Source organism: Syzygium oleosum, unplaced genomic scaffold (assembly GCF_021117445.2).
Source record: "Syzygium oleosum isolate NSW1041296 unplaced genomic scaffold, Sole_v2.1 Sole_v2.22, whole genome shotgun sequence".
In the NCBI taxonomy this organism is placed as follows: domain Eukaryota; kingdom Viridiplantae; phylum Streptophyta; class Magnoliopsida; order Myrtales; family Myrtaceae; genus Syzygium; species Syzygium oleosum.
Genome location: NW_026607506.1, coordinates 2,876,740 through 2,946,550, shown reverse-complemented (window position 1 = coordinate 2,946,550; position 69,811 = coordinate 2,876,740). Strand labels below are relative to the sequence as shown.

The following is a 69,811-nucleotide window of genomic DNA, read 5'->3' as shown; positions in this document are numbered from 1 at the left end:
TATGGCTTATGGCTAGGTAGAAGCAACAAGGATGCATAATCACAGTTACTGAATTTGTTCATGTTTGCCATAAGCCATATGATTGCGTGCTCGCGTGGCACGGATCACTTTATTTCTGCATCATATATCTAGATATGTGTGTCGCACGAACAAATTCAATAATTGGCAAGTTTCAACGCCGTTATCCAGCATTATTCTTGGTTTATTTTTATGTTTGTTGTGCATTAATTTACCATCAGAGTACATTTTCCAACTTTAGCTTGCTCAATTATGGTAATCAGTTCGATTGGATAACTTTAACAAAGGATTCAGTTAACTTAGCTTTGAAAATAATATCGCGCACATGATGCGCCTAACATTGCGACACTGTATTTAAATTATGTATAGGATGCTCATCCAAATAGTTAGTTCGTCTCTCTTCCGTTTCTTAATTTATTCATTGTCTTTTACTTTTATCTTCTTCTTTTTTGTGTGCTAAAAGTTCTGTCAATGTGCCTTGCATCGTTTCCATCTTCCTCGTTCATATGACAATAAAAACATGTAAAACTAGGTGTGTACCTAAAAATGAGGAGAAATAGGGAGAAAATAACCAAAAAAATCCTAAACCTATTGTAGTTTTGCCAACTAAAGCCTAACCGTTTTGGCTATCGCATCTATATATCAAGGCGGATATAACGAATGCTTTGGCATTCAGGCTAGGGTTCGATACGAGCGCGTCGGACCTCAATCAGGATGTCTTCAACCCGTGTACTTTAACTGTAATAATACCCAATCTTCGCTTTGCTTAAATTTATTGGTTATTTCTAACTCACTTGTATTAACGCACTTCCTATCCACTTTCTCCCGATAGCATGTAACCGAAAACCATCGTCAGGATGTTACTATATATCTAAAAACATTTCCTCCCTTGCTGTTAGATGCATGAACAGTTAGGAATATCAGAAAGTATACCTGAATTTCATGAAATTATGCATATGATCTCTATTGTTTGTAACGGAGTTAGAATAATTATAATATCTAAGCTTGTCAGTTGCTAGAAAAGAATTGATAAATTGAAAGTTTTAGTGGAAATAACGGTGCAAGCGTTGTGTGGTATATTTGGAGTACTTGCATGGACTAAAAGTATTACGTCGTTTTGCATCTCATGAGGGCATGTTTTCCCCCACCCGGTACTCTGATTAGCAGGTCACAAAAATACCCATATCTATTTTTCGTTAAGTGTACAACTAGGTAATGACATAATTTGTAACCCATCAATCAAAAGGTATGGTTGTAGAAAGTTTCCTCCAATCAGGAATGGATTAAAATATTACGCATCTCATGAATTATAAATAGTTAGTAGTATCGTGCGCGTTCAACTTTTCTTTTTTTATTGAGGATACCCACCTTAAATAGGTAAATGGTTTTCACGGTAAAAGTTTATTTTTTGTATGGATGACTTGGGTTTAGAAAGCCAATCCTATTTATGGATGGATCAATCTTATTAAATTATATCTCGAATTTGAGCCCATACATCATACTTGACCAAGTTATTTTTTCGCACACGCGAAGTAATTATATGTACCGCACAAAATGACCGAGAATTGGACTATTTCTTTGACTGCGCATGAGAGTAATAATTGAAGTTTGACAAATCCTCTGCACATGGGTTTATATAAGTAAAAGAAAGTGGAAAATTGAAGAGCCCATATCTCTCACGACCATTTTTTCTTCACCTCATTAAATGCATGCACATGGTCATGTGCATGCATGCCCATGAAAATTGGAGGCGCCGCTGCTGCTTCAGTGATTTGTCTTGTGGACATCATTTATCTTTTGTTTTTTTTTTTTTTTTGGTAAGGAAATCATTTATCTTTTGTTAATAAATGAAGAAAGGAAGAAAGCAGAAGCTATGTTAATTTTTCTTATGGCGGTGCATGATGGTCATATGCACATTCCATTATTAATTGCATGGACTTCTGAAGAAGGGCGCCATTTGTCTTGTTTCTCCATTCTGTCGTCTATAAAAAGGTGGAACGCAGAGGACGTAGAGAAGAAGAGAGAAGAGAAGTCCAGAGGCGTCGAGAGCTCAAGAGAACAGAGGCTTGAGCTCTGAGGGACTTATGCGTAGAGAGTCCATTGAGTTGAGTTATTAAACACTGTAGATATTGAGTATATACTAGGGCTGAAAAATACTTGAGCGTGAATGATTCTAATCCTCTAATTCTCCGATTTATTGGTGGATTATTTGCCGATTTTCCTCGTGGACGTAGGTTCCGACGTTCGAATCGAACCACGTAAATTTCTCGTGTCCTTTTATTGTTTTTTTTTTGGTAACCGAGGATCTGCCACCATTCCCCGGGGACGAGCCCGCACAGGTAATCGGGACGCCTATACCTCGGGAGAGACTAGCCCAGCAACCCACCGCCAAGGCCCGCCACTTAAATTACGGAACCAAGCGGGGATTCGAACCCAGAACCTCTAAGAAGGGAAGGAAAGCGCCCACCAACTCGATCATGCGCAAGTGGGTCGTGTCCTTTTATTGTTCCTCATTTTATTTCTCTAAATTTTTACAACTCCCAACTTAATTGTAAAATTACGATCTGCTTCCGCCGCATCACCTATTATACAACAAATCTCTTCTGCACAGAGAAGGTGATATTGGAAACTACACGATCTGCACTCAGACTTGTTTGAAACAACGACGCACGGATGGGCATAGGATTTGCCTGCTGCTTCAATAGATTAGCCAAATGACGAACCTCTGATAATTGTGGATGACAACTTCGAAAGATGCTTAAGAGATGCCCAACGTGACGTGTTCGTTGCTAACTCCTGTCATTAAGTTGACGCATGTTATCCTCCAACTGGTCTAAAATACATTTGATTGGTTGCACGGATTGTTAAAAGACCTATTTCCCGAGGGTAGTTGCCTCCTGAAATACATTACGAGGCAAAGAAACTATTGGATGGAACTGGGTTGGTAAATAGAGGATTTAGGGTTAAAGGAACCGAAGCCTTCCGAGAAGTCCAAGGAAGCTAGTTCTGCAGGTGGGTGCAGTTGGGGTTGGACGTCTAATGAGTAGATGTTATTGGATAAGTTAAATAAACAAGAGGTTAGGCAGAAGAAGATGCAGAGCCTTATTGGGAAACTTGTAAACTCCTGTCAGGATTTTGGAGTGCGAGATCTAGATGAATTGTCCCTTATTGCCAGTGAAGAAAAAGGCGAGACAGATCTACACGTGATGGGAAAGATGGATTTGATGAATATGGAGATGGGGAGTGTTGAAGTATTATCTTACGTCGCTTGATAACGGGTCTTATTAATTTAAGCTTACGTCGCTTGATAACGGGTCTTATCAATTTAAGCTTTTTGGTTGGACATTTTAATTAGAAATCAGAGCTAGTATTATCCCTTTTGCAAGCGTTCACCTATCAATTTAAACTTTTGAGTTGGACTTTCTAAGAGGGAGAAAACTACGGATTGGACTAGTAAGGAGTTGGTTTCTCATTTTGGAAATTAATCTAAGTACTTAAGCGCATAGTATATATTTCCTAAAATTTATTTGTCCAGGTAGATGAGGGTTGCTGCTGGATGCTGCGGATGATGCGTGGGAGTCATCGAGCAGCTTTTGGTTATTTCATGAGTATGAGCAGGACTTTTTACTGTCAACTTCTAGGAATTTCTACTTATTCGTATGTGTTGTTACACAAAAGGATTTGGAAGTTTGTGATATTGGATTTGATGTGTTTTGTATGAATCTGAAGTTATCAGTGCTTATAGGATGAATGGGAAACTACTTAGAAATTTGGGTTGTGCATGCTGTATTTTCTGTGGAATACTATCAGAAGATGGATGGTTGACTAGATGACGGTTTGTTGTTGTGCATACCTTCTAGCGTCGAATCCAGCACGAGAAGACTCAACTTTCTAGCAACAAACGAAATTCAACCTTCTTGTGAATATATTTAACGTTCTAGCAATGAAACGAAAGAATCTGACTATATAGTTACCACATTATTTGATTGCAAGACTTATCTTTTATATAAGGGACCCACAAATTATTAATATATCCTGATTTTAATTATTAAATTAACATCCAACGGACTGTTCTCTTGCCAATTAGAAATCAAGCTTTTTAGTAAAACACAAATTTCATTATGTCGAGCATTTCTCAACCTAATGTCTCCTAACTGTGTCAAGAATTACAAAAAAAAAAAGTCGACATATACCTATAATATATATGTATATATGATTGTCCTCGTGGTTTTCCGTTATTATATCGTAAAATTCTGAATCTTAGGACAAATGCGCCATTAACCTAATAACCCATGAGTCATAATTAAGGGTGAAAAAGTTAGCTGAAGGGGATGATGAAAAGCAAATTCAACTGAACTTGATCACGTCAAGTAATGTCCAGAGGCTATTGCACACAGTAAAAGCATCTGATGAAGTCCCCTTGTCATGAAACATCTCAAATGCCATAGGCCATTGGCAGCTATCACAAAAATGTCTAAATTGACAAGCAATTAATTGTCAGATCAATTGATGAATAACCACAATGATTCAGCTAATGGAGTGAGAGATCAAGATCTCTTCCACAACCAACCTTCTTGACCTGTTCATGGTGACAAGGCACAAGTAAATATGCTCTTCAAGCTCCTCTAGCTGCTCCAAGAAACAGGCAGTATGGACATGAAACTCCTTCACAACCTCCCACATAATCTCACCCATCCTTGTGTAATTCCTCACCGCCATCCCGGCCCTCCATCTGCCATGCTCAACATCGTCATGCGATCTCCAGGCCAACCTGCTTACAGTGTCCAAGTCGTTGATCAGTATGAACACCCCTTTCGCTGCGACATCTAGCGGTGCACAAACTCCTTCCGTTGATGAGCTTTTCTCTAGATATGTTGATGACCTAATGGACTTCCCCTTCCTATTGCACATCCCAACACAGCAGCTTGCAGCCAGCCCCAGCACTGCCAACATGCCAACAACGCTGTGAATTGCCAGCACCAGCACGGCGGCTGTGATCACACAGTAGGAAACAATCAGCCCAAGCCCTCCGACCCTCTTGCAAGCCCTAGCCAGCTTCATTCTCCTCCGCATCTTCTTGTGCTTGGTCGTCAACTCATGAAACAATGCCATGTAATTGTCGTGCATGCCCTGGAACTGGACCCAGGTGATCGCCAATAAAGGGTTTGTCAGCGAGGCGAACGCAGACAGCTCTCGGCATATCAGATGGTTCTGCTCTTCCACGTGACTGGCATCTTCAAATACCATTTCTGCCAACTTGATTGCCCTTCCGATACTATGGTAATTGGTGCGAGTCTGGTGGATCCCCCGGAGGAGCAACTCACACACGTCACAGGCGTCCGAGCTCGCCTGGAAGTAGTCGAGAAGAAGATGATGGATATTCAAAGTCTTGATCATGTTCTCGAGAGTTTCCCATCCCGGTTCAAGGAGCGATTCCGAGAGGCGCACCATGCAATGGGCAGTGTCAGACAGAGAAGACGATGAGAGTGACCTATCAATGCTTGTTCTTCCAATCTGGGATTGGACTTTAGTACACAGTTCCGCGTAGGACTTGGTCCTGAAAGCTTGTGTATACTCTCTATTGACGATGCTCGACTTGTTAGAAAGGCTGTTTAGACGTTCCTTCTGGGACTCGCCTGTCAAACCAAAAAAATATATATTATATGATCTCATAACCATTTCTTAATTCATTGGGCATTCCTTTTTCAAGGAATCTTTTACGGCCATGTACTGTAAACCTCCGATCACCATTACGAAAGATACATTTGCTTGGCAAGAGCTAAAATTGCAACCAACCAAAGTTCTTATCAACTAATGGAAACTGCTTTTCATGTAGGATCTGCGACGACACATGAGAAAAACGAGAGTATACAAAACTCAAGAGTTCGTAGACATATAAGAGTTCAACACGAATCAGATCAACAAAGAAAACAACAGAAATGAAATACCGGGTGTCAGAAACGAAGATCGGAACTTGAGAAACACCAACTTCATGAGAGGAGCCATGCGATACTGTCGAAATTGCTGAGACTAAAGCTTGATCAAGGAAGTTATCAGTCTTTTTCCTTGCAAAGGGTTGGAAAGAGATCTCAGGAACACGAGAGTGGGGGCTGTATATGTAGAGGTCTCTGACTTGTAAGAAGAAGCAATTAATCAAGAAGCAACCGAAGAAGCCACGGTTTGGCTATTGTATCGAGCACCGCCTCAAATTTGGTTATTTTGTCGTTGCTCGCACGCTATCGTCCCTCACACGGTGTGTTTTTCTACTTGCCATGATTTTATTATCATTATTATTATTATTATTTGATCGAAACGTGCAATGCTTCGAAACCTATTGAGGGTGATTGATACCGATACGCGGGGTTGATCGTCTTCATATTGTTTTGATCACAATATTTTTTTAAAATTTCTTAATTTTTTAATTTCTTATTTAGTCTTTATATTATTATTTTTTTTATTTGCTTACAAACGCCTAGAAACTAACTGGATATTTGCCTTATGGCTACAAAGAAGGGGCTAGATAATTTACCTAAGAGAGGTTCACTTAATAGAATTATATTCACACGGTGAAGGAAGAGAAGAGAGATAATTGTGGTCACTAAGGGCATTGGATTATCTCAACTTTGTGGAGGAATTCAATCTAGAGGATCTGAATCCTAATCAGGAATAGTATCTATATCATCTTTAATCGTATGTGATGCAGAAATAATGTGATCCGCCCCAATGAGCGCGCAATCATATGACCTATGATTAGGTAGAAACGGCAAGGGATGCACGTGATTTCTTTTCGCGTGCCCCACGAATATATTCTATGACTGGTAAGTTTTCCTACGACCAGGTTATCCAGGATTGTTCTTGGTTTGGTTCTAAGTTTGTTGCGGATTAACTTAACAATATAGGACATTTTCCTACTTTAACTTGCTCGATTATGGTAATCAGTTTGAGTGGATAAATTCAACCCAAAAGTCATCAACTTAGATTTGAAATAATTTTGCGCCCAATGCACCTAATACGTGAATTTGCGTCAAATATTTACATCATGTGTAGGATGCTCGTCAAGATAATATATTTAGAATTAGATGCTTCGTCTCTTTTTCCTTCCTTAATTTTATTCATTTTCTTTCTTTCTTTTTCCCTTTGGTGCTAAAAGCCTTATGCGTGTGCCAAAAGCCTTATGCGTGTGCCTTACATCGTTTTCATCTTCCTCATTCAGACTGGCTACTTAGATGACAATGGAAACATGTAATATTAGGAGTGTACCTAAGAATGTAGGAGAAATATAAGAATGATTTTCATACATACCAACTTTATTAAGGATGAAACTTGGGGGTTTGGCAGAAAACAAAAAAAGGATGAAACGTGAAACACTTATAATTTTACGTCACTAAAACATTATTTTTCACGACAAACAATTTGGATATCTAGCGACAAGTTATTTTTCTTGATCTCGCTGGGAACACTCAAGAGTTCCAACTCCACCACCACTACCACCACCATCAGCTGAGCACCAGAACGAGGTTGATCACACCACCGGTCGAGCACCATTATGAGGTTGACCACCGAAAGCCATCACCAACATTCTACCTTCTAGCAACGAAATGAAAGAACATCGAACCATCAAACGACCAAATTATATGAGTTTTGTTGCTAAAAAGTTGGAATTTCATCTATGAAACACTTCGAAATTCATCGCTAAAAGTTTGAGTCTTCGAGGAAAAGGTTGGATACATTCGACCTTTAACGACGAAATTCATGCGTTTCATTGCCAATTGTCGAGCACATGCAACCTTGTAGTGACAAAATTTGATCTTGTAGTAAGGAAGTTGCGCGACCGCTATTGCCAAAGTTATAGCTACAAACAAACTCGTCGGTAATGTGTTTTGTCCTACAACAAATAAAAATAATTCGTCAAAGGAACTTCTTGTGAAGAATTTTTGGCTTCCAGCTACAAATCTATTTTGTTGGAGAAAATAATCAGAATCAATTTTGGAATAAATATAGGGGACATATATCAATTTTGGAATAAATATAGGGCTAGATATTTTACGATATAGAGGTTCACTTGATAAAGTTAAGTTCACACCGAAAAGGAAGGGAAGAGAGATAAAATGTGGTCTTCTATGGGCATAAATTATCTCAAACTTCGCAGAGGAACTCAATTTAGAGGATCTGAATTTTAGTCGGGAATAATATCTAGATCATCTTTAATGTATCCGGCCCGTGTGAGCGCGCGATCATATGAGCTATGGTTAGGTAGAAATTGTAAAAGATGCACATGTTTTTCGTGCACCCCACGAACATATTCTATGACTGGTAAGTTTCCTACAATGCGGTTACCTAGCATTATTCTTGGTTGTTTCTAAGTTTGTTGTGGAGTAACTTACCAACAAAGAATATTTTCAAACTTTAACCCGCTCGGTCATGGTAGTCAATTCGACTAGATAAGTTCAGCATAGAAGTCAGTCAACTTAACTTAGGAATAATATTGCGTGCCCAATGCACCTAGTACGTGAATTTGCAACAATTATTTAGATCATGTATAGGGTATCGTCGAGATAATATATTTAGAGTAAGATGCTTCGTCTGTTTTCCCTTTCTTAATTTTATTCTTTGTTTTTCTTTTCTTTTCTTTTCTTCTGGGTGCAAAAAGCTCTGTGTACGTGCCTTGCATCGTGTTCATCTTCCTCAGTCAGATTAGCTACTCAGATGGCAAAAAACATGTAAATTTAGGAGTGTACCTACTGATACAGGAGCAATAGAACGGTACATACTGCTAAAGCAGCCTCCAGGGAACCTCTATAAAAGGAGATATCAATCGTGGGAGAAAGTAGAAAAAGAAGAAGAGGAGAGAGAGAGAGAGAGAAACTACTATTTTTAGGGTATTCTTATACTGCAATGTTTTTGTCAAACACCACTGTCGTCTCCTCTTCTTTGAGTCTGCTTCGGGTAGTGATACTATAATCTTGATTCTCACATTTGATTCCTCTTTCATACATGAAATAACTCCTCAATCGCCTACCGACACCGACAAATTCTCGAACCATATGATATATTTGGAGTGTTTGCAAAGGTTAATAGCATTGCGTCGTTTTACGTCTCGTTAGGGTATGTTTTCCTCCAACCAATGTTTTTGGTGGGTTACAAATATAAATATATTTATTGTTGGTTAAGTGTACAATTGTGTCATGTGATGACTTGTAATCCACTAATCGAAAGTATGATTGCGGATAATTTCCTCAAATCAGGGACAGAGGAAAATATTATGTATCGCATTAATTCTAAATAGCTAGCCGCATCATGCGCATTCAAAATTTTTTTTCTTTTAATGAGAAAACCGGCCTTAAGTAGGTAAACCCCGGACCTACGAAATATAAGGTAAGGCACGGGTAAAGTTCATATAGTTGGCTGAAATATGGAATTATTTACAATTGGTGTGTGGGAACAGAATTTGTATCATGCATTTAATATACACGCCCATCACAATTCCTTAACCACTAGCTATAGAAAAAAAATAACGAGAAGTAAATGTTGAAAATGGTGATATATAGTTTTGGTTCTTCGTATTAGACCATTGGTCATTTATTTCTTTATTTTTATTTAAGAACGCAAGCAATCGCGTAGGTATCGTTCAAAAAGTCATAAACCTATCATACAATGACCAATTCGGTTCTAAATATTTCGATTGTGCCAATTTAATACTGAAAATTTTGACGATTATGCCAATTTTGTTCTAAACTTTTTGGCAATTTGACAATTTAATCCTAAACATTTTGTCAATTTAGTCCTTCCAACCAATTTTAGCGAGATATCGCTGACATAAACAATTTTTTCTAATTTCAATCTTCCTTTTTAACCTTTTCATTTCTTTCCTTTTCCCTTTTCTTTTTTCTTTTTCCCCTTTTCCTTTAGCCGAATCTAGCGAGGGCCCACCCTTATCAGCCCCAAGCGAGGGCAGCCCTAACCAAAGGTCGGCGATGGCAGAGTGAAAAAGGAAAAAAAGAAAAAGAAAACGAAAAAGATTGGAAAATTAAAAAAAAATTGCAAAAAATGTCCACGTATGCACCGGTCTGCCACGTAGGAAGGCCGGCACAAACTAGACCACCGCCATGTCAGCAATTTCCGACCAAAGTTAGCCAAAATGATTAAATTGGCAATTCGTCAAAACGTTTAGAATTAAATTGACAAAATTGAAAGATTTATGATTAAATTGGCAAATTATCGAAAGGTTCAGGATTAAATTGGCACAATCGAAAGGCTCGGGATTGAATTAGCCATTGTACAATAGATTTAGGACTTTTTGGACAATCCCTTAAAGTAGTTTATGTAACATTTATCGTGGCTCCAACCACATTGCTAAGAAAATTGCATGCATAAGTTTCCTTTCTAACGGAAACATTACACAAATGGCATACGCGTTCCCGAAAATGAACCTTTTAGTCATGCCGCAAAAGGATATGGTTTGGTTTGAATGTGTGTGAGCATGAGGGAGGGATTTCGAGATTGCTTGCTTCTCATCCCCAGAATCGGGACCCTTGCTATGCTGATCACAATAACATCCTTCCTCTTGCTTCCACTCCTCAACCTCTCTCTTAACGTTATGAATATCCCCATCCGGTCGCCCCGAGTTCGGAGAACCTAAACCCGGGCTACCAGCTCGCCACGTGGCGCTCGCGGGTCCCTTTCAAATGTCCGCCGCATGCGGATGGGCGCTTCTCCATCACCCAAAATTCACGTACGATTTGATGACGCAATGTGTCTATCATATCATCATGTATATAACGCCACAATCATTGATGATTGTCGGGAAATTAAATAAACCACTGGGACTTTGTTTATTTCGTAGAAAATTCCTAATTAAAAAAATATTTATCTAAAAATATAATTGCTTATATCGCTCGAAATAATTGATTAATCAAAAAAAAATTATCGACAGTCATTTATATATATATATTTATATATATATATATTTGTGGACAAATACTTCTGTAAGCGACCCAAGTTATTATTTCCAGAAAAATATCATTTAAATTATTTATTTTTCGCGAAATAAATACATCTAGATATTGATATAACTGCCGGTCCGATAAGGTTTCGAGAGATCGGGGCAATTCCACGTGGACGTTGTAGGAAAGATCGAAAGCAGATGCTTACAAGGTTCTCTTTCCAATAAAGTATCCGTTGAATTGGTGATGAATTATGAGTGGTTGACGATAACAAGCGTGTGTCCCTGTCTTTTTCCTTGAAGTCGGCTGAAGAATTTCCTAATTTCGAATTACGTCCTTATCCCAAATTCATGCGACTTCACTTAGCTATGAAATCTCGTGTAAAGGACCACTTTAGGCCCTTCTCGTTTATTTATTTATTTATTTTTGGACCGTCTCTAAGCATAGATTGAGGCCCGCATGATTGGAAAAAATTATCAAAACAGTCCTAAATTTATTGTAATTGTACTAATTCAATCAAAAACCTTTTGCATTTATGTCAATTCGGTCAATTGGACCAATTTTAGCCGGCCAGCGATCACGTGAATAATTTTTAATAATATTTTGAATGCTTGTTTTATATTTTATTTTTTCTTTCCTTTCTCTAGCCTGCGAGGTTGGCCCCGCCAGCCACCGATGAGGACGAGTCTCGCCCGCCCTTGCCGACAGTGTCAGTCACATAATTATTTTCTGAGGAGTTATACAAATGGCGTACGTATACGTGCCAATGTGCTCTTTTCTTCTAGTAACAATGTTTCATAATAATTTGGAAGAGGGCTTGTTGTGATAACTCGAATAGCATGGACATGAGTAGACAAATGACAAAGAAAAAGTACGGGAAACATTTAAGTGTTCTCCAATTGCTGCAGTAGTGATTTTTGCACCGGACAACTGCAGGGGACTCTTACGACTTTATAGAGTCGTTCGCCAGGAAAATTCAAAAGAAAAAAAAGTACGGGAAATAGATAAAGACCCTAAACCGGTGCGTACACCATAATTAAAGGTTCGATATTCTCCCGGCGACGTCGATCACGAACCGGTACCTCACGTCGTTCCTGGCGAGGCGGTCCATGGCCTCGTTGATCGCGTCCGGCATGATGACCTCGATGTCGCAGGTGATGTTGTGCTCGCCGCATAGATCCATCATCTCCTGCGTCTCTTTAATCCCTCCCGTCATGCTACCTTTCACGCTCCTTTTACCTAAGTCGAACGCAAATTTTTTTTTTCCGGGGTGAATAGTTACTACAGTGAATTTACGAACGTAATTGACGTGTTAGAGCTGCAAGATCAAAGAGGGGAAATTTACCGAAAATCAAAGGGAAGGAAGGCAATTCCAAAGGCTGATCAGGTGCACCCACCGTGACCAAAGTCCCATTCACTTTCAGCAATTCTAGGATGGGCCCAAGAGAGTGCTTGGCCGATACCGTGTCCAAAATGAAATCCAGGCTCCTCTTCCCGGCCTATGAAACACCCCAATAAATCAATAGATAGATAATGTATCGCCTCGAACTTGAGCATATCCTTAAACTGCTACATCCCGAATCTTATAAGATATAAAACATGTAGAGGGTATTTCCTTCTCCTTGAGGGTACGGAGCGTACGGGCACCAACATATTAAAATAAAAAGTGCACATGTGAAGTCATATCTTTAGCATAAATTAGTAAAAGGGTTCAACTTATTCTTTAACATGCTGAGACTTGGACCAAAACTTAGACCAGACCGACCAAAACTTAGACCAGACCTGCATTTGCTGAGAATTGGTGCTGACAATGAAATCATCTGCGCCCAAGCGCCCCTTGGCCTCCGTCTCTTTGGATGGGGACGTGCTGATGACCGTTACGTGGTGGCCGAACGCCTTCCCGAACTTGACCGCCACGTGGCCGAGCCCGCCGAGCCCCACCACCCCCATCTTCTTCATCTTCTTCCCCGGCGAGCCTAGCATGCCGCTGTCCTTCAGCGGGCTGAACACCGTGATCCCCGCGCACAGCAGCGGCGCCACCGAGTCCATGGGCAAGTTCTCCGGTATGCGCACCACGTATCTGCATGAGCACGTGACCCGGATCAAAGGATAGTTTTACATCCGAATCCCGTCCATTCCGTAAAATTGGAGCCTCAAAGGGCTGGACGCGGGTCGACTTAGATCGGACCGACTTTTATTTGTCGAGCATGTTTTTCTTATGAGTTTGTCCAACATTTTCACAGTCCCCTACAATAATTCATAGATTCCGACTACTTGTCTGAGTTTTGCTGCAATAGGGTCGTTAATTTATCGCGACCAAGCGAAACTTTCGATGGGCTCTGTTTTTTGAACCTCCTCTGTCTTTCGATCAAGCAAAATGAACAAGAGATGGATATAGCGAAGGCGAGAGGTTACCGGTAATCGGCAACGATCATGTTGGAGTAGCCGCCGTAGGTGATGGAGCCGTCCCAGAAGATGCCGTTGTAGGTGAACTGGATCTGGTCGCAGTAGTTCTCCTGCGAGTTGGTGCAGAACTCGCACTCGAGACAGGAGGCTGCCAAGCAGCCCACCCCGACCCGGTCCCCGATCTTGAACTTGCCCGCGTTGCATCCCGCCTTGATCACCACCCCGGTTATTTCGTGCCTGTTCCGTTCATCACACAGAAATCATCCCGTTAGCTCGCCTTGTCGCGATAGCAATAAACGAATCCAATCACACTCCCTATTCGAATGAGATGAAGACGGCGCCTAGCTCAAAGCGGGCCTAATTTTGTTTTCTTAAATTCGTTCATTTTCAAAGGCAAAAATGCATATTGATTTATAAACGAGAGAGAGAGAGAGAGAAAGAGAGAGTACCCGGGGACAACAGGGTACATGGTGATGCCCCAGTCGTTCTTGGCATGGTGGAGATCGGTGTGGCAAATTCCGCAGTACAAGACCTTGATCGTCACATCGTTCACGCCATTCTCTCTGTTTCATCATCACCACAAAAGCAAAGCCACCACACATTACTCATCTTCGGTGCTACCTACCAATGGAAGATTCAAAATGCCTTCACTAAGCGCACGGTCCGGACATTCCCAGGCTCACCTGCGCTTGAAGGTGTAGGGCTTGATCTCGCCGGACGAATCATGCGCAGCCCAGCCGGAGACCGTGAGCGTGTGGTTCTGAGTCTCTTGAGCCATCCAGATGATCAGAGAGAACTAATGTACCCTGCGATCGAAGTGCTGTTCTCGCCCTTGTGCCTTCTGCCTCTGCATGGGGCGGGGGGCTTTTATAGCCGGCCGTGCAGGTTCCAGGAATCGAGCCGTGGGTTGACCCTGCCCTTTACTTTAGAGAAGACTCGAGGACGTCAAGATCAGTAAGTCACATAGCCAACTACTCCAAAGTGTGTTTCCAAGTGGAGGGAGCGGAAAAGAATATTGGATAGACCCTCGTCATGAAAGATCGCACATTACAGCATTTCTTCACCACAGAGACGATTGTTTTATGTGGCGTTCGTGGTTCTCTAGTGAGAACGAGTGCACAGCTCAATCATTTTCGTTGCCATTTTCTTTGCTTTTTCTTTTCTTTTCTTAATAGATGGCCCGCCATAGGGCTTTGTTGGGGTGCGCAACACTCCATGACAACCTTATTTGAGAGTCTTGTGACTCGCATGTAATTCATGACTTAAATAAAATGTAAATGTGAATTATGCAAACGGTATTTTTGTTTAACTCGAGGCAGGAGGCTGCCATTTTCATATAGATGTAAAATCATAGTCCCACAAAATTTAATTCTGATGATCCATAAGAGTCAGCCCAGACCAAAAAACAAAAATACCGTTTGCATAATTCACATTTGCATTTTATTTTAGTCATGAATTACATGCAAGTCACGGGACTCTCAAACAAGATTGTCATGGAGCGTTGCGCATCCCAACAAAGCCCTATGGCGGGCCATCTATTAAGAAAAGAAAAGAAAAAGCGTTACTCTCGCTGGTTGTCCTTAGCCAAATCAATATAACATCAACATCCAAGTCTCAAACAAGGACCAAGTCTTAAATGATAAGAACAGGCAAGGACAAATAATTACTGACTAGTGGGGGCGACTTGCTAGTTTTTCTTCTTAGATGTAAAATCACGGTCCCACAAAATTTAATTCTGATGGACCAGCAATAAAACCTTATTTATGGTAGTTTGCTATAACAATTCTTCGCGCAACGAACCTTGAAAAGTCAATAGTTGTCATTAACTCTTCCCTCGATCAATAAAACATTTCCCAGACGCAAACAATGATTTCCATCAACGCTCTGACTTATTGGAATAGATGCTTCCGTTGGAGGCCATTACAATTTGCCAGTAATGTCTCTTGACAGAAGAACGGACAACACTGATGGGCCTCGGGCTCCAATTCCCAAAAACCAGTTTTACTTAGCAAAGTCCCACCGGCAAATTAACGGAAAGAATTGTTCTTCTTCAAACTATTAATATGGCTTTGATGTTGATCTACCTGAATATTTTTCGTAGATTTTTGTTTTGGAAAATGATAAAGAGTACCCCCCAAGGCACTTGTCAATAGTCATTAATTGTGCTTTGGTAATATTAACATTTTTATTTGAAGCATGTCGGTTTTTTGGAATATGCTCCTTTTCGATTTCCAAAATTGTGTTGATAGTGCCCCTTAAGGCACTTTTTAACAAGAACCTCTTCTTTTTCCAACCAAAAAACAAAACCAAGAATCTCTTCTTCTTTTTCAACTATGTGTCAAGCGCTATAACTATTGCCGCCGGTTAACTCCACCATGCATGCCACGAGTTTAAGGAACTAGTGCCAAAACAAACAAGCCATTGAGTCAGCGAAGAATAAGTTGTTTTCCACACAGTTGGGGGGAAGCAATTGCTGATAACATAAGAGAGCATCAGTTAGACACTTGAGAGAAGATTTGTAGCCGACGCAACACAAGCAAGACTCAACACGTATTGATATGTTTCGGCAAAAACCAATATTTCATCCTATTGTGCAATATTCTTTTTAGTCATGCCACATATTATTAGAAACTGGCACACACCGATTAATGAGACGAAAATGTTCAATGTATTCCCTGAACATTAATTAATGAAAATGATTGCATTGAACATTTTCATATAGTTCAAGGACTGAATTGAACATGTACCAAAGTTTAAGGATGACATTGAACAAATTAAAAGTTCAAGGACCATACTGCACATTGAGTTAAAGTTCAGGGACTACATTGAACAAATTAAAAGTTCAGAGACCAAATTATAAATTGAGTCAAAGTTCAGGAACTGTTTGTGTTATTTTGCCGTAAAAATATAATTTGGGATAAACATGGCCAACTGGTATTAGTTGGGATTTTATGTCGTACTAGATATAAAAACCTTTCAACCGGTCATCGCTTCAATAATTGAACTCTAAAACCAGCTATCATGATTAGGAAGGAGTGTCAATGGTTCAAATTGGGTCCAGCCACCACGATACCCGACTCGAACCGTGTCTGGTACTACGGATTGAAGCACTACCTACCATCGTCCCTTGGCCGCCCATTGGGATTGAAATGGAGGTCAGGACCTTCGTCAACTTCTAAGGTCGGTGACAATTGCGACAGCCTTGGAGTAAAAGGGTTGATCCAATCCTTTCTTCTTCTTTTTTGGGGGGGTGGGCGCAATGGCCCTCAATGTTAAATATAAATCAACGTGTTCTATTTTAGGTGTTCACGCGACTCGTCTTGAATTTGACGATGTTGAGTATTGTCGTGCCAATTAAATTATAATCGTGAGTGCATTTGAATAGGATGAACATGTATGAACTTGAAATCAGAACTATGGGGAAAATCAAATTAGACAGATTTAAAATTGAAAAAAATCGGGCTTATCCTGAACTAGTCCGGATGGATTCACGTATGCTATTCGAGCCGAAAAAACCAAGCTCAAACAAATCACGGATCGAACCGACTCCCTTGTCTCGAATTAGCTATCTAAACCCCCCCAACCCGCCCCCACCCCTTTGGTCTTTGTTATGTTATGATGTTGAACATTCTTATGAACCTTTTCCATTGTTGGCAGGCTGCAAACTAAGTGAGCGGGCCATGCTATTGGACATATGCACCAAAGTGAGTGGAATTTTTTTTTCTAAAGTACAATCACACGTGGAATGTTATTGTCATATGAGATTGAGATTTCTCCATCAGTGAACTTTTTTTGATCGATCAATGTCGTTTTTTTATCTATCCTACTCTAACTCTCAACTCACTCTCAGACTTTTGCTCTGCCTCGTGCAAGGCGTGAGAGTCAAAACCTATATATGAAACTACACGTCCCACCCTTAACCCCTCTAAGAAGGTAGGGATTCGAACTCTCCACATTTCCCTTTTTAAGTAAGTAAAGTGGCCACTTGGATAAATCTCAGTGGTTCATCAGTGTTATTTAACAGTTGATAACTTGATAGTGCGGGATTCAATATTATGTTGTGAAAGTGTCAGTGGCAAAAAATCTGAGTTGAAAGGAAAAAACATTGATGGAGAAAAAGTGGAAGACCCCCTTCAAGGAAGCTGCGGCTTATGGAGAAAGTAGAAGACCCACTTCGAGGAGGTTGCACCAGTAGGGCCGATGAAGCGTGGGAAAGTGGACAAAGCATGGGGGGATCTGAAAGCTTTGAATCCATTTCGAAAGTCGAGACGAGTTAAGAAGCACGGTATTGCCAATAGGCATGCAGCTTTATTGGTAACGAGATTAGGAGATGAAGACTCTAGTATAACGGGTGTGAAGTTCGATTCCCGCGCTTTACAAGAAGCAGGACAAAAGTAAGAGAGCAAGGAGAGTTAGAGATAGAACATACCACAAAAAAAAAAAAACAAGAACCACGGTGGTGAGTTGCTTTACTGATTCTCATCCAGATAGTCGGCTATTTATGATCGTGTCCCTCGATTATTAAAAAAAAAAAATTGGACCGAGTTGATATGACCTCGAGTCTCAAATTCTTGGATCGGTCTGAGGGACGGTAATGCTTAGATAGCATCCGATGAAAACGGCTATGAGATCGTGGTCTGTTAAAGAGCTTACGTTTTACGACGTTAATCCATCGTGAAAGTACATTTGCCCGTTAGATTTACCATAGTTTGAAGTACATCTGGTTAGGTCTGCGACCCAAACACATGATGAACGTTTGGTTAGGTGAAATTGGAAACAAAAGAATTGACACCAGGGATAGCGACAGAGATTTTCCAAATATTGAAATGTCCTTTGGCTAAACTAACGCTTGGCAATGAATGCAGGAAAGTCTCTTTTTTTATCAAATGATTTGCAGCTCCGTGCTCTAACCAAATGAAAATTACGGAATTCCTTGTCGGTATTTTAAGTGATGTGACAGACTTTAAATGAGTCGTTGAGCAGATTAGTCATTTTTAAAGATTTTTCTATAATCGATTGCTCGTACCGTTTACAAAAATGAATGAATAGAACATATTTTCATTATCCACAAAAATATTTAGACATAAATTATTATTGATAAAGAAAACTTTTTTTCATTGACTAATCATTTTAAGCAATACAAGTGATTATTCTTAGGAAAATGTTTTACGAATCATTCATTTTCCCGATTGCTTGAAACATTTACAAATGTGAATGAATGAAAAATCTATTCATCGTACACGAAAATGTTTAGACAACAATTATTGTCAACAATGAAAATATTTTCCATTAACTAATAATTTCAAGTGATATAAACGATTATTTTTAGAAAAATATTTTCTAAATTATTCATTTTCCACAAAACAAAAAAAGTCTTAGTATCATTATTTAATAATATTTTAAATAAATAATGATGCAAGGAACCAAACACGTTCAAATTTCTCTGCTAGAAAGGAATTCTGATATCATCGTATGATTGGCTCATATCACAATTTACCTTGAATTTATTTTTGCAACATCAAAAACCCCAACTTGTACCCACTATAACACATTTATCATAAACTTTTTCTTATGCCATAAAAAATGTCAAACTTATATCTATATGACACATTTACCTTCCATCATAATTTCATTAAATGATTTTCAGTCAAAACAATATTATTTTTATTTCACTTAAGCCATGTGGGTACCATGTCAACATTGTTTGCTTTTTGGTGTCCATATAGGTAGATTTTAAACAATTGTCGTTGATAGAACTTTGACAAAGGGTGAATGTGTTACACAGGTACAAATTCGGGATTTTTTGTATCACAGAAAATTTTTTATGATATATGTGAATTTAGGGTTTTTAGTATTTAAGCGGTGAAAGAATTCGAACTCCCTTTTAGTCTAGAAAGGAGTGTGTCTGTTTGGCATTTTGCTCATGCAAGCTGTTGAATTACAAAGGTGAATGCCGCAAGCCAGTTCCCACCAAGAGCCTTCCCCGATCAAAACCCACACACTCGGAGAAAACCCTTAAGCAACTCCGGCGACGGCTAGGCGGAGAAGAATGTCCGACTATCGGGAAAACATTCCGACTCAAGATCAATGCTTATGGTGCCAAAAGGCCATTTGCAAAGCATTTGACCACCTATCATTCGGCAAATCGTGGGACGAGCAACTTGAGGAGGCACCAAGCAAGATATGATGCAGAGATGTCCCGGGTTGGAAGGAGCTCTTCAAGTACAATGTCGCATACCACAAGCCCATTCAAGTACGACGAGGCGAGGAACCAGCGGGAGTTTGCATTTTATTGTCTTGCTACAGAGCAACCCTTTGGCTTCATCGAAGATCCCCGCTTCGTCCATTGCATGCGGGCAGCACTACAACAAGTACTAGAAATTGCAAGTCAATCTAGAAAGAGCAAAGAGCAGTGTTGGTGAATCTACTGTTGACCAGTAACTTTCGAATCTCTTTAACTTTTGATTTATGGACCCAACCCTATGAATTACTCTTACCGTGTCGTCATTGACCATTATGTTGATGGGGAATGAGAATCCCATCACCGAAGTCTTACACATATGGAATTAATATTTTCACATGATTTCCGAATTCTAATCGTCGAAATGATGAGAGCTACTAAAGAATTTGGCATCTTCGATAAAATCTCTAGCATCACCTTAGATAACACGAGCGTGAATCCTGATCTAGAGTAGAGTCCAATGGCTAAGTCTCGTTTGCAATAGGATTTCCTTCTACGTGCGGTGCGTGGGTGCATTCAAAACAGTTTTCGTCAGTTTAACAATTCTTTGGCCACTATAGACGAGCGTGTTCAACATGTTAAACTAACCCCACTCGAGCGTGAAGTGTTGGAGGAAGTTGAGAAATTCCCTCTAGACGTAAGAATAGGGTGGAATTCAAAGAAGGCATGCGAGAAGATGGGTGTGTTGACGCTTTACTCTACCAATCAGAGCGGGAGTGTTGGGTCTTTCACCGTTGGCACAATGGATTGCCGAAGTCTCTAGGACTAGTTGCAGGTTTTCAGCGATGTAACCGATACTTTGTCGTCCAGCAATTATGCGTCAAGCGACGATGCTGATCCATTTCTAAGAGTGATGCCAATCGAACTATCGAATAAGGAGAGTGATTACTTGTTCGGTCAAAATAAACAGTGCCGAAAGAATATTCAATTACATAAGCCGTGGAAGTTTTAAGATCATTGTAGTTTAACTTTTAAGACTCAATTAACATTTTCGCGATAAGTTTTCAGACTTAAAAACGCATTAAAATATCCCTCCAAATATAGACCGGCAAAGCAAGTCAGAGCATTAATTTGTTTTGGGATGAATGAAAAATCTCAAACTGATACACCTATAATAAATATACCCCAAACTAATATTTTGACTTCCAAAAATCCCAAACTGGTATTTTTTGGACAAATTTACCCTTCGTTAGTTTTTATTAAATTGGATTAATGTCACAAAAAAGCACAAGGTACACCTATATAAACACAGAGTAAATGATAAACAGAGGGTAAAACCCCCAAACTATTATATCATCAACTGTCACGTGTCATCTAACTCAGTAATTTGGCGATAACTTTCAACGGAAACTAACGGAGGGTAAATTTGTCACAAGTGTACTAGTTTGGGGTTTTTTGTGGTAAAAAAATTGATCACAAGTGTATCAACTTGGAGTTTTTGGTGGGGCTAATTCTAAAAAAAAAAAAACTCCAACTTTATCTTGAATGACAATTTTGGTCCGAACTTTTTTTTGTCTAAATTAAAAGCATCAACTTTTATTTGACCATGTGATGTGAAATTTTCAAATCGTTTGAGTCAGATTTGAACTTCAAATGAAAATTTATGATTTTTTATGAGATAAAAAAAAATTCGGACCAGAATTGTTACTCAATATAAAGTTTATATATATACATTTTTTGGAATTAACCCGTTTAAGTGGTATTAACCATTAGTTATAATAAAATACTGAGAATCACGAAAAGGGCAAAAAGAGAAAAAAACGAACCCTAAGAAAACCACGGACACGCGCAGGCAGCAGTCAGAAAGAGGGAAGAGAAGAGAGAGAGAGAGAGCCAGCGAGCGGCGAGCGAGTGTGGGGGTGGGGGGCACGCACACGCAAGGCTTGGAGCTGCCACGGCGGGGCTTCGGGGGGGTTCGCGTCGCTCTTCTCCGCCCTCTCTCTCCACGCGCCGCCCCCGCCAGATCCGACCTCCCCATGACCCGGGCACCGCCGCCAAACCCTAAATTCCCTTCTCCCTCCCTCCCCCTCCCTCCCTCTCTCTCTCTCCGTCTCTCCATCTCCGCCGCGTCTGAGCTCCGTGCTCCGGCTCCAGCCGATTCCTCTCCCACGATGATCTCCATTTCGCTCTGATCATCGTCGTCATCGGCTCTCGCGGCTCCGGTTCTCTGCATCCCCCCCCCCCCCCCCCCCCCGCCGACCGACCGACCGAAGGATGGCCGCCTCCGCCGATCCTCCCTCCAGCCACCACTTCCCCCGCGGCTCCGACCCCGCCGCGGGCAGCCCCCGGTCGCGCCGCAAGAACCTCCCCTCGCCCCGGTCGCAGGTCGCCCGCCTCGAGCCGGAGGCGCCGTCGCCGTCGCCGTCCCCTCCCCCGCGGTCGCCGGCGGCTGCGGCGTGGGAGCAGGCGCCGTGCTCCCCGCGGAGGTCGGCGCTGCAGCCCGAGGTCGGCTCGGAGGAGAGCTCTGATGGAAGCGGGGGCAATGTCGTCTCGGTCCAGCCGAAGAAGCCGGCGTGGAACAAGCCGTCGAGCGAGGCTGTCGACGCGGGTCCTGTGATGGGAGACGCGGTGTCTTGGCCCGCCTTGTCCGAGTCGGCGAGGGCTTCTCCCAAATCGTTGAGCATAGACCCTCCGTCTTCCAAAGCTGCGTCTGTAGAGTCGGTCCCCAATTCGCAGGTTCGCTTGGAAATTTCCCCGGTTAGTGAGTTTGTTCGTCAGTCTTTTGTTGTAGTAGCAATTGTTTTATTTTGTTTGTCATCTGCGTCGCTGAAAATTTTATGGCTTGGAAATGATGAATAGCATCTCGTTGTTTATATGATTTAGATGTCGAATTCTCAACCTCGGTGGTGTTGTCGTGCTGAGCTTGTCAATCGTGGAAAACGGCTAAGATTAGATATTCTATGTCTCCGTAATGAGTACGAGATTAACCCTCGATCGAGTCGCCTTCTGTCCTTGGTTGCCTCCCAATTGTATACTATAGAACCGATTCGTGAATATAACTCATTGCATGTCTTTGATATGGAAAAGGGGCCTCCGGTGCTGCATTCACCACAGAAGCAAGCTGCCTCCAACAATTTGAATGCTAACTCGACGTCAAATAACTCACCGACTGCTCGTCAAAAATTGAACAGGCGCGGTGGTGGTGCAAACAGCAACTTTCCAAATGCATATGGGCAGGGTGGTTTTGCTCACCATCCCATACCACCGCCTCCGCCTCCGCCATTACCGCATTTCCCAGTATTCCATCCAAACCCTTATGGAACTTTTATACGACCAATTGCCAATACGACTGTCAGGGATCCCACATACAAGGGCAATAACTGGGACGTAAGACCAGCGAGAGGTTTTGTTTCTCCAGCGCATGTTATGACCGATCATCGTAACTCTTCTCGGAGGGGAAATTCTGGACCTCATCATCGTGGAGACGGTTCACCTCGTAACAGTAATAATAATGGCACCAGGCGCGATAAGGACCGTGGAAATTTCTCGGGTGCTAGAGATCTTAATGTGCAGCCTCATAGAGCAAATCCTAGAGGCTTTGTGCGGTCTTCGCCTCCACTACCTACCTCCCCTCCATTTGTTGGTCCACCGCCCATGAGACCTCTTGTACCTATGAATTTTTCTGGTAAGCAGAGCCTTATGTTGAATTCATGGTCTTATCATGTGGTTTCTTGACTAATGTGGCTCTTCCTTTCAGATATAACTCCTCAATTCTATATTCCTGCTTTGCCTATGGAACCATATAGTGGTGGGCCATTTTTTCCTCCTCCACCATCCACTCCAATGTTTATGCCTGTTTCAGACCCTTCTCTTCCCAGTCACATTGTCCATCAGATAGAATATTATTTCAGGTTTCTCAGTGGACTTCTAATATCCTTAATCAAGTGATTACTAATTTCCTGGTCATCTTACTTTCTTGACCAACACTGTACAATGCATTTGTTTCAGTGATGATAACTTGGTTAAGGATGAGTTTTTGAAAGCAAAAATGGATACTGAAGGATGGGTTCCCATCTCTTTAATAGCATCTTTTCCTCGAGTAAGTTTCTCTAATCTAATTTGACCATCATATACATGTTTTAAGTTCTCGTATTGATGCTATGTTATCTGAAACAGTTTTCATGGACAGTAGCTGATGACATACTGTTCGAAATGATATTGTTCTATGATCATAGTACGACCAATCCCATCCAATGGAGCAACATGACTAACACTCACCATTTTCTGTAATTTCAGCACCGGAATATGAGTTGATTACTTTTTCACCTTTACTGAATTAATATGCCTGCCATATATAAAATATGATGTGCGATGAACATTATGATGGCTTGAGATTTTGGCATGATATGGTTGATAAAAGGAATCAAATTTTAGAAGTCTCACGCATAGATTTCATTCATGTTTAGATCTTGAGAAATCATAATATTTGGAGCGAGGATGACTTGGATAATGATCACGTTAAGATGTAAATGGTGTAAGTGTGCCCACAGAAGGAATTATGTTGTAAAGCTGGTTCAATAGGACTCATATCTTGAGGTGTAAAGGAAGCAATGATAAGCTTGAGGATCACGTCACACCAAAAGGGGAAGAACATGTTGAATGTTCTGGGAATATTTGCTCGCACGCCTATCTTTTTATATGCTGCTTGGGGTTAAACAGTCATGGAGATATTTGTGTGTGGTGTCAAACAATTCCATCATATAGGAAGTATCTAATAAAGAGGATGTTGCAGCATACTGAATTCCCTTATAGTGAGCCTAACTTAGTTGAGTACTTTGAAGAGAATTTACGACAAACAATAATTCAAAACAAGTAAGTTCCTCCTGACATCACACCTAAAGCTTCTTGAGCATCACAAAGTACGATTTCTTAAGCAGCATACTTAAGAGAAAATTTTTATAGCTCAATTCCAAAGCAAAGACTCGCTACGTTCAGTAAATTATCAACTCAATGTAGAATAATATTTATAGGCTCTTCCAGAAATTATACTTCTAGTTGTTGACATAGGAAATCTCTAAACAAGAAATATGAATTTTATAGGAAGCCTCTGAAGATGAACCACCATGTCTTACTTAGTTTTCAAAGTTTACATCTTACTCTTATGTAAGATCACTAATTTAACTCGAGCAGTATCGTAGTCCTCTCTGGACACATCAAAGTTGTGGGCCAATACAAAAGTCCATTTTCACCAAAACTCGCCATTAATGAAAATACCACCATAAATGTCTACTTGTTCAATCTTGTCGGCTACATCAAGGGGTAGATGCTTTCTTTAGGCAGTTGATAATTTATGAAGCCAGTGAACTCTCTCTCTCTCACACACACACACACACACACACACATTCATACAGCATGTTACCTCAATGGATCATTTGCGCCTTGGTCTTTCCCAATCGGATCATCAATGTATGACTGATTGCCTTTCTGTTTGCTTTCTTTCCCATGGCTCCAGCTCCCCTGAATCTCTTGGTTTCCTTGTTTACTTCTCTGAGTATCCGACCTTATTGCATTAGATCAAGATCGCTCTGTGGCTGTCTTTGCAGGTTATGAGCCTCACTACCAACATCCATCTTATATTAGAATCCTTGAGAGATTCAACGGTTGTGGAAGTCCAGGTATTTTTTACATTATTAGTTGTAAGTCTATTATGTGTTAATATATTTGATCAGGCTAGGATGATTATCTGGTGCTGTTTAGATCATCTTTTTGAGGCTTGTTGTTGAAGAATTGTTGAAGAAGTATTTGGTAGATATTTACATGCTGTTTGTGCAAATACTGTCTGTTTCCATAGGGGCAAAATGGCTAAACCAACAATGTTTGCTGTTAAATGTAATTGCAGGACGATAAAGTGAGGAGGCGGAATGAATGGGCTAAATGGATATATCGTGGCTCGCTGGCCTCCAGATCATCAAGTTACGATGAACTTGCTACTTCTTTCGAAAAGATGACAGCTGAGGAAGTCCCTGCCAACCAAAATGATATGACTGGTGAGGCAGACGTGCACCGTGATGCTGTTTCAAGATATTCACCAAAGTCTACTGACCAGGTCCAGCATCCCGACACCGTTGGTATTGACTATTGACACCACCTGCTGAAGCATAAATCCATTATTCTGTGGAACCACGAAATTTGAAGTAAGTTTAATCCCCAGAGGAAGAAAGGGGGAATTCAGTTTGGAAGTATTGAGATGTAAAGATAAAGAGGCCGATGCTGTAAAAGGTGGGTTAGCACCTGACTTTTTGGCTTTCCCTCGGTGAGGCCGATATTGGCTTTCAGTTGTTTCGATGATGGAGACAGTGAAAGCAAAATAAGAGATGCGTATGTTGCTAAAGATTCAGACAGTGTAAACAAGGAATAGCTCATACGATTCCCTGGGGTTTTGTACTATTGGTTTGTCGGCTTGTATAGTTTCGTCAATACGTTGAATGTTGTTTTACCTCGTGTCTCTGGGGTCATCGGAATTTGGGGAGCAACTGGAGGTTCTTTCCAGTGGTACACGTTTGTTTGTGAATCAATAATAACTCCCGTCTAGGAGTGAACAAATGATGTTGCGGTTCATCTCAGCTGCATGGACTTTGGAGAAGAGATGAATCTTTTATGCTTTGTATTCCTTGGCCCATTTTGTTGCGGGAATCGCCCCTTTCAAACTCTTAGATATTCTTGATGGAGTTGCATTAGTTATGAGGTGTTGGACACATAGATATTACATCCTAGACAATAGTATCTTCCTTCAGATTGACGGTGCCCTGCGTATAGTTGATGTCGTGATCATCCATCTTTCACAGTCGAGGTATGTCATTGGATTTGTTTGGTCGACAGAGTTTCTAACTTCGCTCGTTTTGGAAAATCTCTGGCTTTCTTTTGTGGTTTGGTTTTGTGGTTTAGACATTATGCAGTGGCCGTTCCGCGCGTTTCTTCTTCCACCTCTCCTCCGCCCGGAATGTCCTTTACATAGCGAAATTCTTACCAGGTACCATTTTACTCTCTTGTAGCCTGCGCGGTGAACTTGTGTAGCGTTCACCCAAGAAGCACCAAGACGAGGCACGGTTCAGCCTTGACGTCACAGAATGAAGTTTTGAGCTCGTCGGCCCCTTTCGCCATGTTTTCTGTAAAGATAACGTGTGACTAGTTGTGCGCGAGACTCGTCTTGTGCGAGGGGAGATGCACCATATCTTAATGGGTTTGGCTTGGATTTTCAGCTCACCTCGCACTCAGCAGAGGAAACGCCCAATTCTGAAGTGACGCCTCTCCCATCAGTCTTCAGATTCCACTGCTTATTTTCACTGGTCACCGTTGAAGATTGAAGGGACTCCCTTCCTAGGCCTGCAAAAGAGCGACTCATCTTTTTCAGAGAATATCTGTCGATAGTGCCTTATCCCTCAGAATACAGCGCCTCTAGTAGTACTCAGAAATTATACAAACTCTCTCTCTCTCTCTCTCTCTCTCTCACGGGTCCTGAATTGTACGTAACCAAACACTCCAAAGGACTGCTCCCCGGACCCCAGCTCGCATGGCTCTCTCCAATCGACACGTCCTCGGTATCTCGCATCCATTGTCCATCCCTTCCCGTTAGTCTCCCTCGTTATGATTGACCAACGTCCTTTGGTCCTCTTGGCAAGTGGAGATATAAAGCCCGGGGAGGACGTGAGCTTTTCTGTGCCTCCGAAGACAAAAGTTACGAGAGGCTTGCTCCGGTACACACTGGGTCACGTCACCATCACATCCCAAGAATTTGCCGAGCGTCCGTGGTACCAACTGATGAGCGTCACGACCAGAACATTAGTTCACTGGCGACTTTCTTAATCGCATGGCGGGGCGAGGTACGGTTCAAGTGCGTGTTAGCGCGCGAGGTGGGGCTGGGGGGGCCTCATGTGCATGCACTCCCTAGCCAGACAAAGCTAAAAACCGGAACACGACAAGAACCAGGTAGACTTCAGTGGGCGTGAGCACGGTCCAGAGAAGAACTGAGAATCGAACTGGACCGATGGGTCCAGTTCAATTCTCGGTTCTAGAGAGGAAGGTTCCGATTTCCGGTTCCATTTTTTTTGGAACCGGAACCAGAACTTGGAACCGAAATCGAGAACTAGAATTGAAATCGGGAACCGGGAACCCTAAATCTAAAATTCCTAATTTACTTATTACTCCTCACTCCTCACTTCTTGGCTCTCAAATTCTTATCTACATATGCATGCTCATTACTTTACTTGACTTGTCATGTAGAACATTTCCTAAAATTTATTTAGACCTTTGATATATTGCGGTTTTGGAGTACCCACCATTCGCATGCTCATTACTTTGCTTAATTTGCTATGTTTGGGTATTCATTGTCATGTATCTATGCCAAGTTTTTGTTCTTTAGTGAGGTCGATTGTTTTCGTCATTCACTCTTTCATGAAATATCTTAAGCTTGATGATTGCATAGTTAGAACCATGGCGATAATAGATGAAAAAAAAAAGATGTAGCTACAGTTACAAATAATCGATACGTGACACTTCAATTTTAAAATTAAAACTATTATTAAGTTGTCAACTATGATTGTTGTTTCTTTTGATTTTAGGTGGTTAGAATTTGGAACAAATTTTCATGGATGTTTGAGGACCAAAAGCTCATCTTTCTTTCCTTTTTCCCGCTTCCCGTTTTGTTTGTAGTCCTAGATATGGATATTGTCTTGATCGACATGCTAATCGCTTGTGATTTATGTTGCATATCAATTCACGCAATAACTTTTTATTTTAATTATATATATTTAAACCATAATGCTAGGAAAATTAGTATTTTGTATTCTCTTTAGTGAATAATAAGATTATTCGGTATTATTGCGTTCATTTTCGTTTTGTTTAACAAAAAATGATTAAAAAAAAAAAAGAAAACCTGTTGGACTCTGGAACCTGTGACAGGGTAGATTCTAGATTTCAGGTTTTGACGGATAAGTTTTAAGTTTCAAAAAATAAAAAATCTGTACCTGAGAATAGATTTCAGGTTTTACCTTAAACCTGTAAAAAACCTGGAACCACTAACCCTAGACTTCACATAAACCCCCCCACAGCCACCCCCTCTCCATCTTCTCCGTCTCAGGAGCCTCTCCCGCTCCCGCGCTTGACTTCTTCATCTCCTCCCTCCAACCGTGTCCACCATGTGGTCTGCACCATGCCTGAACAAGAACACCAGCGCCAGCAACAGCAACGCTGACAACAGCAACGGGGTTTCCTCATCGTCTCCTCTGCCTTTCTCGCCGCTCTCTCCCCTCCCCACCACCTCATCGACCTCGATCAAGTCCATGGAGGACATCTGGAAGGACATCAACCTCGCCTTCCTCAAAGACCCCCCCGAACACCGCCGGTCTGCCGCCCCCGCCGCCATCTCCACCTCCATCGATGGCGTCGGCTTCCAGGGCGCCGTTCTCACCAACTTCTTGGCTGGGCCGGCAAGAGATTACTCGCCGCGAGGATCCGGTTTTGGCTCTGACGTTGGGGCTACCAGGTTGAGCCTGAACTGCTCGGAGCCTGATGCTGAAGGTGTTGCTGCTGCAGGACAAGTTCAAGTGCCGTGTGGTCGCGGGGGCGGCGTTGGCGCTGATTCGCCTCCTTTGGTTCCAGGGTTTTCTCCTTTCTGTGGGAAGAGGAGCTCCGACAATGGTGGCGGCAATGATCGGTGCGATCGCAAATTCAAGCGCTTGGTCAAGAACAGAGAGTCCGCTGCCCGTTCCAGAGCCCGAAGACAGGTCTCTGAACTCCTTGCGTGAACTCAGTTTACTAAATGAAGCCAATCAAGTTCGTAACATGTTAAAACTACAAAGAACATGACGTCCTAGAGTATGATTCATTCTGTAGGATACTTTATCGTGAGGGGTGTGTGTGTGGAGCTATGAGTTTTGGAAGCAGTAACGTTTCATAACATATGTTCACGTGTGTTGAGTCATGACTTTGTTGTCCTATTAGGGTTGTAAATTTGTTCTTTCTGGAAATTTCATGTTTCAGGCGTATACAACCGGGCTGGAGATTGAGATCGCCCGTTTACAGAAAGAGAATGCTAAGCTCAGAAGACAGCAAGAAAAGGTGCTTCCTTTTGTACACCGAATAACTCTGCTGTTGGCTGAATGTTGAGTTCTCTTTTTGTGTTTCCCTATCTTAGTTTTGTTTGCGCCAGATTACTAAGTTTCCTTATCTGGGTCACTAGAATCACGACAGCCCCATGCCCATTAATAGCCAGACAGTCCTGACCTCTGATTTCTCTGATAATGCCACTCATACGACATGTTTGCAGCGATCATCTACAGAAAGATGTGTGGCAAACGCCTCTTGGTTTTCACGGTCATGTTGTCAACCAGTTAAAACTTGCCTGACTAATCTTTGTGCAGGCACTGAGCATTTCTCTGTCATTATCGTTTTTTACTATCATTGTCGTCGTGATTACCATAACTTTGTTGGCGTGCATCTGTTGTGTTACAGCTTCGCTTGGTACCTCGTACTGAGATTCCAAAGAAGAAGACACTCCAGAGAACCTTTACATCCCCATTTTAAGGAGACATGGCGGTCTCTCTCTCTCTCTCTCTCTCTCTCTCTCTCATACACACGCACTACTACTTTCATTTTGACTCTCACCGAACCGAATATCTCCAGTTAGAGAGAGAGAGAGAGAGAGAGAGAGAGAGAGAGAGAAGGCGAAGGTTTGAATGGATCTTTTTCCTCATGGACACATCCCAATCAAGTGGCTGCAGAAAAGAGAAGGTACAAGGTTCTGGATAACCGAGAAATGCAGGGGACCCATGAAGTCTGTTTCTTTTCTTTAACAAAACAGAAAACAAAGTATCTGTTCCTTGTCTCTTTTTTGTTTTGTCCTTGCGCGCGAGATGCCGATGGTGTGGGAGGAGGAAGAATTGTTAATTGACTGATAAATAAAAAAATTCAGATGCTTAGGTTATGCTAGCTTATTTATATGTGTTTTATTTTCGTGATCCCGAGCGCGAGACTCGGAAAAGGAGCGAGTATTAACTCCCGGGCTCGAGGTCGACGGAGATAGTGTGCTATAGCGACTGGAGGGCATGCCGAAAGAAAAGGTTCAGACGGCCTCTCCTTTCGTGAAATCAGACATACAAGTATCATCATATGCGCGTGTAGGACACAATGTGTCAAGTTGTCAACTTGCTTATGTAATCGATTTTATATGTGTTGTCGACATTGAAAGAATATGGTCTTGTACCTACATGTGGACATTATTTGGTCCACCAATAATAATTGTCACCTCATCTTTTTTCCAACCTCTTAGCTTTCTTATCCTTAGGGTTATCATCCCCTACTTCGTTTTTTTTGGTTTAATTTTCTTTCAGAATATAAAAGATCAGGATCTCTCATGGTCATGGACTTGTTGCCCATGGTCTTATAATAAACCAAATGCAATAAGCAACATCTTTGCTTTTCTGTAGGAATTCACAATATTATTTTATTGGTTAATACAAGGAAAAACTTCAAACTAGTACACCTATGATAAATTTACCCTCCTTAGTTTCTGTTAAATTTTGCCGTTAAATTGCTGAGTTGGATGACACGTGACTGTTGACGAGTGTACTAGTTTGAGGGTTTACCCCTTTGTTTGTCACATGTTTGTCAATTTGCGATTTTTCGTAGTATTAATCCAATTTAATGAAGAGTAAATTTTTCACAAGTGTACAAGTTTAGGGTTTTTTGTAGTCAAAAAATTAATTTGAGGTAAATTTATTACATGTGTACCAATTTGAAGTTTTTCGTGATTAATAAATTAGTTCGAGTTAAATTTGTCATAAATATAGCGATTTAGAGTTTTTGGTAATATTAATTCTTATTTTATTTAAGAAACACCAAATGTAATCACGTACGGAAGTTTTATGTATTGTGAAAATTTCAACTCTTAAAATCATTTCAAAAGTGCATGAGCCGCCGGATTTGAAAAGCAAAGTGGAAAAATTATATTGGACGGGCCCTAATGATGACGGGACAAACCTATTGTGTAGACCAAATGCGTGGCACAAATTCCTTTTCTAGAGTCACCTAGTCCTCCAAATTATCATGTTGCGGATGTCCTAGAGGGGTGTCTATAGTCTCTCACCATGCGCCAACGTGCTGTCTCTTCAACTGCAAACACGTGTCCCCCTCGTTTAACTTTTTATCACACCCAACCACTATCCAAAACCCTAACATGAATATTGACTAGAAATTATCAATTGAATCGATTACAATTTTATTAATTTAATTTTAAATTTTTTTAATTTTATCAATTAAATTCAAAATATTTTCACATTTTATCAATTGAGTCCATCCGGTTAATATTGACTAGAAAATAATGACGTGGATGCCATCCGTCTTACGTGGTATGGCCGACTGATGTAAATTTTTAATAATATCTTAATATCTTTTTTGAATTTTTTATTAATTTTTTTCCTTTTCCTTTTTTACTTTTTTTTTCTTTTTTAATTGTTAAGGCCGACAGGGGGTCGTCGACTGAGGCCTGGCGACTCCTACCGGCCACTGGGAGAGGGCCGCAAGCCTCGATGGTAGCGGGCGAGGGTCGCTGCCCTCGCATGCGGCCAACAAGCCCTTGTCTGCCACAGTGAAGGTTGCAAGACTCGCCCAGTCGTAAACAAGGGCTGCGACCCTCGCCCAGTGGCCTGCAAGGGCTCGCGGCTCTTGCCGGCCGCGTGCGAGGGTAGAGAGCCCTTGCTTAGCTGCTCGCGACGGATGAGAGCTCACAGGTCCTCGCCCAATGGCTGGCGAGGGTCGCCGGGCCTCTGCCGGTAGCCGGGCGGCCCATTGCCAGACTTAACAATAAAAAAAAGAAAATAAAAAGGAAAAAGAAAATAAACAAAATAAACAAAATTAATAAGCAATTTGAATAAATATTAATCTATTGTTAAAAATTGTACATATGTCAGCAATTTTCAACTAAAATTGGCTTGACAGATTCAATTGGCAATACATGAAAAGTTTAGGGTCTAATTAGCAAAATTAAAAAGTTTATGACTGAATTGGTAAAAATGCAATAGGTTTAGGATTTCCTCTAATGGTTCACAATCCCTTGCCAGCCCCATCGAGTAGCCATGTTGGAGTTCACTCTCTCTTTCTCCCCTACAACCCACATGTCATCGGGCCTCGACGACACTAGCATCAAGCTTATCGCCTATGGCGGAGCATAGCGTTGTGTTGTGTGCCTTGACCCCGCCTTGTCACTGTTATGAACCTCCAGATTCAAAGGTAACACCCAGGCCTTAATGATGACAAAGGCCAGATCGTGGCTTAGGGGATAGTAAGGGGAAAATTACTAAAAAAGTCATCAACCTATTGCAATTGCGCCAATTCAATCATAAATCTCTTTTTTTCGCCAATTGAGTCCCAAACCTTTTACATTTGTGGCAATTCAGTCTATTAAGCCAATTTTGACAGGAAACCGCTGACATGGACGCCAACCGTCCTACGTGACATGACCGTGCTCATGTGAACAACTTTTAATAATATTTTAATATTTTTTGAATTATTTATTTATTTTTTCTTTCTTTTCCTCTATTTCTTCCCGTTGCTGGCAGTTGACCTCGCCCATAGATGGCATATTGTTCTTATAAAGGTTATATATGGGAAAACAAGGTACAGGGTGAGGGTCACATTACTTCATAAAAGTATTATCTTACATGAACTTCATACATCATGTGGGATCACGATAGGCTTGATTATTCTCGTTGCATACTATACCCTCTAAAGTCAGCATAAGTATCGGATGGAACTAGATACCAATTAGTTCCGATTGATCCTTTTAAGGTACACCACTCAAATTTGTTTCAGTTGAAATTACGTAGACAGGACTTTTTAAAAGCAATGGTATCTTCGAATTTAATAAACCGATGCTTATCATATGTTTTTTTTTTTTTTGTAACAGAAGATCCGCCGTCATTTCTCGGGGACGAGCCCCCATAGGTAATCGGAGCGTCTATACCTTGGGGGAGACTAGCCCAGCAACCCACCGCCAAGGCCCCCTACTTAAATTACGGAACCGAGCGGGGATTCCAACCCAGAACCTCTCTGAGGGAAGGAAAGCGCTCACCAACTCGGCCATGCGCAGGTGGGTGATGCTTATCATATGTTGTAGCCTATACAAAGCGATAATCACGATGTTAAGTTAGGAGATGACATGTTGGTGGGACAAAATTATAGTTTTGTCTTATATAATCATGTCCATACTTAACATCCACTTAGTGCAATGCTTTTGCTCGACTCCCATGCTACGTTTCCTTCCAACGAGAGACTCTTCTTTTCAACAGTCGTTCTAAAGCCCGGTGAACGTCGCTCGATTGATTCTCGAGAAGCAAAAGCTCGAAATGCGGCGGACATGGCTATCCAAATCGGTCGATTCTCAATTCGTATGTCTTTCCGAATCTGTTTACTACAAAGGATCCATGCTCTAGCAACGAGCCGGAGAATTCGTCGCCGAAGCCTCTAGCGACGCAGCTTTACGTTGTCAACCTTCGTTGTAATGTCCCCGTCGCTAGAGGTTGCAGTGACGGAAATTGTCGTTTTCTTCACTATGTTGCCACGAAAAACTGTGTTGCTAGAGGGTATTTTTTCATTTTTCTAAAAGGTAGCAACGAAACAATACATATCTCATCTCAAAGCCTTTTACGATTGCCTTTTTTCTTATTGACGCTATAGGTAAACCATCATCACTACAAACTTGACTTACAAACTAAACTTTGTAATGTGAAATACAAAATTTGCAAGCCCACTTTTTAAAATGCTATGCCGTCAACGAAATGGAAGTCACCCGTTCGAATCTCGCCAATTACTATGCATTAGAGTCATCTGTACAGGTTAAATTTCTGAGCTTAACCCGTTGACGGGATTTACAGGGTATTTCGTAGGCTCATAGATAACTTGGCCTCCATGTTATGAAAAAAAATGTATTAATGATGTAATGACGAGGTGGTATGAGGCCCCTTAAGACAGCGTGATCTAGGCCGAATTTCCTCCGTCAATCTCCACTAGGCCTGCCTTTGTTCTTTTGTATATTTAATGTGGGTGGGTCCCACTCCTAACTGCTTTTGATTCCTCGGATGAGATGAACAAACTTAGATATAGGCTCCGTTTGGTTCGGCTCTGGGAAAAGTCTTTAGGGAAATGCAAAGGCTTATGAACTAAAAGGATTTTTAAAATCCAAGTAGTGTTTAATAAAGTGTATTTTAAAAACGCATTGGGAAGCAACTATGACCAAAATGCCATTTGGTAAAAACTGCACTTTGTAAATGACTTTTGCTAATTTTTTTTTTAAAAAATCTCAAATTATTTGCCAGCGGAATTTAACCGCCGACTAGCCAAATCGGCCGCCGGTCAACCACGCCTGAAGTCACCAGACCCAAGCCTTGCTTGAGGTCGCGTGACCTCAAGCGAGGGTTGCAATGGCTTGTCCTTGGCTTGTCAGCCGTTCACTGGTAGTTGAGGCCCTCGCCGGCAAGTTAGGGTTTTTGAGGACATTTCCAGAATTATGAAAGTTGAGCGAGGGGAAAAAAGTATATTTGCATTATGCTACTTTCCAAAGTACCTCTACACCTACCTTGGGCTAAAGGCTTTTAGAGGCGTTTGGAAATGCAATTGCATTTCCCTAAATTGAGAAAAAAAAAAAAGAACCAAATGCCATTTACATTTAGCAAAGGGACTTTAGAGCGACAAAGCTCATTTGAAATGGTGCACCAAACGGAGCCATAAATGATGAACCCCACGAAAGTACGATGCAGCAATGGCCACGTAGCTTGAATTAACCTGTACAGAGTAGGGGTGATCGATTTCAGGGTGAGTAGGTTCCAGATCTGGATTCTAGAACCTATTTTGTTAGAATTGATGCTCAGTTTTTAGAACCTAGAACCTACTATATTTGCCCTAGAACCGACATTGGAACCTACCCTATTGTTCCGGTCCGGTACTAAAGTTTACCCTAGAACCTATTTTTCTTTTGTTCTTTTTTTTTTGGTTTCATTGTTATAGCGAAATACTATGAGCAACAAAACGATTCAAAATAAAAGAAGAACGAGGGCCAGCGAGCAAAGGCGAGTCAGGAGCGAGCGATGGTTGCAAGGCTCGAATGAGCAAGGGCGAGCTGCGAGTGAGCGAGACAGTCATGAAGTGTCTGAGTGGTTCTTCACTAGCAGTTCCAAAGCTCTGGAACACGGAAGCGGACTAATTTTCAAGGTGGTCCGGTTGCACGGGCCCTAGCACAGAGGTAGCAACCGTCCTCCTCCTCTCAATTCCTTCGCATGAAACCGTTCTTCTTATTCCGATATAATTCTTGTCCTTCCGTTTGTTCCCTTCTCCACTCCCAACCAGACGAGATTCATTTAGGTACTTAGAGAAACCAGAGCCTGTCCCGGGGCGGGCACACGGAGTCCTAACTTCACGTATCAACCTCAATTTTCGAACGACCAAATCGACCCCCCCCCCCCCCTCCCGCCCCACTTCGTGGGAAGAGCTTAAGTTTTTCTCGGGGGTGAAGTTGTCGAGCCGTCTTCGAAGACGACGCGCTCGAATCGAACAAAAGCAAAAGGCGATGGGGGCACTTCTAATGGTCCACGCACGCTGTTCTGAGTGCGCTTCGATTGGAGCCCGACGGAGGGATTGGCTTCTGTTCCCCCGACGCCGCACCGCATGTGTTGAGTGAATTGAGATGGAAATCGCTTTCATCTCTCTTTGGTTTCTCAAATAAGAAAGAAGGTTCGCATGAATGAGCCAACGAAAGCAGAAAGCTGTGTGTGTGGGGTCATTGTCCATCGATTCCCTGATCCCGTCCTCGAAGAACACAGAAGGTCGAATGAGAGTTATCCATCGACATTGCTTTTGCTTTCTGATCGCAACCTCCTATTTTTTTTTCGTGGGATAATGATACAAATCGTTCCTAAATTTTGACGCAATATGCAATTTAATCCATAAACTTTTAATTTAATCAATATAGTCCTTGAACTTAAATTAATTGAAGGACTACATTGAACATTATCATATGGTTCAAGGACTAAATTGAACGTGTACCTAAAGTTTAGGGATAACATTGAGCAAATGAAAAGTTCATGGACTATATTGCACATTGGGTTAAATTTCAGGGACTATATTAAAAAAATTAAAAGTTAAGGGATCATATTGTACATTGGTCCAAAGTTCAATAACTGTTTGTGTCATTTTCTATTTACTTTGTCCTAAGGGAATATGATATATATAATGAATATATATTTGGCAGATTAAATTCAATAATCCGTTGTCGTCCAGCGGTTAGGATATCTGGCTTTCACCCAGGAGACCCGGGTTCGATTCCCGGCAACGGAACCTTTTTGCTTTTTTCTTCTTGTTTATTGCACCCATCTTTCTCTAAATTGTCTAGTTTTTTGCTTGTCTATTTGTTTTTTCCTCTCCTGTTCAAGAGCGGACCTTTCCATCTGGACTTTGATTCGTGCCTGCCTGCTGCTCCGTGGTCCCTAATGATAGTGGTTAACCACCTGCACAAGTTGTTGATGACTTCTTTTTCCACCCCCCCTTTTTATTTTATTTTAGCCTGTTCATGAACTTGAGCATTGTTGTTGATTCGTTAGGTGTTTTTCACCTGGCTCCACGTAATGTGACGGCAAGTGGCTTAGTACAACTTTTTCAGTGAACTAATATCTGATCTCTCCTGCTTGTTGGGCCTGAAGCCTGAGTTTCTCTTGTATTGGAATAAATCTGATAGACTCTTTGTCAAACCCAGTCACCGGCTCAGTGTTTCACTCTGCACCTGAATTTACGAGCATTGCATTCTCGATCTTTGGTAGGGATTGGTGGGGCGGATCGAGGACTAGGCAGGCCAGAGAGCGTAGCTAGGCAAGGCCACTAAGACCAGCTTATGTTCTGATGGCGCGATGCGGAGACAGAAACTGATCGCTGATAGGTTAACTAATTAGGGTGTTAGGCCATAAGAACAAATGGAAAAGTTCAGGGAAAGAAAATCAAGAGACCGCTCCAACATGACAGAACTTACACTAATGCTAGAGTTCAGCATATCAGGTTAAGTTATTTTGAGACTCAATCTAGCATTAATGCGATAACCGCAGAAAATCGAACTGATAAGGTCAGTAAGTTTTTTTGGGGGCTCCAATTCAGGTCTCGACAAATTGAAAACTGGCATCAGTACAGCACCATATACACGGTGGCACAATTAGTATAGTGGGCTGTGCGGTTGTGCAACTAGTGGACTAACTCAGACTTTGCGTCAGAATCAACTTCAGAGAGAAAGAGAAGTGTACATGCTAATGGTGCGGTTATGTATGTTTTTTACCACAAGCCCTTACTTGTCGAAAGCCCTATTCATCGCGGTGAAGTCTTTAAAATCAGATGAAGTGGGGTTACAGCTTTTTAGAACTAATTAGTTCACGTTGCCATTGACCCAACAAAGAAAGAGAAGACACTTTAACCTTCCAATTCCATCACAGGCTTGGAACCCAAAAGTAGCGTCCCCTTGATCCAGCATTAGACTTTTCCCTGTAGCAAATGAGCCCAAGGTGGCTTTTTTGTACTGACCAAATAACCAAAAGAAAAGGCAGATCATTGCTCATTTCCCCTTTTTATGCTTGTAGGGCAGGCATGTATGATGGTCATAGTGTTCCTTCAAGGTGGGAGAAACTATTCCCATCTTTTTGACATGAATCTTTCGGTTGCTTTAGTTCCTATATTTGTGCTGACAAAAGCTGAAAATTTGCTCACATAATGTGTGCTCTCTTCACTATGCAGATATCCTCTTCTTATATACCTATTTCCACCACCATCAGCACCACCCTCGACCCCCACTCACCAACTCCGGCACCGACGACAAATGTTATTGGGGTTTCAGATAAGTTATGACCTACTTCGAGTGGATGTATCGACATTTACAGTGCGTAAGCGCAAACTCCACTGAAAGATGTGCTAAGCATGCCTTACTTTAGTCGCCACCCTTTGCCCCTACTTCAAATATAGCACCCTGTTTGGTGTGGATTCTCTCATTCAAGCTCAAGCAGAGAGAAGTAGACAGCTCGATGCGACCATGAAAGGTGCTTTTGCTATCTTCCTGTTCTTCCTCTCGTCTTTCATCTCAATCCTTGGAGGAACCAAAGTAGCTCAAGCAAAGGACAATGGGGTTTACATTGTCTATATGGGAGCGGCTGCTTCAACAAATGAATCCTTAAGATACGAGCACACGCAGCTTCTTAGTTCTTTGAAACGGTGAACATACTCACTCCCTTAAGTCAGTTTTGCCTTTCCTTCTTCGTGCTAGACGAGAATAACCGTGCCATCTAAGTGAGACGAACGAATTACTTACAGAAGCTAAATGATGTTTCTGAATATTACCGCTGAATGCGCCAACAACCGGCCAAATCCTGCCAAAGGAAGACAATTGCATTACTTATATTGAGATAATACTTCAGTTATCATAGCTTATAGCTTTCTTTAATGATTTTTATCTTCTTTTCCAAAGAAGTTGGAGTTGGAATTTTGCTTCTAATTTAAATTTAATCCTACATCCTGGAAGTCCTGTGAATTATAAGAATCTTGTTTTCCAAAAAAATAATGCTCAGGCTGTCAGGATCTTATGATCATAATGAAAAACTGTTTTTAAGATCAGTTTTAAAAAAAAATAATCCAATTCTAATAAAATAAAATAAAAAATGGTTGCAACCTCTCATCTTTTCCAAGATGTCCCGGGAAAATTCGGAGAGTAAACATCCGTTGATTCTTGCTAGGAAGGGCATGACATTAGTACACAGCTATTCGCACAGCTTTTCTGGCTTTGCGGCTCGCTTGTCAGAAGAAGAGGTGCGATCAATAGCTCAGAAGCCAGGAGTCATCTCCGTGTTCAAAGATCCGCTACTACAACTCCACACGACTCGCTCGTGGGACTTCTTGAAGTATCAGATTGATCTGGAAATAGACTCGAGCCCCAGCTCTGACTCGGACTTGTCAACCCAGGAATATGATACTATCATTGGCATCATGGATACAGGTAACACTGGAAGGCTGAAACATGTTCCGCCATGGCACCATAATGTGTGCATTGTCCTCATATATCAGAGCTGTCCTAATTTAGTTAAACTTCATACCATAACTAGGCATATGGCCAGAGTCGAAGAGCTTCGATGACAAGGATTTGGGACCGATTCCGCCACGGTGGAAGGGAAAATGCATGGAAGGGGATGATTTCCGTCAGTCCAACTGCAACAGGTGAATCTAAAACCACTAAGCATTTGACGCAGAATAAGCAATCACAGCCCAATCGTTATTTCTTGAGTGAGAAGTTCTGAGTTCGTGATTTTCTAACTTGAGAGGACTGAGTTCGGTCCTTTATATCACTGTCTAATTGTATAACATAACGACCCTCTAAAGAATACGGGGCTGGAGAACTTCTTTCTCAAAATGTGCTTCTTTATTCCTTTTCCAACCACATTCAGATCCTGCCTTCATGGATGGATGAGCCACGAGAAAATCAAAGAAGAGTAAATGACTTTTCATTTGCAAACAAATTGATCCTAACTGAAGAATCTGCCTGTATATCTTTATCTTCCATATTCGAGTCAAAGTACAGATATGTTTTGATCTATGCAGAAAGCTGATCGGAGCTAGATTTTACGTTGATCCTGATGAGGCGACAGCAGACCGCACGCCTAGGGACATGTTCGGCCACGGAACCCATGTGGCTTCAACTGCAGGAGGAAGTGCCGTGCTGGGTGCTTCTTTCTATGGCCTAGCTGCGGGGACTGCAAAGGGCGGGTCCCCCAGGTCAAGAATTGCCATCTATAGAGTATGCTTGCTGGAGGGATGCCGGGGGTCTGCCATAATGGCAGCTTTCGATGATGCAATTTCTGATGGAGTTGATGTGGTGTCGCTCTCGCTAGGTGCATCTGCGATGACGATACCTGATGTCACGAGCGATCCAATAGCGATAGGAGCATTCCATGCGGCAGAGAATGGGATTATTGTGGTCTGCTCAGCAGGGAATGACGGGCCTAACTCAGGAACAGTCGTCAATGCTTCTCCTTGGATTCTGACTGTCTCTGCCTCAACCATCGACAGGAATTTTGAGTCTGATGTTGTTTTGGGTGGAAACAAAGTGATCAAGGTAGCCGATCAAATCTTTTGGTAGTATACATACTTCTTTACATTCACAAGAACGTGTCCATAGCTTGACCATCATCCGAAACTTCTTAAATTGGAAAGCTGAAGTCTGCAGCTGAGACTCGCGAGTTTTCTGATAGGGCATCATCGCCTTTCAAATTTCAACGAATAGTCACGTAACACTGTCACAATGTCGCATTCTCTTGCAGGAGCATTAGTCACTATTACTCTTTCTGAATTTCCACATTTAGCCTGAAATCTATTTAAGCAGAATCATCAAATCTATTGTATGTTGCAGTTATCGGTCTACCCTTGCTTGGAAGCTGATCTAGCGTTGTTCCCAAGTCACCTAAAAAGAAGTTATGACCCTCGGCAACTGGAAATTTTTTTTAACATCCTGAGTGTCTATGATGCATTTCAGGGTGAAGGCATAAATTTCAGTAGTCTCGATACATCCCCGGTGTATCCTTTGATCTACGCTAAGTTTGCACAAGACAGTGAAGCGCTAGAGTCGGAAGCAAGGTACTCGAAATCTGTTCTGAAGTTACATATGACAAAAAATCTTAATAGGACTATATCAGAGACAAAGCAAAAGCAAATGACAAAAAACGATGAAGGAACTTCTGCAGCAAGATGTAAGTACTAAATTTGTGATTTGAAAACATTGTGACCAGAAACTGCAACCCAAGTTCCATGGATGCAGCCAAAATCGAAGGCAAGATTGTTGTCTGCGATAATGATGACAACGAATACTCGGAGAAAAGCAAGTTGGAGGAGGTGAAAGATCTTGGAGGAGTAGGCCTAATCTTGGTCGATGATGAACAAAGATCTGTTGCATCTATCTATGGCGCATTCCCTATGACGGTGGTTTCTTCAGAAGACGCTTCTGAGATCCTCTCCTATATGAACTCCACCAGGTATGCAACTATTCTGTCACTTACTTACACTTAATTAAATAAGCAAGGAAAAATGTTATCTCAGCATTCTAAATGCTTTTCCAATGAATCACTTCCTGGTGTTGTATGTCCTGAAGCAATCCAGTGGCTACAGTCCTAGCAACAGTTGCAGTTGCGAACTATAAGCCAGCACCTTCCATGGCATACTTTTCATCCAGAGGCCCTTCATCCATCACTAAGAACATTCTCAAGGCAAGACCGAATCTCGCTCTCTAAATATCGTCATTCGCAAGCAAACTAGCTAAAACAAACGACGATTAACTGACAATGTGCACATTGTTCTTTACAGCCAGATGTCACAGCACCAGGAGTGGCCATTCTTGCAGCTTGGATAGGCAACGACACGGCAGGCACTCCAGGCAAAGCCGCCCCATCGTTCAATGTTCTCTCCGGGACTTCCATGGCGTGCCCACACGTGTCGGGCCTTGCCGCGACCATCAAGTCTCGAAATCCCACTTGGGGCCCATCAGCCATCAGATCAGCCATCATGACCACAGGTCAGTCAGGACAGTGTTAAAAGTAGTAACTTAATGACATCTCTCTCTCAGCCATGCTCCTGCTGAAATCCTTAGCAATTGGCAAGTGCCGAAAATAAGGTCAAGCCTAAAGCCATTTTCATGGGCTGACCAACTGATATTCCAGTATAATGCTACGGAAATGATTAGATCGCTCATCGAGTCTCGCAAGACACTATCCACGGTCATGTCCAGTCCTCCCTGCTTGCATTATGGGAATTCTTTCTGAAGATAAACATATCTTTGCATCCATCTGCAGCCATCCAAACAAACAACTTGAGGGGCCCTATAACTACGTACACGGGCACAGCCGCCACACCGTACGATTATGGAGCAGGAGAAGTGAGCACAACTCGACCGTTACAGCCAGGACTTGTTTACGAGACAGACACTAGGGACTACTTGAACTTCCTCTGCTACTATGGCTACAACATTGCGCAGATCAGGCACATCGCGAGAAATGTTTCGGATGGTTTCTCTTGTCCCCAAGGTTCAAGCTCCGACCTGATTTCCAACATCAACTATCCCTCGATAGCAATCTCAGGTCTGGATGGGAATCAAAGCAAGACCGTTGTCAGGACCCTCACAAATGTTGCCGGAGATGATGCAACCATTTATATGGCAAGCATTGATGCTCCGGAGGAATTAAATGTCAAGGTAGTTCCAAGTGAGCTCGAATTCGAGACAACGGGTCAGAAGCAGAGTTACCAGGTCGTTCTCTCATTGAAATCATTGGTAAAAGAACATTTGTTCGGGTCGATTACTTGGACAAACGGACAATACAAAGTTCGTAGTCCAATTGTAGTAAGTAGTAAAAAGTGACTATCTGTAAGTAGAGGAGACTTGCACCGGGCCAAACTTTATCCCGGATACTGATGTAGATGGAGCGCCTGGATGAGAAGTTCAAGTCCCGAAAATGACCAAGAATTGGAGAAAAATGGGAGTATCAATAACCAAATCAAAGAAAGTTAAGGCCGCTTCATCTTCATCTTCACTATTGACCTGTTCGCTCGCAATGTCATTGCCATTGACAATGTGTTTATGAGGAGTTATGGACATATGCATCCATCAAGTTGAAAAATCTGTTCCTTTTCTCATACACAACTTTGTTCATAATCACTTTGTTATTGATATCTCATGTCACTAAATACCTCAAACGCACCTCAGTGATTATACCACCCTAACTAATCATGATCACTTTATCAGAGCGAAGTTCCATCAAGATACTCGCAAGCGGACCCATGGCAGATGCATAAACTTGCGCCAGGGCTTGCATTCCGAGCCACCCTTCTCTTTGAGAGAGGAGATGTCTTAAGTTTCAGCGATATCCTTACACGATCAATAAAAATTACTCATAAGACATTGAAAACCGATATTATGGCGACCAAAGAAAAGTATACATGAACACAAGCTCACTTCATTCAAGCATGCAGTGCCTGAAGACGTGGCATAGGTATCTCACCGTTTGCAGCTATATAACAGCTATCTTCTCATGGCAATGGCAAGGACAGGAGCAACTATCAGTTCTAACTAGTTTTAACCATGCATACACAAACATACACTTACAATGGTATGCTGGCCTTAGGCTTCCATTAAGCCGAACTTCATTTCGGTCCATCGGCATAAGTCAAAATTCAGAATAAAGACATTGAGCCAAAGCGAGCTGTGACTTAAAATACAGAGCTCTGTGCATAACAACCTATTTAAACAACACCTTCGATCATTATCAACCCACAGTTAAACCATGAGGACCACTGGAGGTACTTGTTTTCCTAACTAGCAACTGTTTTCAGACAACGGGCTCCTTCGGCATATATTTCCAATGCACTAGAGATAAACTAGCAACATCTGCAAGCATGCATAACCAAAGAAAAACAGGTGAAAAAGAGGCCTCAATGCATTGCAGCAACCAAGAAACAGAGCCATCATCTCATAAACATGTGCTAGGTAAAAAGTAAGACCATATATGATACAGAGAACAAGGTCCAATAACACCAGCAAGAAGTTAGAAGATTGATCTTGAGTTAGAAACAGCGACCCCAGTTTCCTCGAGTGAAGAATGACTAATGCCACAGCAAAAAGTTGGCTTCAACTAAGCACTTCTTTTCACTCAAAGGCCCATTGGTTCTCCCTTCGAACCTCTTCCTCTTCATCGGGCGTGAAGTCGTTCTTGATGTTGAATGTCTTCCTTATCTCCTCAGGTGTCTTGCCCTTAATCATGTCAGCCACAGTCTGGCAGGTCAGATCCAGCAAGCCCTTGATGTTCAGATAATTCGCTGCCTATCGCATATCAAGCAAAAATGCCACACAGAAAATAATAAGTACTGCAATCCTTGACGAGACAAGACTCGAATCTAACTTCACAAGCTCATGAATTATCTACGATAGCGCTGCTGAAATAGCCAAACCTCTGCATTCACTAAGCAAAACCCCGAGCGATAAGTCATCATCGCGTAAATACGCAACTGAGATGAGCTCCAAAAAAACCGTGCTTCAATCTTCAAAAGCCACCGGCAACAAAGAATTGCCAATCATCCAAACATGTTCAGGACTCAGGAGCATCAATGCGATCCGCTAATTTAGTTTTCCACCCTTAAAAATTACAAAACAAGAAAAGATAATATCTTGCACCTAAGCATCACCACAGTACAAACACTTCAACTTCTAACAAAACCCAGTGCAGCAGACTCGTCAGCCATTCATTACTAGTTTGCTACTATAACATCTCCGCAAACCCTAGACTCCGATGAGGAACCTACACTATACTACACGTGCAAAACATAGCCCGCTTCAAAAGAACAGACCATCAGCCATACTAATCGTCAAAATCAACGTCAAAACCCTCGCCCTCGCCGAGGAACGCCTAGACAAGGCTAAAAAACAACATCCCCGCAACAAAATCTCCCGCGAGACCCAAACCCTTAAACGCGAGATTCCGGCACCGAAGAGCGATCAAGGGAAGCGGGCACTGACCAGGATGAGGTCGAAGAGGGTGGCCTGGTCGACCTTGACGAACTCGGCGTCCCAGGCCTTGAGGTCGTCGTCGGCGGAGGGGGCGCGGTCGGCGTCGACGTGCTTCCGGCAGTACTCGATGACCTTGGACAGGATCTTGCTGGTGACGTTGGGGAGGGGGATGCCGTCGTCGGCGCACTCGTCCTCGATCATGTGCTTGATGGTCTGGGACTCCAGCGCCACCGCCTCCTCCACCTCGAACGACTCCTTGTCCGAGCTCTTGAGGACGATCTTGCGGGCGGACGCCATGGCGTTTTCCCTCCGGCGCGGGATCTTCTTCGCGAGAGCAGAAGGGTGGGAGGGAGACGACGACGACGACGCGATTGCAGAGGGGGAAACCCTAACGATTTTGGGGGAAATTTCGTCGGAGGATTTTGATTTATCGCCGCTCGGGACCGTGGGCCGTTGCTTCCGGGGCTTTTTGGGTTACGGTAGGGGGAAAATAACGGGGAGAGAATATGATACCGGATAGGATAACTTTCATCTTATATGGTGTTTGGAGCAACTAAAAATCCGGATATTGTCGCGATATGGTCAGTATATAAAATAAGCCCATTTAGTGATGGGATATAACAGTGTGCAAAATGGACCGCCTAAATCGGGAACTACAGGCCGGGCCGGGCCAGGCGGTTTAGTCCGGTTCTCGAGTGTCGATCAGTCTGATTCTGATTCTTAAAAGAGTGGAATCGGTATCTAGGCAGTCCGGTTCCCGGTTCCAAGGGAGAACCGGACCGAACCTGACCAGACCGACTAAACGGTGAACTGAACCCTAAGTAAATTTCATTGACATAAATTCATTGATAAAAATTAATAAAATGTGAATTAAATCGTAAGTGACCGGCTTCATTGGACCGGAACCGGACCGGACCGGGCCGGTTCAATCCTGTTCCCGGTCCTAAGACCAACCGGTCTGGTTCGTGGTTCCCAATTTTGAAAACCGGTCCTCTCGGTCCAGTTCCAGGGTCTACCTTGAAATCGGACCAGGCCGAAGACCGATCAATCCTAATGGGATATATTCGGATAAGATATGTCTCCCACTCATCTCGTTTCTCCATCTCTCCTTCCCACCCAAGACCATCACCCACGGCCTTCCACCAAGCTTTGTCTCATTGCCATTGACGAGGGCTCACCATGGTGACGAGCTCAACTCGACCTCGGTCACAGAGGCGCTCCATGGCCGGATTTGTAGATTCTCCTTGGCTGAGTTCAACTCGACGGAGCTCGATTGGACCTTGGCCACGTGGGAGTTCGACTCGATCGCGGTCGCAGTGGAGCTCCATGGCCAGATTTGGAGGACCAGTTGTACGTAGTACCCCTTTGTCTCGTGCGCCTTTCTCACTCGAGTAGATGCACCTTCATCCGTTGGGCCTCGACCTTAACGTCAATCACAATGGTAGGGGTGGAAATCACCTCACTCTCCCGCCCCGCCCAATAGATATACTTTGAATGTGTCATCTTTAAATTAATCATCTAAAAGAGTTTCTCTTCCCCATTGTTCCTATAGGTTACTTGTTTCGTTTGAGATTAACCCCGAGCTTCTAACCTAATTTCATGAGAAGGATTCCATGCCTCTCAATCCAACTAGACATCTTCCATCAATATCTAGAATGAGGAGGGTGACGAACGACGTTTACGAACAAAACCTTGAAATGTTTTCTCACAGACAGAACAAATCGGAATGTTGCTTTCAGCGACAAAGAGGAAGCTTCAGGGACAAAAATCGTAATATGTTTATGATGTTTTAAACAAAGTAGGCCAACAAGAAAGGAGATTGATTTTTCACACATGGGAACAAAGAAGACAACGATGAAATGAGGGAGATTGACCTAGAATATGAAGATTACAGGCCGACGATGAAAACGGGGGAAGGACTGGTGGTTGCCGAAGATTTTGTACAATGGTGATGCCCAGACAGCTTGGACATCCACGCGGGTTTATAGATCTCAATGGTCGACATTCGATCAAATAAAAAAGTTCCGACAACCAAAGTAGCTTTAGGGACTATTCTGAGGATGAAAATATTTGGAGCCCTAATTCTCCTCTTTTTCTGGGTTTTTTGTCTTTTCATATTTTAATTCAGTTCTTGAGCTTGTTTTTTCATCACGATATTTCCATCTATATTATTGGAGATTCAAAGAACGTTATTTTTCCCATGATGAGATTCAAACTATTAGAGAAAATTTACAATATGTTTTTATTAGCATGATAATCTTTGCATCTCTTATAATTATTTAGGGATAATTGGTAGATTGCACTTTTCTTTTTCTATTGAGCAATATATTGTACATATTTTTGCACCGTACGACAAGTAATACAAACCAATTACAAATTTTCTCATGATATCAAAGCAAAGAGATAAAAATCCACTAGACATATGACCTGCATTGTTTGCAAAATGGCTAAGGAAGCGTCTACAAAGAAGATGATTGACCCTTACTGTATTATCTTAACACCTCCGACAATCCGATAAGCGTACTCACTCCATGCATACTGACCTAGGATAACTATGCAATATGGTCGAAGGCGATGAGACGTGCATTGCGGGAAAAAATAATGGATTTATCGACGGATTGCTAGAGAGGCTAAATCCAACAACACCTTAATTTGATGCTTGGGACATATATAATTTCATAATAATTTCATGGATTTTCAATTCCCTCGATAAGAGTCTATAGGAAAGCATGGCATACAGAGGAAGCTAAGGTAATGTGGGACAAGCAAAATGAGATATTTGCCCAAGGCAATAGACCTCGCATCCACAGGGTCAAAACCAAGATTCGGCTGCCAAAGCAAGGAGGACTCTCGGTGGTAAAATATTACACCAAGTTGAAAGTTTTATCGGATAAACTCAATGACTATAGTCCTAGAATGTACCTATGCCACGGCCACTAAGGATGCAAAGAAGAAGGAGGTGCGAAAGATTCACCAGTTCCTTGTGGGCCTCAACATTGAGACCTATAAATACGTTCGTTTCATACTCTCAACCTCGAGGACTCTCGTCCCTCTGTAAGGTTTACTCTATTATCATGTAAGAGGAGTGCTAAGTTCTAATTGCCCAGAAGAGGGAAGAGAAGATTGAGGGTGCCACTTTCTCGATTGGAAGAGGAGGCCCTAGGACGGCACCGTCAGACTAACCCCAATGTGACCATTATGGAGAGGTTGTACACAGAAGAGCCATTATTGGGAGTTGGTTGGATATCTTCCGAATTGAGGGCTGAGGTACTTTCTTGGTTGGAAGAGGAGGCCCTAGGATGGCACCTTCAGACCGTTATGGAGAGGTCAAACATAGAAGAGCCATTATTGGGAGTTGATTGGACATCCTCCGATATGAGAGTTGAGGTTAGGCAGAAAGGTAGGCAAAGAGAGTGCTCCCATAGCAGCTACACACTCAGCATAGACCCAAAGCGGTGGTTCTGGTACTATCGTGGCCCAAAATCAATTTGATAGCAATCGAGGAGGTTCGTAGGGACTGATACAACAAAAACAATGAGCAATGTCAATATAGGCATTTGGTTAGCCTATTCATGGTGATGAAACCGCCCACTTTGAATGATAGGCTTGCAAGTGAGGTCCATTGGCACAATGATCTTTCCACATATTTGATTATCGATAGTGATGTCTCCATATGATTAGGCATTTGTTTCTAGATCAATTGAGGAACATCACGAATGCTTATCCCATACAAGCTCCTAACGGAAAAGTGACTCCCATTAAAAGAGGCGATATTTACTGAGTTTATTTTGTATGATGTGTTACATGTCCAAATTTTAAGTTCAACCTCATTTTTGTTGAAAAGTTTAGTCTAAAATTGCAATGCTTGGTAACATTTTTCTTCTTCTAGATGCGTTTCGCAGGACCTACCCTTGAAAAGATTGACTGGAGTGGGTAAAATCTTTGAGAATGGGCTTAATTATATCGGACGTTTGGGCAATCGTTACAAGAGCTTTATGACCAAAAAAAAAAAAAAAAACCAAGAAGGAAATCCCACCGCCTGAAGATATTCACAATTTGGTCCAATTCAAATATACGTTGGACTTTCCAACTTCGGTGGCCGAAGACTCCAGCATGTATAACAAAATTACGTGATTTGATTCACTCGATTTCGGATGTCCGTAAAATATTCAATTCGGAATATTTAGATTTTCGCTTCGGGCTTAAACTCGAGACATATTTTAACATATTTGATGATTGAAAATTCAGAGACATTCAAAGTGCTTGTTAATGTTTATCATATAAAAAAAATCCAATTTGGTCAAGTGGTTAAAATGGTTAAGAGTGATAAAGGCCGTAAATTTCTTTTTAATTCGATTAAGAACTTTTTTTTCAAAAAGTGGAGTCATGCATCGGACCTCATGTGCCTACACGCCACGAAGAAATGGGTGGGTTGAAAAAAAACACTGGTACCTTCTCTATGGAGCACAGACACTTTATTTTCAAGCGAATTTACCAATTTGATTTTTTGGGAGATTGCATATTAATGGCAGCTTATTTCACATTCAATTATGAATTCGACTCCGTTATAATTCGGAAAAAAACGCCTTTTGAAGTTTTATTCAGGAAATTTCCAAATTATAGTCATTTTGCGAGTTTTCAATGCACTTTGTTATGCTCATAAACGGTCGAAAGGCAAAGACAAATTTGAAGAATGGGCGAGAAAGTGTAGACTTTTGCAATTTCCACACGGCACGAAGGGTTGGAAATATTTTTGTTTGCACATTAAAGAATTATTGGTAGCTCGTCATGTTATTTTATACGAGGATAATTTCTCAATTCATGGTAACTTGCGCACGAGAATCAAACGTCTCTTCCTCTTTTGACAAAGCTCGTGAGATGGGGCTGTGATGGCCTAGTCGAAGGACAAGCAGCAGCGAAGTGGGCCGAGTGGGCTTTGACGCCTAGCTACTCCCACGCAAGCTCAATAGATTGAAGAGTAGCCCACCGAGCTACACAGGGAGCAGCACATTATGCATCCCAATGACAAAATTTTAGTCCTAGCTCGTCCCGCACGACAAAAGAGACAAGGAGCCCATCTTTGAGATTATGTGCATCATAGGTCCACATGAGTACCCCAACTCTTGAACTGACTCCATCGATATCTTTAGGTACGTCCTATCCAATCGAGAGGTTTATTTCTTATGAATGATTCAGTGAGCCTCCCGTTGCTTTTGTTAGCCGTTGTAGTTCTGATATTGAGCCTAGAAATTACACTAAAGGCTGTTTTAAATCCCTTGTGGAGAGCAGTGATGGGGGCACGCATTAAGACACTTGGAGATAATAGGACTTGGACTGTGGCAACTGTGCCAGAGGGTAAGAAACCAATAGAGTGCAAGTGGGTTTACAAAATTGAGCATCAAGCCGATGACCGTATTAAGTGATATAAAGCTCGTCTTGTCGCAAAGGGATTCACCTAGGTAGAAGGCATCGACTTCAATGAAACCTTCACACTCGTGGCTAAACTAGTCATGGTACAATGTCTTCTTGCATTTGCACAGGTTCGTAATTGGAAGTTGCATAAGATGGACATCGACAATGTACTTCTACACATAGACTTGTATGAAGGAAGTTTATAGAAACTTTCGCCAGGTTTCACAATAAAGGGCTCAAGTCTTCTATGTCGACTACAAAATTCCTTATATAGTCTTCAACAAGCATTTCAAAATTGGTTTTCAAAGTTCTCTAATGCATTGATGGAGTATGGCTCCGATCAATCATTAGTCGATTACTAATTGTTCGGTTATTCTCATGGAAGCACTTTCTAGCCGTGGTAGTATATGTTTATGATCCCATCTTGACAGCCAATAATTGGAACAATGTGCAGCACTCAAACGATACCTTGATGAGTGTTTTTAGATCGAGGACCTCGGCCAATTTAGTATTTTTTGGGAATTGAAGTGACCAGATGACTTCAAGGTTATTTTTGTACTAGAGAAAATGTGTGCTTGACCTACTATTATAATGCAGCATGCTGGCAACTACACCGGCGACTTCCCCATAGAGCAACTATGCTGTTTAGCTACAACAAATGGACATTCTGGAATTGAGTGAATTTCCTGTGCACTGCACAGATTCTAATTTTCTGTAATTCTCACGAATTATTTCTAGAAATTTATCATTGGAAAAACACCTAATATCTGCTTTTGTCCCGTCGCTTACAATTAGTGATTTTTTTTATACCCTCTTTTCAATATTATTTCTTGACATGTTTCACCATATTGTGATTTTCGTCGATTAATTTCTATTAAACTTGTCTCAGCTAATATGATGCTTAGTTCGAAGATGGACTTTCATGTGTCATTGTATATTAAAAGAATATGAGCATACCATGTTCTTAGATTATAAGTTTTATTAATGTTTGTATTGTTCTGAAGGAAAATATTTTATACTTATGTTTTACCTAATAAGCTTCATGGTAATAGATTATCTAGTATAGTTATCTTGCTTAATTAACTATTGTTTTATCATATAATAATAGTTGAAACCATGAAAAATAGTGCAACACTTTCTCTTTTCTTACCCGTTTTGAAGGTGTATGGGTTTCAATTGAATAGAATGCGAAAATCGGACATGCACTCAAAAAAACATTCTCATTATTGGATATTAAAATAGAAAAAAAATCTGAAAAGCATAGATTTTCTTTTGGAAACTATTTGTGAAAATCAAAATTCATCACGTGACCTAACCATGCATGTAAGTGTCATGCTCAACTAAAGATTTTTATTAAATTAACTAACCTTTTTGCTTGGATACATAATCCAAAATTTATTTTTGGTAAATTCACTTTCTGTAGATAAGTAATATATTACGTAGTTTAGTCATATAGTTGTTGGACATTAACTTTATTTCATTAAAAAAATTTTAGGACGGTTAACTTTATATCTTGAACTTTACAAATCAATATTGTTTTAAGTTCTATTTATGGATAATGCACGTCGGACCTCGGATTAGAATGAATATAAATGGCTCCTTTTTTTTTCTTAGACTAATATCATAAAAATATCTCCATTCCGTAATATGTTTTTACGCATGCCGACATCCGATGGAAAAGTTTTATCTGGTAACAAAACGAATGCGGTTTTCAACATGGAAAATTGTCTGTGACGTGTTAGTACCTTAAATCCACTCGTGACCGATTTTTTTTACCATGTCAGTGTGCCAAATAGAAGTCTATACAAGAGCTTCCATCCATAGTTGTTTAATATTTATTGCAGCGTCATAATACAGACATGGAAAATACGAAGTAAACAAAAGATTATTGCAGAAAAGACTGAAATTGTTGATGGAGGACTCCTTATTCATAAAATCTCTCGATCCCATATTACGAGTCGATTCATACAAGAGCAAGTTGGTTCTTGTGAAGGACACGCTAGAGATCGAATCAAACTGCTGCTGCTCCATGGATGCACATAACCTGATGGGATCAGAGCGATGAGATGTTTGCTCAGATCAGAAGAACCTATTGATATATTTGTTGATGAGGGGAGTCAATAGGGTTCTGTAAGCTTTCTCCGAGGGGTGGTAGCTGTCCCAAAACACGAACTCAGACACATTTGTGCACGTGTCCGGGGACAATTTGTTGCATAGAAATGTGACCTCAATGTTCCCTGTCCCACAGCACCCCCTGTCCGAAACTACAAAACCTGGTTTCGATTCATCAAAAGAGAGAATCGTTAATCTTATATCTGTTCATACTGTAATGTTAGAGCAGACCTTAGACATACACAAGAAGATCTTATAATCGTTCATGCCTGTATCATTACATGAATTTTGGAAAGTTCGATATAATCATTACCTTTTAGCTAAATATAAATATGGGTGGCGTCCATGTATATAACCACCGATCAGAAGATTGATTGGAAAAAGTTTCCCCAAATCAAGAATGGGGAAAACCATGATTCTTTCATGAATCTCGCCTACATAGATGAAAAGTCTTTTGTTGTTTTGCCATCTTTGTTAAATGAAAGGATGCCAAACGTCCACACAAAATTAGGGAAAACATTGCATTCTCGAGAGCTTGTGATGATAAACTCATCCTTTTATGGGCGATTGACCTAATATGACCAAAAATAATGTGCCTACAAACCGGGTCGAGATTCTAATGTTAAATAGAAAAGAAAAAAAAAGGCATGAATATATGGATGGGTTATAACTTCCTCTAATCACTTTTATGATTAGTGGATTAAAAGTTATGAACATCGCCCATAAGCACAATTAAAAAAATATAAATGTGGATGATATCCATGATTATGGATCACCGATCAGAAAATAGTTTCCTCGAACTAAGTTGGAGGAAAACATGGCTCTTTATGCACGCATAAATATGGACATGTTAGTTTGCTCTACACAACAAAAAAGTATATTTCGTAATTATGAGAATTCGCATGGTCTTACTTTGGTCTTACCATATTTTCTGGGAAATCGAATTAGGTCGAGAAGTGGGTTGTAGATATCAACGTAGACCATCTTGCTGCGGGGCAACTTGCTGTTGAGAGAGTCGAGCTTTGAAGAGAGCTTGGAGTTGAACAACTGAGCCGCAGCGTTGTACTCCTCTGCACAAGCTCGTCCTAGTCCTCCTGCTAATGTCCTTTGTGAAGGAACACACCCTATTGGTGGTGCACTAAACACTGCTATTCTTCGAGCTCCGAGGTAATATAATTCCTTCGACAATCAAAACTGAGGTTGGGGTATATTGCTAGGGTTTCTTAATCACTTGAAAGCAAGACGATGCAAAATTCCTATCATACTTAGAAATTAGGTGGCTATCGTGGAAATTAATAGGAAACAGCTACCAAATGAAGTCGGGTCAAGTTATATGTTACGATTTAACTCGCGCAACATCTTGAGTTTCTCAACACGGTGCAATTTTAGCAGATGTGTGTTTGTGTGTATCGTCGTCGTACATACTTATAAACTTGCAAAAAATATATTGAAGCAAGGGCATTTTAGCAACATGATCGATTAAATCGTTCTCTCCGACCTTTCAGGCATTACCGGAATGAATTTCATAATCTAGTGGGCAATTTATGTTGCGCAGCGGTCTGTCCATTGATAGCCTGAGAATGAAATGATACCTGTAGGAAACTGGAAGCCGATTTGACCATGAGGTCGGTATATTCAGGCACATTATACTGCAATTGCCTCACACGAGCGGTGAAGTAGTTGTTGGCGATGTCATCGCTTCCGGACAGCACGGTGTACAAGCTTTTGGCCAAGATGAAGTTCGCCTTCTCTTCTCCAACTAAACCTTTCAACTTCCCTATGTACTCTTTGAAGAGATTCAGCTGATCCGACATGGTCATGACCGACTGTTCAAATATCAATCAAATCTTTACTAATGGAAGACAGCATGACTTTACATGAATTGTCTAAAGTACTAAAAATGAACATAAACTTGATGCACAAATGTACCACTAGCTGGGCCGTGAGCGGATCGTATCCGTTGCCACCGGCAGCGAAGGTCACTCCCGTGACTAGGTCTTGATTTTGTAGATTCGGATCCAAGTATGCCGGCACTGCATCTTTAATGCCTATTTGTTCCGCTAAAATAGGAAACATATAACTTAGGAAGTCAATGATAGCGAAATAAAGAATATGGAAAACCTAATAATAATAATAATAATAATAATAATAACAATAATAATAATAACTATTAGACAAGAAATTCATGAACGACATGCTGCAGAAGTGGCTTTAATTTTGTTTAGTGTATGTAATTGGTAACGCGGAAAAAGGCAATATTAACTAATATACAAGAGATAGTAACGTCTAAACCCTAAACATGATAATAAATTGTTTCTACTATTGTTGAATTGTTGACCAATTAATGACCAAATAATACGTTGTCATTAGATTCAATTGAGCCACGGGGTACTACTATAATGTAGCCAAGGCATGACTTCATTCGGATTATTAGAAAACGAAGTTGGTGAGACTTGTTACTCGATAATGTTAGCTGGGGCACGACTTGATCCGATACATAGCTGAAGCTTTTCCCACACATCCTGACTTGTTGATGGCACTTTGGTATAGGGTAGTGTTGACTTTGATGCCTCTATTTCACCCCCCCCCCCCCCCCTCCCTTTTCTGGGCTTTCTTTTTCTAAATTATCTCTAAACGTACACTTTTTGAATCATTAAAATGGGACGGTCCAATTCCATGCAATAACATCTCCTAGAATTGAGAGACAATTTGATGGAGAGAGAGATTTATGTACTCTTGTATGGGATGCAAGTAGTACAAACCTCTTCTATTATTTACTAAAAAATTGTGCCAAATGAGGGACAAGGGAAAATTACTCAATCAGTCATAAACCCATCATACGGATACTAATTCAGTTCTAAATTTTTCAATTTTGCTAATTTAGTTGTAAAATATTTGCGCGAAATTCCAATGTAATTATTTCGGCCAATTTTCTTCGGAAATCGCTAACGCGGCGGTCCAGTCATCGCCGGCCGTACTGCGTGGCACACCGACACATCAGCAATTTTCGACAAAAGTTGATCGGAAGGACTAGATTAAAATTTCATGCAAAGGTTTGGGACTAAATTGGTAAAATTGAAAAGTTTATGACTGAATTAGCATTAGCATAATAGTGTAGAACTGATTGGACAATGAGATTAGCATTTTGGGAAGAAGAAAATTGACCGATTGTGCTAACATGGATTCTCCGTGCGAATCGTAAGGACATTTGTTTGACACCCAAAAATAGTTAAACGGGCTCGTCAATTATAACAGGGAATCTCTCTTCTTTTGTTAGCAGTTATATATTCTTCCAACTTATTGTACACATGCACACAGCCATGCCTGTGATAAAAAACATGCTTACTCTCGATATTATATATGGTCGATTAGATTTATCATATTGATCACCAATTAAGATAGGGAAGAGAGAGAGACGAGAAACCTATGAGGTCGGATGGCACTTTGCCGTTGCAAAATCTTCCTGTCGGGATGCCGCCTTTGAAATCCTTGCCATAGGGGGGGAAGTTGCACTTGACGAGAGTTTCCATGTTGTTGTTGTTGCCGGCATCGACAATCGAATCTCCGAACACGATAACGGCCGGGACCGTTTCGTTCGGTGGCAGCTTCACCGCGGCCCTTGCCGGCAGAAACATAACCGAAATAGACAGTACGAACGCAGCTGAAAGTAATGCTGAAGAATGGACGAGTTCGGAAGACGACATGCTTTGCTTATGCTTGCTCTCTCTTTCTCTCGGTATGTGTTGGTGAAACAGGAAGGAGAAGAAAGTGAACGTACGTGCGCAGCTAGATGGTGATGTTCTTGCTTATGGCATGAACAAATTTAGGTACATATAGCTCGGAAAATGGGGGAACTAGATATGATTAAATAAGAGAGGGTCTAATATTTGTAAAGTATAGGATGCCAGATTTCTTTTTCCCGTTTTCGTTTATCGAACGGTGGAGCGTGGAGTATATATAGCTTGCCCTTGGGAATTCTTCAAAAGAATTCTATCTCAAGTAAACGTGCTTTTTCATTTATGAAACTCTGGTTGGTGCCTACAAAGCGTGGCGAATTTGTATTTGACACTTGTCTGTGAAACGACACATCAATCATTAGAACCGACCAAATTTACACCTGTCAATCCTTCTGGAGTTAGGTAGTAATAATCAAAGAGTTGTAGATGGCAGAAATTCGGCTTTCTGTTCTAGAAAGTGATTAGAACTACGTAGATAACTTGACTCAAGAAGTGTTTATCACCTTAATTTACAAATGGGTTAATATCACGAAAAATTTTAAATTAATATATTTATAATAAATTTATTTAAAATTAATTTTTTAACTATTAAAAACCCTAAATTAGTACATATGTGATAAATTTATCCTCCGTTAATTTCCGATAAATTTTATCATTAAATTGCTAAGTTGGCTGACACGTGACAATTGAAGGGTGTATCTATTTAGGTTTAAACCGGTCGGACCGGTTGGACCGGTTTCAGAAGCCCGAATTGGGCATGCGCGTGAGCCATACGCGCCACGCACTTAGGCGGCACGTGTGGGCGCGTGGGGGCTCCGATCAGGTTGTGGTTGGCACCGTTGTGTTCGTATTGAAATTCTCTATATTGTGGTATGGTTATTTTATATGTTTGAAGCTTTTAAAGGTATGAAAATGCATACGGAACCCTAAATACGTGTATTTTTTTGGGTATTATTGCATTTTACTTGTATTTCCCTATGGTTTTGGAAATACAGAAGCTGGCTTACATGTAAATAACCACATAAAGATTATGTAGAGCATGATTCATTGATGGCATGTTTATATGGTTTGACGTGCTTGCAATTTCCTAATTTTGAGCGTATTAAAACAATGGCTGGAGATCCTTACGTCATGAATTCCGCTGTTGATTATATTTGTTGCATGAATGTTCTATTTGTTGATTTACATCATGCCATGCTATATGATTGCTAGAAAGGATGTGATCATTGTTTTAGATATTTTTTGTGAATTATCTAGTCTAGTGGGAGTTCGTAGGTTGGTAGAATTAGAAGAAATTCTCACCTAGAACTTAAAATTTGCACAAATTAAACAAGTTAATGATAGTAGAACAATCGTACGCCGAAGCTGAATGGGAACGTCGTGAACTTTCGTTTTGGTGTCTTTTGTTGAATTATCATTAATTTAGTTTGTCTTTGCTGCAAATTAAAATATGTGTGTTTATGTAGAAAATGTGCTAGTATTGATTCTGCGTTTATTATGTCAATGTGTAGTAGACAGTGGTTATGGCTTCGGCATCCAAGACCATTGTGGCTGACCTCAATAAGGGTGAGAAGCTGAACGGTGACAATTATGATATTTGGCACCGAAAAGTTCAATATATCCTTGAGGAACAAGAGGTTTTGGAAACCCTCAACCACACCATGGATGAACCTGAGCATGGAACTTCTGCTCAACACAAAAGAGATCAAGAAGCTTTTCAAGCTTGGAAAAAGAAAAATAGCATTGCTCGCATCACGTTGCTGAGCTGTATACAAGATGATCTCATGTGTGAGTTTGAAAGTTATGACAAAGCTCAAGCAATGTGGGTTGCATTGAAAGATAAGTTTGGGGGTACGTCTATCACTAAGTTGAGGAGGCTCACCATCAAGTTTGACACATACCGGAAGCGCCCAAATTTAACAATGAGGCAGCATCTTCGGGAGATGTCAAACATCACTACAAAAAAACCGGGTTTTTGCGACGAAAATTTCCGACGAAAAAATTTTCGTTGGAAATTTGCAACGACATTTCCAACGAAAAATAAATTCGTCCGAAATTTTCGACGAAATATTCTTCGTCGGAAATTTCCGACGAAATTTTCCAACGAAGCACTTTTCGTCGCAAATCTCCGACGAAATATTTTTCGTCGGAAATTTCCGACGATTTTATTTTTCGTGGGACATTTCGTTGCAAATTTCCAACGAAAAATTTTTCGTCGCAAATTTCCGACGAATTTTTGCGACGAAAAAATTTTCGTCGGAAATTTCCGACGAATTTTATTCGTGGCAAATTTGCAATACGAAAAATGATTTTTTTGATATCCGTCCCGACCCCTAATTTCTCTCTGTCGACTGATTCCTCTTATCCCCTCGCTGTTCTCTCTCCGTCTCTCTCTTTAATTTCTCTCGAATTACTTATCGGTGCACGCGCAAATCAATCTCGGTAAAGCTTTTTCGCCGGTAAGTGTCGTGGCTAATTTCATGAATAATTGGCGACGAAAACGGTTCGTCGCAAAATTATTCATCGCTGGATTTGTATTTGTTGGTGTTATTAAAATTTTTTTTTTCCTTTCCTTTCCTCACTGGTTTGGCCGATCGCCGACCATGGGGCGAGGTCCGGTGGCCTGGCCATGGCCGTCGGTCGACCTCGCCGACGTACAGGTGGGCTAACCTCGCATGGGCCTCGCCGGCCAAGCTCGCCGGCCATGGCGAGCTCGGCCTCGGCCAGCGGCGAGGCTGGCTCTCGCTGGCACCGGCGAGGGCCGATCTCGCCATGGCCGGCGAGCTCGAGCTCGAGCTCGCCCAGATGTGGGCAAGATCTGGGCCTCGCAGGCCATGGCGAGCTCGAGCTCGCCGGCGGCTTGCTGGCCCTCGCCGCACCAGGCGAGGCCGAGCTCGCGGGCGGCTTGGCTGGCCCTCGCCGCAGCGGCGAGGTCGAGCTCGCCGGCGGCGAGCGGCCGAGCTCGCCGGTGGCGAGGGCCGAGCTCGCCATGGCCGGCGAGCTCCGGCTCGCCCGGACCTCGGCGAGATCCGGGCGACCTCGAGCTCGTCGGCGGCTTGGCGGCCCTCGCCGGCCGGCGAGGGCCGAGCTCGCCATGGCCGGCGAGCTCCGGCTCGCCCGCACCTCGGCGAGATCCGGGCGACCTCGAGCTCGTCGGCGGCTTGGGCCCTCGCCGCAGCGGGCGAGGGCCGAGCTCGCCATGGCCGGCGAGCTCGAGCTCGCCCGGATTTGGGCAAGCTCGCCGGCCATGGCGAGCTCGGCCCTCGCCGGTTCCGGCCAGGGCGGCCTCGCCGCCAGGCGAGCTCGAGGTCGCCCGAACTTGCCCAGCGAGCTGCCGGTGGCCGGACCAGCGACCGGCCAAGAAGAAAGGACAAAAAAAAAAGAAAAAAAAAAGAGAAAAAAAAAAGATAATTAAAAAATTAATTTTAAGTCATTTGTTTTTATTTTAGGTACGTGTCCATTTGAAGGTCTCGCAATCCAAGTGAACGTTGCAATTCTCATCAAATAGATCACTTTCTACTACAAAGGTTTCAGTCAAATACTTGGTAAGTTTTCTTGACATGGTAATTTTTTCATTTTTTTCAAGTTGAAAGTAATTATTTCGTAAAAAAGAAAATTGTAATTGTTAGAATTTTATGGTTTTAATTAACAATATTAAACAATAGATATGATATTTTTAATATTGTACAAGAATTTTTTTATTTTTATACAGACACAATGCAAAGAGACAGGGGTTGGATGTACAATAAGAACTTACTTGGACGTTAAGGATTGACCGATGAGTTTCGAATCGGGGTGGAACTATTTTTGGACTTTGCTAGTAATAAATATGAGTTCATGGATGGAAAGAAGTTAAGGTGTCCATGTAGAAAGTGCAATAATGGAAAATTTCAAGACATTGACATAGTTAGAGAACATCTTTGTAGATTTGGGTTTACTCCGAACTATTATAATTGGACTTACCATGGTGAACCATTTATATCTGATGATGGATATCGAAGAAGCGACCAATTGTTTGTTAGGGAAGAATGTAGCTATTATGACCAATTGAACCCATATCAGGGGATGGTGTTTGATGAAGCAGACCACAATTTTTTTCCAGAATCGAATCATGCAAGTACTAGTTTAACTCCTACACTTGAACAAGTGGGAACTAGTTATGCATCACAATTGGAAGAGGCAGGAGTTACAGGTTTTGATGAGAATGTGTGTGATGGAACTTTTCAATCTAATCGGTTATGGGAAGAGTTGAAAACAGCAGATGAACATTTATGGGCGAGGTTGTGACAACCACATGAAGGTATCGGTGACAACAAGAGCTGTTAAATTTCAAGGCGAGCATAATGTGTACGTGGATTGCTTCAACTCTTTTGTTGAAGTAATGCGGGAAACAATGCCTCGTGATAACATCATGCCAAATGACTTTTACGATATGAAAAAGCTAGTGGATAATTTAGGTCTTCCAGTTGTAAGGATTGATGTATGTAGTATGGGTTGTATGTTATATTGGAGAGATGATGAAAATGCAGAATCTTGTAAATTCTGCAGCCAACCTAGGTACAAGATCAACAGGAGGCAAGATCGTAATCAGAAGCGTAGACCATGTAAATAAATGTTCTACTTGCCCTTAATCCCTAGGTTGCAAAGGCTTTATGCATCTCAAGCCACTGCTGAACACATGACTTGGCATGCAAATCATGAAACAGAAGAGGATCTAATGTGTCATCCTTCAGATGCAGAGGCATGGAAACATTTTGATAGAACATATCCCGAGTTTGCGATAGAGCCTCGAAACATCAGGTTAGGTCTGTGTGCTAATGGTTTTGCCCCATTTGGGAAATCAGGAAAAAGTTATTCATGTTAGCCAGTTATCTTAACTCCGCACAATCTTCCATCCGGTATGTGCATGAAGACACCTTATATGTTTTTGATATTGATCGTGACTGGCCCGCAAAATCCGAAAAAGTTTATAGATGTTTATATGCAACCATTGATTGAAGAGTTACAACGGCTATGAGATGAAGGTGTCCCTACGTATGACGTTTCTACCGATCAAACATTTGTAATGAAGGCTGCTCTTCTTTGGACGATAAATGACTTTCCAGCTTATGGAATGTTATCTGGATGGAGTACAGCTGGGATCTTAGGATGTCCGATATGTATGGAGATATCGAAGTCATTCAGATTAAAGCACGGTAAGAAGGCCAGCTATTTTGACTGTCATAGGCAATTTTTGCCGCTAAAGCATACATTCAGAAGGAATAAAAAAGAGTTTATCAAGAATAGGATCGAAAGAACACATCCACCATTGAGGTTGACCGGTGATCAAATTTGAGAGCGAGTGCAGGAGTTTCCAACAGTTGTTGAAAACCTTCACGGCACAACTATTGGGTACGGAAGTACACATAAATGGACTAAGCGCAGTATATTTTGGGATCTACCATATTGGAAGGCCCATCTTATTCATCATAATCTTGACGTCATGCACATAGAGAAGAACGTTTTCGATAATGTCATAAATACTGTGATGGATGTCACTGGAAAAACAAAAGACAACTTGAACGTAAGAAAAGATATGAGAGATATTTGCGATCGGCCAACACTAGATGTGGATGCAAGCAGCAGGGGACCAAAACCAAAAGCAGTTTATACATTGGACAAGGAGCAGAGACGGGTCGTTCATCAATGGTTGAAATCGGTGCGATTTCCTGATGGATATGCTTCGAATCTAGGGAGATGCGTTGATTTGAATGAATGCAAGTTGATAGGTCTGAAGAGTCATAATTGTCACGTATTTATGGAAAGACTAATTCCAATAGCCTTCAAGGAACTTTTACCAAACTTTGTTTGGGGCGCCATTACAGAGTTAAGTAATTTCCTGCACAATATTTGCTCAACAGCGTTGAAAGCATCACACATGGAGAAACTAGAGAGAGATATTCCAATTATTCTTTGCAACTTAGAAAGGATATTTCCTCCATCGTTCTTTGATTCAATGGAGCATCTCTTAGTTCACTTGCCTTATGAGGCCAAAGTTGCAGGTCCCGTCCAATTTCGATGGATGTATCCATTTGAGAGGTAAGTTTTTTGTTAAATAAATTTGAAATTACTTCATTATATATTATGTTCCGATAAATTTTTTTGTATTGCAACTAGGTTCTTATATCATTTGAAGAAAAAAGTGAAGAATAAGGCATGTGTTGAAGCTTCAATTTGTAATGCATATATTGTGGAAGAAGTGACAACATTTGTATCATACTATTTTGAGCCGCACGTGCAGTGCAAGAGGCGGAGAGCAGGAAGAAATGATGAGGGCCCCATTGATCGCAATTGCAAATCATTCTCTATTTTCAATTATTTGGGTCGACCAAGCGGCGCAAGTAGGTTTCGGCACTTAACAGGTGAAGAAAAGCAGGCAGCCCATACATATATTTTACTGAACTATCCAGAAGTTGAGCCATACTTCAAGTAAGTGTATATTTGTAAGTATATGTATTGTGTGTCAAACATTTGCTAATATATAAATGGTATTTGTTAATATGATTTTCCAAAATTTAATGTTTGGACTACCACCAAATGAGTTGGACCGTTTGTGCGAGGAACAATTTGCAACATGGTTCACAACATATGTAAGTTGTATGTGGATGAAATGCAAGTTATTCGAATTTTTTATACATCATATATTAAAATATATATTATTGACATTACGTATGTGACATTAGGTTCACAGTAATCATGATCATGCGACAGAGCAAGGATTGATATATTATCTGGCGTGGGGTCTAAAGTCCAGAGTACGAACTTAGCCAGCATATTTCATAAACGGGTACAATTTTCACACTCGAACATATGGAATGGGAAAAGCCACAATGAATAGTGGTGTGTGTGTTCAGTCATCCAATGGTGGCAGTTCGAAAGATGGGTTGTTGGATGAAATCGTAGAGATAGAGTACCATGGACCATTAATTTTGCGGGTTGTGTTATTTAAGTGCATATGATTCGACCCCGTCAAAGGAATGAATGTGCATACGAAGTTTAATTTGGTTGAAATAAATCACAAGAAAAGATATATGAAATATGAACCATTTATCTTAGCATAACAAGCAATTCAAGTATATTATGCATCATATCCTAGTTTGAAACGTGACAAAGCCGATTGGTGGGCTGTATGTAAAACCAAAGCACGGAAAAAAATCGAGGAACACTGGAAGGACACAGCATATCAACAAGAGAAAGTTCGTCACACGATTGAAACTGATGAATATACCATTCCAACTTTACGAGATCCATGTGGAGTGGTGATCGATGTGGATCAAACTGAAATTCGCGAATCAAATTTTGAAATTGGTACAGAACTTGATTATGAGACAGATGATGAAGATGATGCGCATGAAGTAGATGAAGACAAAGATGAAGACGAAGATGAAGCTGCAGATGAAAGTGAAGATGAAGATGAAGATGAAGATGAAGATGAAGAATATGATTTTTTATACTTTTCACTATTTATGTGCAATTATTATTATTATTGCGACATGTGTTTTTTTTTCTCATAAATTCTTGTTATTGTTGTTGTCGTTGTTGTTGTTATAATTAGAATTCATGACTAATTAGCCTTAGATTTCGCCACAGAATTAAAATAGTAGGGAAAAATATTAGAATTTTGCAACGAATTTGCATTTCGTTGGAAAAATTTCCAACGAAATGCAATATCGTTGGAAACATTTCCAACGAAATGCAAAATTCGTTGGAAATGTTTTCCAATGACACTGCATTTCGTTGGAAACATTTCCAACGACACTGCATTTCGTTGGAAACATTTCCAACGACTTTGCATTTCGTTGGAAAAATTTCCAACGAATTTTCATTTCGTTGGAACCATTTCCAACGAATTTTCATTCGTTGGACCCATTTCCAACGAAATCCAAATTCGTTGGAAACATTTCCAACGAATTTGCATTTCGTTGGAAACATTTCCAACAAATTTGAATTTCGTTGGAAATGTTTTCCAACAAATTTGAATTTCGTTGGAAATGTTTTCCAACGACATTGCATTTCGTTGGAAACATTTCCAACGACTTTGCATTTCGTTGGAAACATTTCCAACGAATTTTGCATTTCGTTGGAAATGTTTCCAACGATATTGCATTTCGTTGGAAACATTTCCAACCAATTTCCATTTCGTTGGAAAAATTTCCAACGAATTATAAATTCGTGGGAAAGCGTTCCAACGAATTATAAATTCGTTGGAAAAATTCCCCACGAATTTACACTTCGTTGGAAATCTCCAAATAATTTTCCCACAAAAAAATATATAAGCAAATATTTTGCCACGAATATGAAATTCGTGGGAGAAACCGTAGGAAATTTCCAACGACCATCAAAGTTGTTGGAAATTTCCCACAAAATTGAAATTCGTGGGAAATTTCTCACGAATTTCAAATTTTCGGAAATTTCCCACTAACTTCAATTTCGTTGGAAATTTGCCTCGAATTACATCGAAATAATTTAAAATCGTACGAATTTCCAACGAATTACAAATTCGTTGGAAATTTTCCACCAATTTTCCCGCGAACGGGTACAATTTTTGGAAATTTCCCACTAATTTGAATTTCGTGGGAAATTTTGGTGGGAAATTTCCCACGAATTTGAATTTCGTTGGAAATTTTTGGAAATTTCCCACGAATTTGAATTTCGTGGGAAATTCAGTGGGAAATTTCCAAAAATTCGTGAAAATTTGCAACGAATTGAAAAAATTCGTGGGAAATTTCCCACTAATTTTACATTCGTTGGAAATTTCACACGAATTTTACATTCGTTGGAAATTTCCCACGAATTTTCCAACGAATTTAAAATTCGTTGGAAATTTTGCACTTAGTCTATTTTCGCTGAGACTCCGCTTTTGTTGCAAGAACAATCTCGCCACGAATCTCCTCAGAGCCGTCCTCGTCGCCGTCCTCCTCGCCGTCGCCGCCTTCGTCGTCCACGTCGCCATCGACGCCGGCGTCCTCGCCGTCGACTTCGCCCAGCCCGGTAGGTAACTCTAAACTATATATTGTTTGAATAAAATGGTGACGCGGCCGTGAGGGGGTGGCGGGGGTCGCGGCGGACTTGGCCGGGGGGGGGGGGGTCGCGGCGGAGTTGGCTGGTGGGGGGTGGCCGCCGAGATGGCCGGAGGCCGTGGGTCGCAGCCGAGGGGGCCGGAGGGGGTTGTCGCCGACGAGCTGGCCGTGTGGAGGGGGGTCGCGGGCGACCGGCCGTGGGGGGTCGCCAACGAGGCTGGCCGCAGGCAGTGTCGGCCGCCATGAGCCGACCGTGAGGAGGGGTTCGCCGGCCCCGGTGGCCGTAGGGGGTCGCCGGTGAGCCGACCGTGAGGGGGGGTTTGCCGCCAACCAACCGTCGTGGAGGGGGGTCATCGCCGGCTCAGGCCGTGAGGGTCTGCGGCCGGTGGCCGTGGGGGGTCGCCGACCACCGGCCGTGAGGGGGTTCGCCGGCCGTGAGGGGGTTCCGCGCGGCCGCCCGGGCCGTGGGGCCGTCGCCGCCGCCGGCCGGCGGTGGGTCGCCGACCCGCTCGCCGGAGGGTCGCCCAGCCGGTGGCCGTGCGGGGGCGGTCGCCGGTGAGCTCGCCGGAGGGGGGGGGGGGGTCGCCGGAGGGGGGTGGCGGGCGACCTCGCCGGAGTGGGGGCTCGCGGCCATGATTCCGACACGGTTGTCGTTTTTTTTAATGATTTTTGTTTTAACATATAAAATTTGGTAAAATGATGCTTATAGAGGGAACAAATTAATGTGTTGCATTTGTGGCAAATTTACTTGTTGAACGTAATTTGTGATCTTTTTTTTAGGTCTGTACTAGAACTGTGCGAAATATCATATTTGGGGCATAAATTTGCATAAATGTGGCATCAGAGTTGATTCTTGTTGTAATTCGTTCTGCACATTTAATATGCTTCATTTTATTTTCCGTGGAATCTGATGTGGTCCAAATTTTAATAGGTTGTTTCGACGTGGACCAAAGATTGCTATTTATCAGAGGCGATAGTCGGTTTGTTTCATTTTGTCGAGTTTATTTGTTGCTCTATTAAACAAAATGGTAAGCAAAATGACTAATGTCATTTTCAGTCCCGAATATATGTTCATATTTTTAAATATATTTGTCTAACCTTCCTACTTGTCAGTTTAAACGTGGAGGTCTCCTGCGTGGTTCGGGTTCGCAAAGAAGATTAGCCCCTTCCGCTGGCTCGTCCTCGTCCCCGACCCTGTCCTCTTCCCTTGCCCTCTTATGTAACCCTCAACCACAACATGTTCATGGACAACACGAACACATTGGCCCATCCTTCGACCCTCAACAACATATTAGGGTAGAACCTCGGGACATGCGAACTGAATTTACTTCAGTTCCATCTCCGATTCGATCTCCTTCGGTTCCACTTTCTTCTTCAGTGCAACACTCGAATGATGAAGAAGATACCCGATTCATTATATGCCCATGTGGAGATTCGTAAGTACTTCATTTTTTTACGTATATATAAATTATCGATGTAAATAAAATTGTTCATGTTGCGAATTATCCGTATGCTTCATTGTCTCATTGTCCGTATTGTTACAACATGTTTTCAGATTCACGGATTCTACGCATGTTGTGAGGGAACTGAATAAAATAGTCAATAATTGTTGGATGGGCCAGTTTATTACTTTTAGCAGCGCTCCCGCAGAAGTAAAGACTTTGTGGTGGAATGAGTTTAAGGTTAGTGTTGTCTTTCTTCACAAACTAAGTTCGGTGTAGCATACTGATGGTCAATAATGAATTTTGTCACGAATTGTCTGGTACATTGTAATGGATATGTGACATGTGACCCTAGTGGATAATTTTCAGTTGTTTTTCTATTGATTGTAGCGTAAGTTCACGTGGGATGAAATGGAAGATGATGAGGTTAAAAGAATTTTCAAGAAGAAAATCGGTGATCACATGCGATATGTGATAAATAGAGCGAAGAGAAGAAACGAAAAGCCGACCTTTTTTACAACTGACAATTGGACGGAAATTACAAGAACTTGGGAAACTGAGAAGTATAAGCTAAGGTGTGAACAGAACAAGAAGAATCGAGCTTCTAGTTCTAGTGACGGGTCTGCGTCTGCCACATATGCTGGGGGCTCTATCAGCATCGAGGAGCATAAAAGAAGAATGGTAAGTCTGTTTATACATGTCAGTGCATTTAATGTAATGATTAGTCATTTATGTTTATATTTTGTAGGCAGATGAATTGGGGACGGAACCCACTTTTACAGCTACATTTGAACGCACATTCCAAAAAAAAGATAAGACGTGGACTGGCGCTCGAGCAAAAGCTATTAAGGTATGTAAGGTTATAGTTCGGACTTAAAGGAAACTAGAATGAAAATCATGAATGTTTTTAATATTTATGGTAATATATATGAATTTATTTTATTTCCATCTATAATGTTAATATAGGAAAAATATGATGAACTTTTAATGAGCACTGCTAGTGGTGATGGTGGTGATGGTGGTGGTGATGGTCGTGATGGTCGTGCCATGTCTGAGCCATCGGTTGACAGTATGGCATTATGGGTGGAGGCAGCGGGTGGGATGAAAGGAGGAAAAATATTTGGGATGGGATCCTTGTCAAGGATGTACAAATCGAAGGTTGGTGCAACTTCATCCTCCAATGCGGCTGTTTCAAGGAGGACACGACATGAGGAGCATATAACCCAAGAATTGAGCCAACTGAAGCAGTTGCTTGTATAGAAGGACGAAGAAATGAAGTATTTACTTGGACAGAAGGACGAACAAATAAGGGTGATGCAACAACAAATGCAAATTGTCATGCGACATCTCGACATCGATTGCAATGAGGTTCCTCCTCCACCTATTATTAATCCAATTGATGATGGGCATAATGTTGAGCCACAAAATGATGCGGCGAATGGTGATGGTGATGATGATGATGCTGATAATTTTATTGTTAGTCTTTTCTAGTTCATTCTCGAGTACCAAAGCTATCAATATTTTATGGTTGTCCCGCGTTCTTTCAATGTTTTGAATGTATTACCTGATGTTCATTAGTGCTTAGCTGCCTCTTCGTATTATGAGATTGAAAATCGAATATCATCATATGAGACTTTGCAACTTATGCATTGTAGAAATTAATATTGCTTTCTTACCAAAAAACAATTAATATTGATAATAATTAGATTTAAAATCGAAATTGTCGCTAAATAAAATTCGTCGCAAACTTAGCGACGAATTTTGTCACGAATAGCTTTCGTTGCAAATTACCAACGAAAATTGAATTTTTTTTTATGGAAAAAAATCGAATTTCCAACGATTTTTGCAGCGAATAATTAGCGTCAAATTTTGCAACGTATTTTCCAACAAATGTTGTTTTCGTTGGAAATTACCAACGAAAATTGTAATTTTTTGGATGAAAATTTCGCGGATTTCCCACGATTTTTTGCAACGAATAAGGATGAATTTATATACTATTTTTCCAACGAATTAAGTTTTCGTCGGAAATTACCAACGAGACTTGCTATTTTTTGTCGGAAAAATTTGCGATTTCCAACGAATTTTTTTTTCGTTGGAAATTAACAACGAAAAATTTTTGTCTGAAAAATCCGACATTTCCAACGAATTTTTTTTTCGTCGGAAATTAACAACGAAAATTGTAATTTATTGTGGGAAATATTCGGGATTTCCAACGAATTTTGTTTTTGTTAGAAATTACCAATGAAAATTGTTTGTCGGTAAAATTCGCGATTTCCAACGAATTTTTTTTTCGTTGGAAATTAACACGAAAATTGTTTGTGGGAAAAATTCCCGATTTCCAACGAATTTTTTTTTCGTCGGAAATTACCAACGAAAATTGTTTGTCGGAAAAGTTCGCGATTTCCAACGAATTTTTTTTTCGTTGGAAATTCAAAACGAAAATTGTAATTTCGTGTGGGAAATATTCGGAATTTCCAACGATTTTTTTTTTCGTCGGAAACTACCAACGAAGATTGTTTGTCGGAAAAATTCGGGATTTCCAACGAATTTTTTTTTCGTTGGAAATTAAAAACGAAAATTGTAATTTCTTATCGGAAATATTCGGGATTTCCAACGAATTGTTTTTTCGTCGGAAATTACCAACGAATGTTTTTTTCGTGGGAAATTAACAACAAAATTTGTTTGTCAGAAAAATTCGCGATTTCCAACGAATTATTTTTTCGTTGGAAATTAAAAACGAAAATTGAATTTCTTGTCGGAAATATGAGGGATGTCCAATGAATTTTTTTTCGTCGGAAATTACCAACGAAAATTGTTTGTCGGAAAAATTCGTGATTTCCAACGAATTTTCTTTTTCGTTGGAAATTATCAACGAAAATTGTTTGTCGGAAA

The 69,811-nt window shown here is 41.3% G+C and overlaps 7 protein-coding genes and 1 non-coding gene across 10 annotated transcripts; 4 read left to right on the top strand and 4 right to left on the bottom strand.

Moving 5' to 3' along the window:
* Positions 1-4,530: 4,530 nt before the first annotated feature.
* LOC130140864 (UPF0496 protein At1g20180-like) lies at positions 4,531-5,824 on the bottom strand. The gene has a single exon (XM_056321413.1). It carries the CDS (start codon positions 5,695-5,697, stop codon positions 4,546-4,548), a length of 1,152 nt encoding a protein of 383 aa, XP_056177388.1. The 5' UTR covers positions 5,698-5,824; the 3' UTR covers positions 4,531-4,545.
* A 5,987-nt stretch (positions 5,825-11,811) lies between these two features.
* On the bottom strand, positions 11,812-14,229 carry LOC115669201 (probable cinnamyl alcohol dehydrogenase 6). The gene is made up of 6 exons (XM_030590479.2): positions 14,051-14,229; positions 13,817-13,930; positions 13,377-13,604; positions 12,744-13,041; positions 12,307-12,460; positions 11,812-12,200 (listed from the first exon to the last, which is right to left on the bottom strand). Exons 1-6 carry the CDS (start codon positions 14,143-14,145, stop codon positions 11,998-12,000), a joined length of 1,092 nt encoding a protein of 363 aa, XP_030446339.2. The 5' UTR covers positions 14,146-14,229; the 3' UTR covers positions 11,812-11,997.
* Positions 14,230-21,440: 7,211 nt separating this feature from the next.
* On the top strand, positions 21,441-26,215 carry LOC115669931 (la-related protein 1C-like). 2 transcript variants are annotated; one of them, XM_056321224.1, is made up of 6 exons: positions 21,441-22,284; positions 22,636-23,233; positions 23,306-23,459; positions 23,557-23,647; positions 25,152-25,223; positions 25,448-26,215. In XM_056321224.1, the coding sequence occupies exons 1-6, from the start codon at positions 21,823-21,825 to the stop codon at positions 25,688-25,690; spliced, it is 1,620 nt and encodes a 539-aa protein (XP_056177199.1). In that variant the 5' UTR covers positions 21,441-21,822; the 3' UTR covers positions 25,691-26,215. The 2 variants fall into 2 exon arrangements, with proteins under 2 accessions (XP_056177199.1, XP_030446975.2); XM_030591115.2 differs by having other exon boundaries at positions 21,442-22,305.
* Positions 26,216-28,631: 2,416 nt separating this feature from the next.
* Positions 28,632-30,233, top strand: LOC115669862 (protein FD-like). The gene is made up of 3 exons (XM_030591004.2): positions 28,632-29,330; positions 29,587-29,664; positions 30,058-30,233. Exons 1-3 carry the CDS (start codon positions 28,743-28,745, stop codon positions 30,127-30,129), a joined length of 738 nt encoding a protein of 245 aa, XP_030446864.1. The 5' UTR covers positions 28,632-28,742; the 3' UTR covers positions 30,130-30,233.
* Positions 30,234-36,858: 6,625 nt separating this feature from the next.
* Positions 36,859-36,930, top strand: TRNAE-UUC (transfer RNA glutamic acid (anticodon UUC)). The gene has a single exon. It is a non-coding gene; the product is annotated as a tRNA-Glu (tRNA).
* Positions 36,931-38,342: 1,412 nt separating this feature from the next.
* On the top strand, positions 38,343-43,181 carry LOC115669895 (CO(2)-response secreted protease-like). Of its 2 annotated transcripts, none has more exons than XM_030591054.2 (9): positions 38,343-38,835; positions 39,354-39,613; positions 39,720-39,831; positions 40,213-40,726; positions 41,144-41,244; positions 41,397-41,639; positions 41,756-41,870; positions 41,968-42,175; positions 42,453-43,181. In XM_030591054.2, exons 1-9 carry the CDS (start codon positions 38,657-38,659, stop codon positions 43,013-43,015), a joined length of 2,295 nt encoding a protein of 764 aa, XP_030446914.1. In that variant the 5' UTR covers positions 38,343-38,656; the 3' UTR covers positions 43,016-43,181. The 2 variants fall into 2 exon arrangements, with proteins under 2 accessions (XP_030446914.1, XP_030446915.1); XM_030591055.2 differs by having other exon boundaries at positions 38,698-38,835; positions 39,358-39,613.
* An 891-nt stretch (positions 43,182-44,072) lies between these two features.
* LOC115669896 (SKP1-like protein 1A) lies at positions 44,073-45,595 on the bottom strand. The gene is made up of 2 exons (XM_030591056.2): positions 45,167-45,595; positions 44,073-44,473 (listed from the first exon to the last, which is right to left on the bottom strand). The coding sequence occupies exons 1-2, from the start codon at positions 45,452-45,454 to the stop codon at positions 44,300-44,302; spliced, it is 462 nt and encodes a 153-aa protein (XP_030446916.1). The 5' UTR covers positions 45,455-45,595; the 3' UTR covers positions 44,073-44,299.
* Positions 45,596-52,357: 6,762 nt separating this feature from the next.
* Positions 52,358-56,596, bottom strand: LOC115670002 (GDSL esterase/lipase EXL3-like). Its single transcript, XM_030591182.2, has 5 exons — positions 56,106-56,596; positions 54,611-54,741; positions 54,274-54,507; positions 53,605-53,860; positions 52,358-52,842 (listed from the first exon to the last, which is right to left on the bottom strand). The coding sequence occupies exons 1-5, from the start codon at positions 56,383-56,385 to the stop codon at positions 52,649-52,651; spliced, it is 1,095 nt and encodes a 364-aa protein (XP_030447042.1). The 5' UTR covers positions 56,386-56,596; the 3' UTR covers positions 52,358-52,648.
* Positions 56,597-69,811: the final 13,215 nt, after the last annotated feature.

What these genes read in the sequence shown, in the direction of transcription:
- LOC115669201 (XM_030590479.2), bottom strand. Translation starts at nt 14,145, where the DNA reads ATGGCTCAAGAGACTCAGAACCACACGCTCACGGTCTCCGGCTGGGCT. An exon ending in ATGTACCCTGTTGTCCCCGG is followed by an intron (nt 13,605 to 13,816) that starts GTACTCTCTCTT and finishes TGAACGGAACAG; the next exon opens with GCACGAAATAACCGGGGTGG. An exon ending in CCAATTCTCAGCAAATGCAG is followed by an intron (nt 12,461 to 12,743) that starts GTCTGGTCTAAG and finishes GGTGTTTCATAG; the next exon opens with GCCGGGAAGAGGAGCCTGGA.
- LOC115669862 (XM_030591004.2), top strand. Translation starts at nt 28,743, where the DNA reads ATGTGGTCTGCACCATGCCTGAACAAGAACACCAGCGCCAGCAACAGC. An exon ending in GTTCCAGAGCCCGAAGACAG is followed by an intron (nt 29,331 to 29,586) that starts GTCTCTGAACTC and finishes TTCATGTTTCAG; the next exon opens with GCGTATACAACCGGGCTGGA. An exon ending in TCAGAAGACAGCAAGAAAAG is followed by an intron (nt 29,665 to 30,057) that starts GTGCTTCCTTTT and finishes GTTGTGTTACAG; the next exon opens with CTTCGCTTGGTACCTCGTAC.
- LOC130140864 (XM_056321413.1), bottom strand. Translation starts at nt 5,697, where the DNA reads ATGGTTATGAGATCATATAATATATATTTTTTTGGTTTGACAGGCGAG.
- LOC115670002 (XM_030591182.2), bottom strand. Translation starts at nt 56,385, where the DNA reads ATGTCGTCTTCCGAACTCGTCCATTCTTCAGCATTACTTTCAGCTGCG. An exon ending in CGGCTTCCAGTTTCCTACAG is followed by an intron (nt 53,861 to 54,273) that starts GTATCATTTCAT and finishes TGATTGTCGAAG; the next exon opens with GAATTATATTACCTCGGAGC. An exon ending in TCGATTTCCCAGAAAATATG is followed by an intron (nt 52,843 to 53,604) that starts GTAAGACCAAAG and finishes AATCGAAACCAG; the next exon opens with GTTTTGTAGTTTCGGACAGG.
- LOC115669931 (XM_030591115.2), top strand. Translation starts at nt 21,823, where the DNA reads ATGGCCGCCTCCGCCGATCCTCCCTCCAGCCACCACTTCCCCCGCGGC. An exon ending in TTCGCTTGGAAATTTCCCCG is followed by an intron (nt 22,306 to 22,635) that starts GTTAGTGAGTTT and finishes GATATGGAAAAG; the next exon opens with GGGCCTCCGGTGCTGCATTC. An exon ending in TAATAGCATCTTTTCCTCGA is followed by an intron (nt 23,648 to 25,151) that starts GTAAGTTTCTCT and finishes CTGTCTTTGCAG; the next exon opens with GTTATGAGCCTCACTACCAA.
- LOC115669895 (XM_030591054.2), top strand. Translation starts at nt 38,657, where the DNA reads ATGAAAGGTGCTTTTGCTATCTTCCTGTTCTTCCTCTCGTCTTTCATC. An exon ending in CTTCTTAGTTCTTTGAAACG is followed by an intron (nt 38,836 to 39,353) that starts GTGAACATACTC and finishes GATTCTTGCTAG; the next exon opens with GAAGGGCATGACATTAGTAC. An exon ending in CATTGGCATCATGGATACAG is followed by an intron (nt 39,614 to 39,719) that starts GTAACACTGGAA and finishes TACCATAACTAG; the next exon opens with GCATATGGCCAGAGTCGAAG.
- LOC115669896 (XM_030591056.2), bottom strand. Translation starts at nt 45,454, where the DNA reads ATGGCGTCCGCCCGCAAGATCGTCCTCAAGAGCTCGGACAAGGAGTCG. An exon ending in CCCTCTTCGACCTCATCCTG is followed by an intron (nt 44,474 to 45,166) that starts GTCAGTGCCCGC and finishes GATATGCGATAG; the next exon opens with GCAGCGAATTATCTGAACAT.